At 37.1% G+C, this 72,089-nt stretch overlaps 1 protein-coding gene across 1 annotated transcript; it reads left to right on the top strand.

The window, feature by feature from the left end:
* Window positions 1-40,721: 40,721 nt before the first annotated feature.
* On the top strand, window positions 40,722-55,685 carry MANEA (mannosidase endo-alpha). The gene is made up of 5 exons (XM_059830826.1): window positions 40,722-40,773; window positions 47,196-47,788; window positions 51,184-51,293; window positions 53,704-53,780; window positions 54,490-55,685. The coding sequence occupies exons 2-5, from the start codon at window positions 47,239-47,241 to the stop codon at window positions 55,124-55,126; spliced, it is 1,374 nt and encodes a 457-aa protein (XP_059686809.1). The 5' UTR covers window positions 40,722-40,773; window positions 47,196-47,238; the 3' UTR covers window positions 55,127-55,685.
* Window positions 55,686-72,089: the final 16,404 nt, after the last annotated feature.

Genomic DNA, 72,089 nt, shown 5'->3' with positions numbered 1-72,089 from the left:
GGCAGTCTATTCCACTGTGTCACTCTCTCAGTAAAGAACTTTTTCCTAATATCCAGTCTGAATTTCCCCTGGCACAACTTGAGGCCATTTCCTCTTGTCCTGTCACTCAAATACAGTATAAGAGATACAGTATAAGAGATTAATGTTTCAAGTTTAGCACTGTTGGTAAGTCCATAAATTTCTGAACTAAGCCTGAAATTTCTTGGCCTACATTTTAAGTTGAGTTGATTCTGAATGCACTCCTTAGAGGAGGAACAGGTAAGCTACGCTAGCACATGTACACAAAATGTTACGCAAAAAGCTGTACATTAGTGTCATTATACTTGTAGATACAGGGGAAATTGTAGTATCTTTTATTAAACCAGGTGATATCATACACTAAGAGAGAGATAGTTAAACTAAAGATACCTAAAAAACATTACCATAAATAATTTTACTGGATGTGTAAATCAATTCTCTCTACTTAAATCAAGAAATTTTACTTCGCACTGGGAAAAAGTAACTGAAGAGGGTTGTTGGGTTTTTTTTCCCTGCCCTCCCATTAGTCTTGTTTGGGAAAAGCCACCAAGTTTCATGAATTCCATCATTCAAGCTCCAATATCATATTTCACTTTTTTCCCTACTGAAGATCAAAATGAGTGTGGGATGTCAGGGACTTAGCACTGCACATTGCAAAGATGAGAAGTCTTTAGACAGAATATTACATGTTCTTATCAGCACCACCATATCCTATAAGACAGAATGCACATAAACCTGTCAACACACGTAATTCTCGTTTTCTGATTAAAGAATACCTTACAGAGCAACCACACAAACTTGTTTCCTCCAGCATTATGATCCTGTTTAAGGGTACACGAATGCAATTAGTCTGCCAGAGAAAATAACAAACAAAACAGCAATGCATCTGAAGTAGGGAGGACTGATTTGCCTATGAACTATTTCAAGTCAATTTTCTGTATATAACTGCAGTGTCAAACTTGTGGAAATACTTCTGTCCAAACATATATAAGTAGTTTCAGTAATAGCATATTAAAGAAATCTAAGTCTCTAGTTTTGCAAATTTCCAGTGATTTTTTTTTTTACGTGATTATAGGAATAAAATCTTTTTGGGTTTTCAGTAATAAGTTTATCATCAGTCCGACAAGGAATCTTCCAACAAAAAAAATTCTCGTTGTTTGCAGCATGTGACAAAAAACCGTACATTTCCCAAATAGCAGATGGTTTGTGCCTGTGAAAAAAGAAAAAAAAAAAAAAACAGTCTTTGTACGCATCATTAAAAATTATGGCTTTTATTTTCTTTCAGCTGGGTAGGCATATAAACTGTGAGTGGTAAACTCCACTGGTACATATAATCAAAATATTTTATAAGACAAAGTTGTTATTGTCATTGTAGCTTGATGATCGGAGAATATTAGGAAAAGGTAATATCTTCTGTTATGTGTAAAAAGATGATCTTAAAAATGGTGGTGCAGGGTAACACTGGAGCTCCCAAGGCTACATGCAGCTCACCGGTCGTGAGCCAGGGAAATACAGACTTTGGAGACGGGCAAAAACTGTTCTCAGAGTAACAAGAAAACCCCCAAAACAAAAAACAAAGTATCTCACATACATAAAGCATACCATATATTGTAAATTGAGATGTAACACAGAGTTGCAGACGCGTGAAGAAATAGCAAGATGTAAAGCATGTTAGAAAACGTTAAAATAGCCCAAGCAGACATTAGAATGACAACAGAAAAAAAAAAATTATACTCCTTCTAGCAAAGAGGAGGAAGAAATTTCATTGCCAGCTTCACATTCCTCCCTATTAGGAATTCAGGATCCTGACAACTCACTGCAACCCCACTCCCACTCCTTTAGGACCAGAGGTGCAGCAAAATGATGACCATAACACCAGAGAGAAAAAAAAAAAAAAGGGGTATATTAGGAAGTTTTGGTATAACAGTTTTAAGCATATTACTAATGAGGTGTATTTGGTATTAATTTGGACTGTAACGGTTAGTATAGTTTTAACTGGACTAATCATAACAACTTTGTTTTGTTTTACTAAAGTCTTTTACGATTTTAAGGTGACTAACAATAAATTCTTTGTTTCACATGCAAGGTACATCTCCCTTTTGTCCATAACAGGGTTTTGAGTGTAACAACTAGGGCAGGTATGTTAAACACAGGAACTTAATTTTAAATGCTACATAGTGCTGCAACATGGAAAACAATATACAGCTCAAAAAATAGGAAAGATACAAATGTCCAGACATACAAACAGCATAGCGGTTTTCCAGTCATCAATTAGTCAACAGTCTCGCAAAAACACTTTGTAGCTTCACTTCCTAAATTAGCTTGGATAGTCATAGTGGCAAGTTGCTAAACCCAATCTATGTTAATAAATACATATATTTATATTTTGCATACGTGTTACGCGTATATTTTGCCTGGGGGAACATTTACACACAAAAGGGGAAACAGCTTCTGACGTGGTAGCTACACATTCCAGCAACAAGCAAAATCAAGCATGAGATTAATTAGGTGTTAGTGAAGCAATTAAAGAAAAAAGGACTATATTAATTGAACAAGATTGCATACAGGCAGCATGACAAAGACTCTTTGAAGTGACAAGACACCTTTCAAAGAGATATTGCGTTTGACAATAAAACCTTAAATTATTATGCAAATAATGTTTGCATGCATGGCACTTGCCAAAAGTTCATTTGACCTGTATTTCCCTTCCTCAGTCCTGGAACAGAAGAAAAAAAAAAAAAAAACAAAAAACCACTAGTTAGAGCACCTAAAGGCAAATTAACCTATTTGAACTTTCTGCTACTGTTGTCTTTAAATTCGCCTTTGACACTCCCTGTATTGACATCTTTTCTGCCTTTAATAACTTTAAGCATACTTGATCTTTAAGGACTTGATTTATCTTTTCTAAGCTCCTAATAATAAAGATGTGAGTTGTAGTAGCTGGTTACAAGGGACAAATCAGCAAGCTCCAGACCAGGATTTACAGGCAGATGTTGCTTGTTGTCCCAGGAATTTAAGTTAAACCTAAAGCCATTTGCACTACAGTCCAGGCTAAAAGAGCAACAAACGATGTTGCCTGCAGCATGTTATCACTGGTGTAAATGGTTTAATAGCAATCTGCCCACACCGTCTCAATACCAGATTAACTGCAATAAGTTACTTTCAAGGTTATCTTCTCTTAATTGCTCATTGATTACTCACCATTCTTTACAGTGGGAACCTCTGAGTTTAATTGGAATCAATGCTGACAAATGATATACGGTCCCAAACCCTTACTACTTTCTTAATTGGAGAGATACACACTTCCAGTTTTAATTGTAAGTATGAAATGTTACCTCATCTGTTTTGCTATTGTGCTTTACAGCAACATTCAGTCCTTTTTGTTTTGTCTGATGTTTGGTATTTCAAAATGCTCTGAACTGCGTCACTTCAAAATGTTTTGTTTATTTGCTTTTTAATACAGAAGTGTTCTCATATCGTTCAGAACTCATTTGCACCTTCTACCTCAGAAGGTCCTTATCCTGTGTTTCACACGCACTTTTCAATTTTAATATCAAGCAAACTAGCCGTTATTTTTAGTGTTCTGCAAAAGCAATGAGCCTCATCTAAACCCATCGAAATAGGCTTCCGTCATGCATGTCTAAATTACTGTCTAGCTTAGGAAAGGTTAATATAAAATGTACTGTAGTTTAAGCTTATTAAGTTTAAGTTTATTAGAGTAGATACGTCCATGCACATCACTAAAAGCAAACGCATTTTTAGACAGGTGTGCACTGAAGCAATTATATATTCTGCAACATTTTTTTCACACTTAATTTAACACATGACGTAATCTATTACGGAGGAATACAGTTAGAATCTTAGTGCTGTGTTACTACCATGAAATAAGAAGTACTTCTGTAGTGGGTCTATAGATGATTTTAAGGTTATTTTACACTCATCTAGGAAAAGAAGGAGGTAACTCTTGGAAGGGTCAATTGGGTGAAACAAAATAATACCAGTTACAACCACCAGGTTCCCAAATGATGTCAGAACTTGAAAATCTAGCTTTTTTAATTATAATAAATGATACATTTATGAGTTTAAGCTATATCTGATATGTGTTGCCTTGGAAAATAATACCAAATCAAACAAACTTAATTGATACAAAACGGAGAGCTAACATACAGCAATGCTTTAGCTTAATAAACAAAATGACTTTGAAAGACCCTTCTCATCTTAGTAGTTCACTTATATTGATTATGCCAAGATTTTCTTTTTAGCCACTTCAATTCAGATAGTAAATATAACATTTTGGCTGTTATACTTTACTGCTTTGAATTATTCAGGAAAGGGAGTACCAGGGCAGACAGATGTGAACTTTTTGTTCTTGCTGTAAGTAACAGAGTACATTGTCTTCCCACGCCTGCTTTCTTTCTTCCCCTCCAGTTTTCATTTTGTTGCTTTTTAATTGATCATAGTCTGATTTCAATATTTAGTCTATTTTTCTGAAGTCCTATAAACCAAATAATTAGAGAAAGAAGAGTGATACAAGTCACAAAGAAATGCAGGACACATTAAGAGGTCTTCGAATTTCTAATCTAGCTGTGGATACCTGCCTTAGTCAAAATGAGGGCTGGATCTTTACAATGTAGTATCTCACAGCTAAGAAAGCTGCAGGTCTGTAATACTGTTACATAGGGCAAAATATATCAGAAAAATACTACAGCTACTTCTAAAGTGTCATTATCACTTATTTTTACAATACCAAAAGTTTACATCAGCAGGAAATTCTAGATTTGATTTAGGATGCCTAGTTTAGGCATAGTATAAATGTCTTCTCTACTGACTAGTATGCATTGGAAGAAACTTCCAAAATAATAATGCATACACTTAAGCGCCTGAATTATCCTTTTAGGAGACTTTTTTGAAGGTGTCTACATCATGGTACCTACAAGTGGCAGCCAGAGTCTATCTATACCAGTCAAACAAAAAGCAAAGGCTTGCTCATCACTTTATTTGCTCTGATAATGAAGTCCAAAGATCTACACACACCTTAGAACAGAGTTCCCAAGTCGAGCCCAGCTTAGCACTGCACTAGGCTGAAGAGCTGCTGCAGAAATAAGACCTTTTCCTTCCACATCTAGACTGTCCATTTGATTGAATAAAGCTTATTCCCATTTCAACTTGTGAAAATGCCATCCTCTCTGCAGTGCATCTTCTCCTGGGACACTCAGGGTCTGCAAAACTACTTAAGAAGAATGTAAAGCCAGAATAAAATGCAGTCTATGTTCCCTCCGTTTCACTTCAGCCACTTAATAGGAAGAATATCCTCGTTCTTCCCACATGTCATCTTATTACGTTCCCAGGTTGTGCCTCATTCTATGTTTTGACAGGCTATTCGACTGAGTGACTATCTTTTATTATATACACACACACACACATTGCCTGTGTGGGGAAGTTCAGAACTCCCAAACTCTTTTATGTCATATTGCATTAACAAAAAAAGTTACTAAATTATCAGTTTCTCAGTGCAGGCAGTAAGTTTGTTAATTAAAACTTGTGATATAACTAAGTTAATTCTTTTCTGTAAGCATTTTTAGACACATATTATTACCCTGATTACTGATGTCATTTCTAATGAGGGAATTTTCTCATTCTCAGTAATTCTCAGTTTCAAAATGACATTTAAACATTGAATCTTGCAGGTTGGTATTTTGAGATCTACTGCATATGTCAAGACATGTTAACATAGCTAGTCAACCGAGTATGGGGCTAAGTCTGGAAACTTGACATCTAATCACCTTGTAGTAGAAAGCGGTATACAGTGCAACAGGGATTTATGGGAATTATATTTAAACCTTATGGAACTCAGTAGTAAGTCACATACTTGCAGTAGTCTTTGAATGTTAAACCATAGGGTGTCTTCATTATCTTAAAAGACATATAGAAGCTTGAACAAGTCGCTGGGTACACAAAGGAAGTTGAGGATTGCAATGGCCAGTCTTGTAGCAAGAGTCCCTGCTGCTGTGGCAGAAATACACAACACCAAATCAGACTTCTTTCATCAAACTCAGACAGCCTATTCCACACAAGCTTTTACACTTACTGTTTCTTACAAACTAGGCTTAAGTGACAGTACTTGCACACAGAAAACACTAAGCATGGGGAGCAGGCTGAGTTTGGTCCATCCAAATCTGGATTTCAGATTAATTTTTCTCCAGCATTCTTTAGAGACACTTCAGTGGTGAGCCATAGCAGCCTGCATGCTCAGGAGCCTCCACGCTGAGACAATGAGGGCCCACTTTGGTTTACTGAAGAGAATTGAAAGTACTTTCTCAGAACTCCTTTTCATTTCAGCATACAGTTAGTAAAATGAGGTCCTAATTCAAGAATGGGAACAATAACTCAATATTCTTAATACTTAAAACTTCTCATATTGAAGCAAAAAGTGATCAAAATACCTATATAATTTATTAATAATTTCACTAACATGGTGATAACATATCTTTTCACAACGCACTGAGACTTAAAAGGTAGCTGTTGTAATACAGCAGATACATTACCCTGGAAAAATGTAGAACCCAAAGTAATATTCAGAATATTTAGTTATCTTTATATCTAAACATATCCAATGCTTAAGCATTCCCTTCATCATCCAGCGAAAAAAAGAATATGCATCATAAGTAAACATCAATACTGGATTATATGTTCCTGCTGGAACAATGTCTGTCTTACTGACAGAATCATCAATGGAATTAGAAACGAAAATTTACAGACTTTTTTTTTTTTTTTTTTTCCAAAGAGAGAGAAAGCAGCTATATGGCAGTGGCATGTGAGAACTTGAAGGAAAAAGTATTTCATCCTAGAAAATGTTCTATGGATTTGGCTAAGCATTTACAGTACCACAAATAGTATTAGATCCTACCAGTGCTTAGGCAACACCAACAACATTCTCAGCCCTCTGTAAACAGGCTCATTGTACTTTGTGACAGGCTGGAATTTGGGCAAATCAGTCAGGTTTGACGCCACCTCCACCCCCGCTAAAAAAGGAATGAATCTGTAAAAAATTGTTTCATAAACCTGTCATTCCTACGTTTCACAGTTTATATTATTAATGGCATTCATACAAGAGATAGATAAAAAAAAATCAATGAGAATATAGTTTTGCACCTATTTTGGACTTAAGAACTCTAGGCATGAACAAAAACAACATAAATTAAGCTAGAGTTCCAAGTCAGAATTGAGGCATCTATATTTTTCAGATAGCAACTGTGCAGAGATGGATAAGAGTAATTTTTGGACATAATTTTAGGAATTAGCTTAAAATTTATTATAGGCACTCAAGTGATTCTAGAGCTGACCATAAAGAAGACAGACATCAACCCTACAAGTGATATGCAAATGTTTGTTTTCACCTTCCTGAATTCTCTCACATTCATAACCATTTCCATGGTCTTGCTTTGCATTGATGGCAAAGGTTAACACAACTGTCGTCAATCAACACCACATCTTCAGCATTATCCCTCTGTTAACCTTATCTTCTTCTTGAAAGGTCTCTTCCCAGGCTTTCCTAGGGTCCTTCTGTGGTAGCTTCTACTTGTATATCACAGACCTAAATGGATTTTCCACTGTGCCTTAATGGAAGGCTGATGCTAATAAATTTGCTAACCTCAGTGTCTGTAACAGCCACAGGAGCAAGACACACTCACATGAAGCCAGCAACATTATCCAACAACATATGCAAAACCTCTATCAAAATTCATATATGTTATTTTATTGAACAACTGAGATTTCTTTAATATGAATCATTTAAATACTCCCTTCCCATATCTTTTTCGGGAGAAGATTATGTTTTCTGAAGCTGTCAACCAAAAACTGATTTAGTTAGCAACACTCCTGTTCTGAGATTTAAATACAGAGATTAACTTCATAAAAAAAATTACATGGAGTTCAAACAGAACACTTGGGACCCATAAGTAAAAAGTGATATTGTGATGAATAACAGTAGTATTACTGAAACTTGATCATAAGTTCTGTAGATAGACCAGGCATAATAGCCCTTACATAATATAAATCTTAATAAGGCAGCATGAACATGTCAGGAGGTACTGATGTGTCTAGCCTACCTAAATTATGTACTGTGCATAATACTCTTTTTTAACAGTCAAAGAAACCTAGAATTTTCTATCTAACCGAATGTTTAGACTGCATAATAATCCCAGGATGACAAGATTGTTTTCTCTTGTTCTTTTTTATAATTTGCTCACTGAACATCAATAATAAGAAAACACATACTTTATCCTCTTGAATGCATTCATTTGAACCTATCCATGCATATGCTTCCTTGTTGGTAATGACAGTTCAACAATTATGAGAATGTTTATTATTTTTGTTTCTTGAAAGGCAATGGTTTTTAAAGGTCCATTACCTCCAGCTTTAGACCTTTTAAAAAAATAATCAAGCTAACAGAGGCAAAAGAGTGGATACAGAGAGAGAAGAAACATAGCTGTAAGAATGAAAAGGGTAACCAAGTGTAGCATGAAGAGATTTAATAATTTCAGAAGGTGGGGTTTACTTCAAAGACTGCTTGGACTGTGACAGATAGCAGAGGAAAGTTAAATTAAGGAATTTAAGGCATCAGATATTCTTCCACAAAAGAACAGCTTCTTAAATGATAGGCTGTCTAGGTTGGTGACAACAAACAAAACTACAGATTTTTTTCATGCAAATTAATGTTGTTCCTTATTCCTGAAGGTGGAAGTATGTATCCTTATTCCTGAAGGTGGAAGTATGTACGCAAACTTGAACTCTAAAGTTGTTAAATGTGAAGATAAGGAAACATGGGATGGAGAAAGGAAGAACAGGAACCTCAACTTCTTGTCAACAGATATTGGGGACTGTTTAGTTGGGGCAGCCACAGAACTGGAGGGGAAAAGTGGGGTGTGCGAAAGGGACTGGAGTCAAACTATGGTGTAAATAAAGGGAATGTGCTAATAGGATATAGTAAGAAAGAACCAGTGAGACAAGAAAGAAAACAAGAAGGACAAAGCAAGTATCCTGGGATAACAAATCTGGACTACTTGGTTTATTTACTTACATACTTTTATTGTAACAAAAGGACACCTCTTCCAGCAAGAATAAAAGAAGAACAGAGTAGAACAGCTGAGCAATTCATAGTTAAATATGAATCCAATGACAGACTTGCTTTCTTATTGAATACAAGGTAATACTCCACAACCAAGGAAATCTTGAGTTTGTTTTAACTCAAGAGATTTAATAGCTTCCCTATATTGCTACAAGGTTCAAATATAGCAAGAAGCTAATGTCACGACTTCCAGCCCAGGTAACAAATATTCTTACTGTCACACACTAAAATATTATTCAACATTACCACCAATCTTAGGTGTTACAACTTAAATCAAGTCAATACAACATTTTCAGCAACACTGAATAGCCATCATTCCCAGAAGAGGAGTTAAGTATAAAATTAAGTTCAAGACATCAACTTGTGCAGCACAGAAGACACACGCATACACTGATTATTTCCAAAACAAAGGTCTGTGATACAAAAGTGGTAACTCATATTTATGACAGCTGTCACATATGTATAATACCTTATAAAGTGCTATTCTTCCCATTTCTAGTTACTAGTCTTCATACACTTAAAGAATGATCAAAAAGCCCTAGACATTTAAACCTGTAACAAAGCTTATAATTTAAAATAAGAAAATTTGTATTCTATACACTATGATTTAAACAATAAAGAATACAAACTGATTATGAACATGAGAGAATTATGACAGAAAGGTCAACCTGGTAGTATACGACACATAACTTTCAAAAGGCACAATGCAGAAAGCAAACACAATATTCAAAGAGACAAGAAAAGATATAGCAGTAACACTAATTGAATCACATTTGACATGTACTTTAAAAAAAAAAAATCTCATTACCATATAGTTATTCAAATCTGGAAGAATAATCTCCTATTCCTCTTCATCTCATTTACCTAGCCATTCAGGTAATTCCAGTGACAAGAAATATGGTCTATATGCATGTTCTGATGCTACGTTTATAGAATATGAGGAATAGCAGCTTCAAAGTTATTGTCTCTCTAAATTACTTTCTAAGAACACAACATTGAACACTCTATAAAGGCAATATGTTTATATATATACATGTAATTAAAAAAAAAATCAGCTCACCATGAGAAAGGCTCTCTTACAAGAAACATTGCTTCAGGCTAATGATGTTTTCCACCATTAGGAACCAAAAAAAGGCAAGTCAGGCTAATTTTCCTCTGTGATAACCTGGCTATTATCCAATAGCTTTAGTGAAATTTGGTTAAATCAGAAAACCTGAGGCTGATCAGACAGGTTTGACTTTCTCTGCTGGAAAAGAATTAATCTGTAAAACTTCATGTTTTATAATACTGTCATTTCCATGTTTCACTGTCTACATCATTGATTACGTTTATAAAAAAGGGATCTAAAATACTGTTAATGAGGATATTGTTTTGCATCTCTTGGACTCTTGCTGCTAACAGCATAAACAAGACAACATTGTGAACTCAAGCTTCTTTCTGTGTAATTCAAGACACAGCCAGGCCTCTGAGGCAAATCGTACACCTGGCTGAGTAATTTAGATGTTCAGCCCCCAAGGAAACATTCTGTCTGAGGTTTTAGATTTGCCCTCTCTCATCTGCAAAGTACTTTGCCTCCAAAACACATGGACATCACAAAGTCTCCCAGATGCTGAAGACATCTCAGAGATATCTTCAGGGACCTGAAAGACCTTGGTCCTCCACAGTGGCTCCAAATCCCCTATGGCTCTCCTCTCTCATGTAATTCTGCAAATAGTGAGAGGAAGTGGTCCACAACACAGAAAAGCTCAAAGAAGAATTTAGAAAAAATTAGCCCAATTCTCTTATTTATAGAAATCTGTGTTACAGTGAAATGGGTAATATACAAAAAATCTGAAACTTCCTAGTCTTGAATTTGGCCTTGCCTTCTACCTTTTGGTGCACTCTGTACCTGTGCCTTTTTAGGATAGGATAGGTTATAACCAAACTCCCACTCCCTTCAAAAAGCAGATTATTTTTTAAAAGTGTAGACTCGGTATTAGGTCGTTACTTATTTAGACATTCATTTGAAATAATCACATTTTTAATGAAAAAATAAAATTAGAAGAATTAGAAATAAGATTCTAAGTGCAGCAGTTTAAACTTTGGTATATAGAAAGTCATTTTAGCAGACAACATAATCACCAATGGTAATTTGTGAATAAATTAGTTTTCATAGTTTAGGAGCTAAAATGAAGGGTATCCAATGGAAGTGTAATTTCCAGTTTCCCTTTTGGAATCTCTGTATTCTATTATTGATAATCAAAATAGTGATTAAACCACTTTCAAAACTAATTATTCTTAAATTATCAGTTGACTGTTCCAACTGTGTTAATTAAAGTAAACAGTAAGCAGCTGTTTTTCCACTGTCACTACCTGCTTCTTCTAACCGAAGCACTTTTATTTTTTATATTGATGGAAATTAAAATACACTTTTGCTAATTCTGTCCAATTATTTTTTATCCTCTAATATAGAGAATTCCATTAAATTTCAAAAAGCTTCAAAAGCAAATGAGGGTGTACACAAAAAGAGGATGTGCATTAATAAATAAATAAGTTAATAAAATCTGGAATTATATGGACAGAATCAGAGTATTTATTAAGCAGAAATCATAAAAGATATTTAAAATTTCACTGTCTCCATTAGGTTAAAGAGAAAAAGAGACAGCCCTCTAAATTAACCTTATCTGCTGCCTAGTTTTATAAACCAAGTTTTCATTCTTATTTCCTCAGGGTATTCACTGTGTTAACAGAATAAGGAGTAAGAAAGAAAATTCTTATGACCCTCAAAGGCTTTGAGAAGCTCCCATAGCGAAAGGCATGACGTATTTTTATTAAACTTTGTGAGTTTTAATGAGAGGAGTTAAAGCATTGAAGTAATATTTCATTGAAATAAAAATAACTGGTGCTAAATTCTGCCCCATTCCAAACAGTAGATGAGAAATTTTTTCTTGTCTTAAAATCACCCCCTGAGATTTTATGTATTTTTCAGTTACACTGTTCAAAGAACTTCAAAGAAAATGCATGTGTCTTTTTTATTTTATTTCAGAAAATTCCCTTGTTCTTTAAAACTGTTTTGGCTTTTTTTTTTCCTAGCATTGTAAACATTATGCTGTCCAGACTTCTTGCTGATCTTTTTTTAGGGAGTGGGTGCAGAAGGGAGACTGCTAAGGCAGGAGAAATACAGACAGACAGAATAAGTAGAGAGAGTCCAAAAGAATTCAGCTGGTAGTTTGGATGTGTCTATCACTTCCTTGGTTCTTAGGAAAATATATGCTGTCAGATGTCATGCTGTATTCATTTAAAATATTGCAGAAAAGATTTCTTCAAAATTCAGAGAAAAGCCCTGTTGCCTGAAAGTAGCTTTTGCTGGTGACATTAGGATGAATCTTTATGCCTGCAGAATATAGGATTCAAAAATAAAACCTTCATATCAGAAATTACTTCAGGAAAAAATGTGTTCTATAGTTAGCACATACACAGCATTGAACTTGTTTTTCCCATCTATCCTATGACCAAGAACTTCCCATAGTCTATTTCATCCCCAGCATATACATATCTGTACTGTAAAGCACTGAGCATTACCATTACTATTTGTGTTAAGAAGGACAGTATTTGGGGCAAGGAGGCATTCTCCGCTCTGAATTAGGAATGTGGGGCTGTTTTATGCATCTAAGGAAATCAGAATTATTTCCTCACCCACTGTCTCCCGCCTCCCTCCCCATCAAGGTTCATTCCCGAGGCTCCCCTTGGCTGCATCTATGCTGTCTTGGGAAGCACATTAGCAAACACCTTTAGGTGAAGTGATACAGGCTGGATTGTACCCATCCTGCTGAAGCCCCTGTGCTCTTATATTGACAGTCAATCATAATTAGATGATAAGCAAATGGCTAGCATATTACGTTACATCTATACCACGTATTTAAACTTGGATTGACCCTACGTTTGTACCTAACTTGCTTAGGCTCCCCACTGTTAAATAGGTCTGAATACTCTTGGATCTTGCATTGCAGGCACATCAGCCCACCATGCCAAACTGATCCGTGAGCTAGACAACATTTCAAAGCAAGTTTAGAAAGCTACCTTGCAGCTGTTAACTACTGTTCCCTAAAACCAGGAGAACGGAGAATCACCTGTGTCAGCTGAGGTCAGACTAAGGTGAGAAGCAACAGCATTGCTTCCCAGCTGATATTGCCACCCCAGCTGCACAGCTGACTCTCATCTCTCCTTCTCCCAAGAGGAGGCAAGCACAAGGTTTGGTGAAAAAGTGATGTTATTTCCTACCTCTCCACTGAGGTCAAAGCACAGATGCAGCGGTACCACTCTGCCCTGCTCCTGGGAGGAGCAGCAGGTTCCAGTGAAAGGGAAAGAGATGGTTCTCCCAGCCTGCCTCCCAGAAGAGACCCAGTCCCTGGGGCCCGGCCTCTTCGCTTCAGTCATAAACCTGAAAGAATAACACACTGCACATGGGGAAGTACAAGTCTGTAGAAAGAAGTATGTCTGATGTCAGTGGTCTCCCAGCTCAGACCTCTGCCCAGTGTGGGTCAGCGGGCACGCTCCCAGTGCCTAAACCAAGGTAAAATGCATAGTGCAGCTGTTATTCAGTTTCTGAGGAGACTTTGTAACCACATTAGGGAACAAACAGGAACCACTGATTTCACCTATTCTTTTGGCACATTGTAACTTTCAAATTTCAGTAGTTTGCATCAGACAGGGAAGCATTTTGGTTGTGGTCCTATAAAGGATAGGACACTATGAGTCAGTCTCAAGGTCCCAGACATCTTTCTGCTCCCTGTTCCTCAGAAGATTAGCAGAAACATGGTAAAACACTAAAAAATTGGCACTGTGTACTTAGAGAATACTGGAATATATATATTCCAGAATATATAATATTCCAGTTATATATTGATACAATATGTGTAAAATTTACAATGAACAGAGGCCTGAGCTTTCTCATATTATAAACATCCCTGCCCTAGCTTCCTCCTTCATCAACTGTTTCAGCGTCTTATTTTTCTTTTTCTTTTTGCTGCGTAAAATAATGACAGGGCTTTATCTTCAGTACATAATACTTGTGTCATAAGCCTGAGAGGCAAGTCACAACTTATAAGTCTGAATCCTTCCAGCACAATGCCTTCGGGAAGTCTGAATACACATCAGTAGGCAAGCTTTCTAGTTACAGTTTAAGCATTCAATTCCATTAATGCAAGTGAGGTTTCCTAAATTCTGACTTTGCTGGCCTGTAGAAAAGGTGAAGTGGTTGTGATATTGGTTATGACTTCTGTCAGTGCTCCATTAAAACTATATAGCATAACTCTTTCTCTTTTGTTGGTCGAGGGGGAAAATAAATCAATGCTTCTCTGCTTTCACTTCTATCACACCAGACAAAATATATGGATATTGGAAAGTGCCAACAAATTCCACCCTCACAAAGGTTCAAGGAGTAACATGAAGAGCACAATACAAGAAACTCCTAATGCACCTAAATAATTTCCCATGTGGAAAGAGCAAGGATAAAAGGCTGTGGTCCAATGAACAGGCCACTAATCATGGAACAGAAGGCTTTTGATTCCCTTTCTAGCTTCACTGCAAATCTAGTCTGCAGTCATACTCAAGTCACCTTAATAACTCATGACTCAGATTTCCCATGTGGGCAATAAATGCAATAGCCCTTTACAAATAGCTTCTATATTTGTGGTTGAAAACTTTTGCATCAGACTTAAAATCCAAAATTTCCAAATCTGTTTGTTTAAAGCTAGGATTTCCCTTTAGATTAAAAGTGAGCTGAATTAGTAAGGAACAAATCACTTTCAACTTTTACTGGGTTTTGCAGGAATAGAACACCAATCTCTACCAAGAATTGGGTGTCCCTCAACCACCAAAATGCAAATCTAGGAAGCAAGGATTACCTACCCAGATACGAAGATTTCATTTCAATCCCTTTAATCTTAAACTGATAAACTGTAGTCTTTTTGTTTTCCCATTTTTCTTTATACTTGTTAAATCATAGTATTCCAACTTTGGCTCAAGTGAAACCTGTTAATCCTTTAACTTGTATCAATGATGTTCAACAGGGCTCTTGCAATTTTTCACTAAACTTACAATATCACTACTAAATTTGCAACAAGTGTAGTGAACCATCTATTTTTATATATCCTTGAATGGAATGATTCAATTTTCTTTGTATTGGAACCATTAGTTCAGTTAAACACAAAATTCGTATGAACAGCAGTTTAACTGCCCAAATTAAATGTTTGGATTTTTTTTTTTTTTTAAATCAGATCCCTTGGAATGCATCTGTGTTCACTTCATTGTTCTCATTTGCAATGGTAATCTGTATTAAGTTTTCTGTTTTGTTCTCTCTAAACATTTAGAGAAGTTATAGCAAGTGCATTAGCAAATGACATGTTACCCTTTAAAAGCTTTAAGGAATGCCATTGCTTTTAACATCTACTCTTCCACATTTGTTAATGAAGCATAATTTGCAATAAGTGGATGTCTACTGCAAAGCATGACAGCAATCATTTTCCAAGGGTGTGTGCATCATTTAATTTATAATTTGTGCTAAAACACATGTGCTGATTTGTAGTGCTTGAAAAACATATAAGGGACACAAGAGACCTGTATTTTGCTACAAAAAGTATTGTGGAGGCCTTAGTCCTTCTGATGATGTCTGCCATTTTGCAGACACCAATTTCTTAATACTAATCACAGCAATAATAAAATATTCTATGCATATACAGAAAAATACTAACGTGTTCCAGCAAAAAAAATCTCTTCCATGAGTGGTTCTAAACTGATTGTACATAGAGATTTCAAACCAACATTTACAGTATTTTATAATCTTTATAAAAAACTGGAGAAGCAAGCATATGATAAAAGTGAATTTGCTCGTGCCGATACCTGTACCGATAATGCAAGTCTGGTCATTAAATGGGTCAATGAATATAACTCATACTAAATCTGTAACAACAGAGTGAAACGTAGGAATAGACTAATGGCCTTGTGCATGAAAGCTTTGACTTAATGGACAAGAAACAAATAGTATCCATCTTACTGTTTTCTCAACTCAATCTGGTTTCTCACAGTGAAAGCATCATTATTTAAAAACCTTCATCTGGATGATGAAACTGCTGATTTTATATGAGGCTAAGTTACTTCAGAGACTTCTTTGCTTACTGACAGTGTACTGCACCTAAGAATATTAAGGCAATCAAGAAACTCCATTACCCAAGCCAGGGACAGAAATGATGTGTTATACAGTGATATGTCTAATGTTTCAATGTGCTGTTACTGCTAGGGAAGATTCATAAACATCATCACACAGAGACGATGTAGCTTCCACCATAAAGGATTTTGGTTTATGTATAGATCAAATGTATAGGCTGAGCTGCCAGCAACTCTTTCTGAAAGTAAGCTCAGCAAAGGCCCTACAAATCTTTAATACCCAAATTTCATTAGAATACAAATTAGAGTAAGTTATCTTTTAAAGGGAGGAAACATGACTCTTCTAGTTGAGACAGACCAACAAGAGAGTTGAAAACAAATTTTTCCAGGCCTGCTTGAAGCTTGCCAAGCCAGTCCTTATCCTAGGAACTTCCAGTGGCTTTGAAGGTTGTATTAAACTCTGTCTACCCAGTTGCCTTCCATGCCTTCAGAAGATTTCCCTTCCAAGCCTCTGAGACCTGTCTGTGTCCACTCCCTGGTCTACTCAATATTCTTCTCTTCAACCAAGCTACAAAATCCTCATTTCTCTCATTTCTATCTGGCCAACTTGTCTTTCAGCTGGTTCTTTCAGGTAAGTAGGGTCAGTTGTTCTCATGGAAGACATAGTCTTCTCTCCATCCATGAATTTGCAGGGAATCTTTGAGCGGGAGCCATGCCAATCTTTTCTGTATCATTCCATTGGATCTTTTAATTCTTTTTATATGCACTACTTGACTTAGTTCTGGATAATATGAGTTGCTTGGCTTATCTCAGTCTTCAGAAGAGCTGTAGTTTTTCATGAAGGACAGAAGGATTCAGTGCTTACTTAAATAAATAGATTTATGTGTGGGTGGAGAAAGCAGTGACTGCTGAAGATTATTGATATGCCTACCAGAGTGTACCCATACACACGCAAGTAGTTCTTACAAATCATGCTAGACATTATTTTACTGATTAAATAAAGCTTATATTTTCATTGCACCAGTAATATTTAGACATACATTCTGAAAACCTTCAAAGCTAGCCTTTTTTTCTTTAATTATGACTCCAGTGGGCAAAAATCTCTTTACATAAATGCCTGTGTAGTCATTCAGACCAATTTCTAAACACAATTAGATCCCTAGGAAAAATGCCTTAAGAAGCTTCTTTCCTTCACTGGGATTGCAAGGTATAGAGGAGTTGATGTCTCTGATCAACATTTACCAAATACTTAGCTCCTTATTCCCAGCTTCAGATTTCCAGATCTAGCACTGGAGAAAAAGTTTCATGGCCAGGAAATTGCTGAACTTCTGGCAAGAACTGATTATTGTTAGTTGGGAAAAAGTGAGGTAGAGGGATGTGATTAAGGTTTGAAACTATTTTTTTGCTCCTGGTAATTCAAAATATTAACCTGTAACTACTTAGTTCTTAATTAACTCTACGGATCATAGTCGCACTTGCATAAACACTGTTTGGGATACTAGCAACAAACACCAGTGATAGCAGAGATTTCAGTGAGCCTTTTTTAAAAAAAATTTCCATGTGAGCTCATGAGAAGTCCTTTTCTCTTGGATAGATTAAGTAAAAACAATTTCTTCTCAATAAAACATATTCCCAAATTTTTGGGAAAGCATGTTGAAAATTTCTCCTTTTGCTTTTGAAAGCAACAAGGAAGTCATTTTGTCATCTAATGGTTAAAATGTTAAACAGTATCTGAACCAAACTCCAAGTGCACAAGAAACAAGCTTATACAATTGCCACATACTATTTTGCATTATTAGAATAACACACCAGAAGAGAGATTAGTCTTCAGTACCACATAAGATCTGGTAGAGAATGCTACATTTGAAGATCATAACATACTCAAATTCAAGATCATCTAAGAAACTAAAAAGTTAAATAAATTTACTATATTAATATTTTAACTTATAAAAGAACTATAAAATTTAATTTTAAAAGAATAGTTTAAACAATTAGTTAAAAGGAAAAAAGTGTGGGTGGTATAGAGATTGTTAAAATGCACTTATTTAGGAGCTGACAGTAAATGAATATCAAAATATCAATACAGTCTTTGAAGGATAAGTGTACCAACCTTATTTCAGCAGTTTGGTTAAACAAAAAAGTGTATTAGAAGTCCAAAGGCATCCTTCATAAATTGGAAATTTTTATCACACAATTGTGATCATGTGAGATATAACATAGCATAAGCTCTGGCAAGTTAAAAGAAAGCTGCAATAGACCTGTGTATTGGGTTTGTGTGGCAAGGTTTTGGTAGCAGGGAGGCTACAGGGGTGGCTTCTGTAAGAAGCCGCTAGAAGCTTCCCCCATGTCTGACAGAGCCAATGCCAGCCGGCTCCAAGACGGATCCACCGCTGGCCAAGGCCAAGCCAATCAATGATGGTGGTAGTGCCTCTGGGATAACATATTTAAGAAGGGGAAAAACAACTGTCCAACAGCAGCAAAGACAGGACTGAGAATATGTGAGAGAAACAACTCTGCAGACACCCAGGTCAGTGAAGAAGGAGGGGGAGGAGGTGCTCCAGGTGCCCCAGCAGAGATTCCCCTGCAGCCCGTGGTGAAGACCATGGTGAGGCAGGCTGTGCCCCTGTGTTGCAAATACTCTGATTTTAAATAATCAAGACTTGATCATATAGAAGTTTGATTAATAAATAAAAGAATAAAATACAAATGTATAAGTTAGGATTGTTACGTTTGAAACAATAACCATAGGAACCTCGCCAGGTAGTCACTGTTCTGTATTAAGGAACTAATCGTAACGAGATGGAACGATGAAGAATCGAAAAGAGAAGTTTTGTTTGAGTCCCGTAACAATGTGACCTGATATGCACCAGTGAGGCTGCTTGGGAAGTTCCTTACCTTTCCCATCTAGATTCAAATATCAAGAAGGCCAATCAATAGATATTAATAGAAATAACCATTGATTATTTCTAAGTATGGATATTGATAGAATGGCATAATCAGGAGAGCGATTAATGAAAAGTTAAATTATGTATTTTGTGTGATGGTAACTAGGTATGATTTATCTGTGATTTAATCATAAACTAACCGTTGAACAATGTAGCATTTTGAATATGTAGGATTTGCTTGTCAAGAGAGTAAGTGGTAGGCCTGGTCAGTAAAGTTAGGAAGATTCCAAGATTGGAATTTTGCAACTAAGCTGAGCATGTGCAAAGATTGGGTTGAACTAGAGGACACCATGAGGAAGACTATGGACGACCACCAGAGGACCTTAGACGACCACCTGTGTACCTGGAGGCACATGCATCACAAGCATTTACACATATTAATGAGTTCTCAGAACTTGTATGAATATGTTAATTGTTTCTTGGAAATATGATGAATATGCATACTTTGAATGTATATAACTTTTGTAGCGGAGAAACTAAGCACACACACTAGGTGGAGCGATCCCCGGTGCGTCCAGTGCTGCAATGAAGAAGTGCCTGCTCACCTACATACATTGTGTAGATGAGTTTTTATATTACACATTTGTAGCACCTGCAGTCCATGGAGGCCCACAGTGGAGCAGATATCCACGTGCAGCCCGTGGAGGACCCCACGCCAGAGCAGGTGGATGCCTGAAGGAGGTTGTGACCCCATGGGAAGCCCATGCTGGAACAAGCTCCTGGCAAGACCTGTAGACCTGTGGAGAGAGAGGAGCCCACGCTCGAGCAGGTTTGCTGGCAGGGCTTGCGACCCCACGGGGGACCCATGCTGGAGCAGTCTGTTCCTGAAGGACTGCACCGCGTGGATGGGACCTACGCTGGAGCAGTTCGTGGACTGCAGCCCGTGGGAAGGACTCAACGTTGGAGAAGTTTGTGGAGGACTGTGTCCTGTGGGAGGGACCCCATGCTGGAGCAGAGAAAGAGTGTGAGGAGTACTCTCCCTGAGGAGGAAGGAGTGGCAGAGACAACATGTGATGAACTGACTGCAACCCCCATTCCCCATCCCTCATCCCCCTCTGCTGCTGATGGGGAGGACGTAGAGAAAATCGTGAGTAAAGTTAAGATGGGGAGGAAGGGAGGGGTGGGGGGAAAGTGTTTTAAGGTTTAGTTTTTATTTCTCATTACCCTATTCTGATTTGATTGGAAATAAATTAAACTGATTTCTCAAAGTCGAGTCTGTTTTTCCTGTGACAGTAATTGGTGAGTGATCTCACCTTGTCCTTATCTTGACTCATGAGCCTTTCCTCATATATTTTCTCTCCCCTGTCCAGCTGAGGAAGGGAGTGATAAAGCGACTTGGTGGGCACCTGGCGTCCGGCCTGGGTCAACCCACTAAAACACGTCAAAAAATTTGCTAAGGTGACAAAATATTCAAATGCATCAGAAGCTGAATATCTGGAGCATGTTTAGGATGAAAAAGACATTAGAAAACTGGTTATGAGAGAATGGTACAGTACCCGAATTTCTAAAAGGTTTTGCTCAAGTCCAGTGTCAGTGGCTTTTAAAGAAACTATACCATGGATAAGCAATAAGGCTTCTCATTGATTACTAACCAGTTACAAGATTGGAAGCAAAGGGTGAAAGCAATTGTGCAGCTTCCACAATGGAGGGGGGACAGATCATTAAAAAAAAGCTGACCAAAAATAATTGCCTATGATAATAGCTGACTGGGGAGTAACATAACTAATGAAAGTCTATGTCAGTAAACACATAATGAAACAAAGGAAAGAAAGACTGAAAAAGGAATTTTAAAAAAACCAAACAACCAAAACCAACTATACATACCTGGTATATATAGTAGGTACTTAATGCTAAGGAAAGAGGCAGCAGAGACAGCCTTATGAAAAAATTTTGTTGCTCAAGAGAGGTCAGCAAGTTAAACAGAATGCTAGAAAGAAAATAAGAAATCAAAACACAAAACCAGTATCATGACATGGTATAAACTCATGATGAGTACCTATGACAAACACCGTGTGGGGTCCTGACCTCCCCATCTCAGAAAAGGTATAGTAGAAATATAAAAAGTATATAGGCAACAGGGATGATCTAAGAAATTAAATAGCTTCTGTACAAGGAGATTTGAATTGATAATAACTCTCCTACTGGAAGGTAAATTATTATAAAATCATGAATGGCATACAAAAGTAATAGCTACTTTCCATTTTTTCACTAAACTAAAAAAGATCTGTGAATTAAAGAATGTAATTTTCATCCAACATGCAGCTGAAGTGTAGAACCACATTACCATACAAACTTGTAGAAGTCAAAGGTATAAAAGAAAAGGTATAAAAGAGTTCAAAAGGTAAATAGACAAATTCATGGTTGAAAAGCTTTAAATAGTCTCTGGTTCACAGCTGACTGCTGGAAGCAAGCAGGGTGTTCTAGGAGACTCAGCATTGGCTTGGTCAATTCATGTACTTAACTAGTCACTGGCAAAAAGAGAATATGGGCTGAAAAAGACTTTTTGTCTGTCCCAGTACAACAAAAAAAAAAAGTAAGGAATACCAAATTATTTCACAGGCTTGATCCTTGAGGAGATGATGTTTCCTCAAACTCTTCTGGAGTTCTGGAGGGAAGACTGATATCAACCTCCACATGGAGGTCAAACGTGTTGTTCACAAAGCTCACAATGCAGATCTGCAAAAAATAATTTTCCCCGGCAGCTAAAATCATTGCAAAACTTGGCAGCAATACAAGCCCTTTCTTCTGACCTTATTTTCTCCCAAATTAGTACAAAGCGACATGTGCACTAAACAGTAGCACAGCTGCAATATCAACAACAGTGCAAAACATGCCTCCTGCCATACACTTTTTCTTGCAATAAAAAAAAGGGAATCAAGCAGCACATGACAAATGTTGTCCACAAGTTTAATGAAACACTGGAAGATAGTTAGATGTTACAGTAATAAATACAGTATCGCATCCTATGTAAAACAGAAAGAATCAACTTGTTATTTCATACCATAATCACTGTGCAATTCAAAAAGTAAAAAAAAAAAGTAATCAAGTTATAGAATATCTTAGTTGCTTCCACTTTATATCAAAATCAATTATGTGAGACTAAAGGAAAATGTAAGGTCTTTCTTTACTCAAGTCATTGGCCTAGAAAATCATTATCAAACTCTGCTATAAAATAGATTTTCTGCTGTTGGGTATTGAAGCTTCTCAGGGGACTATCACTTTGTTAAACTATTTGACTTTACTTATGTCTTATGAAATACCTTATGAAATAACAGTAATTGTAGATTTGAATGATGTTTTTCTTAGTAAATTACGGTTACAATTTCAACACTGATGTTCAGATTTATCTTGCAGGAAATTATAGACAATGCAATACTGTACTTTTCACCTTTCAAGCTGTCAGAGTAAATACCATGTTAAAGAAATCTAAATACTACACTATGCAAACATCCAAATTCTTTGCTTATACGATCCATTTATGATTCTCTTTATTATCCACAGTTTTATGCCATATCATGAGTTTACATGTACTTGGAGAAGTTTTTAATGGGTTAGGTTGCTATTCATTAGGAGAGCCAATTGTAACAGAAGTAATACAGAGAATGTCTGAAGACTGTTACACCTGTTTATTAATTAAAGATATGCTTCTTTGAAGATAATAAATAGAGAAAAATTCAGTTCCCATTTTTCTCTTTTCCTGCTATAATATTCTTTTTCTCTTTCCGTATTATCTTGCATCAGAAATCCTAACTAATAGACTCTCATCCCTGAATGCATTGTTTAGTTTCTCATCCATTTCAGTCTCACTTTATATTCATTATTCTCATGCTGCATCGCAACCACTGATCCTCCTAAAATAGTTATTTCCATGTTTAGCCTCATTTTTTAGCTGGTCTTGTGTGTCACATGCTTTCAAGAAGCCCATTTATCTGGTGACATATAAGCAGTACTATTACACAGCGACAGTCTTTCCCAGGCTTGAAGCTCATTTACCCAATAATCACCACCTTTCTGCCTTACAACATCAGGATCTCAGCTGAGAATTCACATAACCCACTTCTTTACCCTCCTCCAAGTCCTCTGCTCCAGTCTGCTTCAGCTCAGGCTTTGCAAATAGCCACCAGTATCCACCAGTCTTTGCAACTATCCAAGCCTTTCTCTCACCTGGCAGAACCAAACCTCATCCCCTATTCTGAAGATTTAAGAAACCTAGACACAATGAGTACTTTCCAAAATTCTGCCCAGGTGGCCATAAGGAAAAGAAGTGAGAGCTGCCCAAAGAAATAATTATGCCTTATTTATTTATTTATTTATTTATTTATTTGCAATTTGCATTGTACTGTACATATTACATTTAGAAGTTGCTGCTAAATAAAAGAGGGCACCCTGTTTGTTTTGTTGCGTGTGATTATGTCCATTTGGGAGCACCGTCTGGCGTTCAAAGAAAGTCAATAGAGATAGCAAAAAATATCCAAGAGTGCAGATATCCAAAATACAGACAACGTGCAACATAAGTGAAAGAAGTGATACTATTAATGCAGGCAGGAAGCAGTCATTGCCAGGTCACATAAGCAATGGAAGGAAAAAGACTCATCCAAGGGTTTGAAAGTGGACTATCAAGAGTTTGTTGCAATGCAGAGAACTGGTAAAAGTCACTTTTACCAATAGCAAGCTGGAAGGAAACGAAGGACTTGTTCTGCAAAGTAGTATGTGGCATGCAAAGATTTGTTTGTAAACTCACTTTTTAAAGACTAACAGTGGGTTTTCTTTTTAGGTTATCTTTGTCTAGTTTGTATTTTAACAAAACTTAATTTAGACATGCAGACCTCTCTCCCTTTTTTATGTAAATAACCTCAGAAAAAACAGGCTGTCCCACCTCAAAGCTTTAGCTTAAGATTCTTTGAAGTTCGTATTACTAAACTGAATTTGCAATTTACAGGAAAAAAACCCGTATCTGTTGACCATTAAGGACAGGCAGAGATGCGCAAAAGAAATACAAACAAATACAAACTAGTCCTCTTAGTCATTTGTGCAAAAAAGGTGCAGATTCTACTGTGCTAAGGATATTATATGAAACCACTCATAGTTGCCGTACTATTTCACAAATAAAAAACCCAAAGCGTTAATTTACTGTGCTCTTATTTATTATCATGACGGAAAAGGGCAACATGATACATTTTCTGTTTTTTAGAAATTATTTGAAGTAGATTTACTACACAATAAAAGTGATTCAAGGTTCTGCCAGATAAAACGAATGATGATAAACACATCTAAAAACACCAGAAAAGTTTAATTTCCCCACTTTGGGAGAAGGTATTTGTCATTGTGGAAAACAGATTATTTGAACTGTCTAATTTTATGTACTTTCTACTTACTTCTTAGGGATTAACACTTTAATTTATTGTACTTTCATTCCTATTATTGATTGATTATTTTGGATATTCCTCCATGTGATTGTACATACCACGTACTAGTCTTCCAAAAGCAACAGGCCTCTATGGGACTACCCGCTGAATGAGGATTACCAAATTTGGAGCAATAGTTGGAAAGGGGGAAATACAACACTGCTTATGGCAAATAAGGGAAGGGAATTGCTTTCTCCCCTCTTACTAAAGTAGGAAAAAAATTTCTAAGCATGTCATAGTCCTCAGCATTATAGACAGAAATGTTATGGAGCGTAGTCCCAATGCAGAGTATAAAACTGAACAAGAGTTAGAAATGCCTGATTTGCCTTTCACATGGGAAGATGAAAGTTGAGTGCTCTGACCTATGATGTGAAAAAGGCTGCAATGTTCTGTTGCAGCAGGGACTGTTGGGGAGCCGCTCTTTCAGCAGTGCTAATCCAAGGAGAGCTGACTCAAATGAAACGGAAAGGGATTGCTTTAGATTGAACCAATACATTATGTTTCTTCCACAAAGACTTCACAGTGCATTTGATTAGCATCATGGCCCTACAGTTGCTCCTGTGTTGAAAGACGATCTGCTCCTAAGACTGAAATGGTACTATTTTTCTATTTGTTATGATTCCCTTTTTTTTCCACAGCTCACTGGAGAAGATGTGGACTTAAAATGAGATGTAGGGCTGGTCTTCTATAGCTGTCTTGTACTAGAAGCTGCTTAGATGTCACAGGTCAATAACAGGATCTGGAAAGAGAAATATGCTTGACTTCCTCCTGGAATGCTAGTGAATGGAAAAAAATACTGTATCGAACACACAGGAGGGGCACTTTGTACCAAAAACATTCCTTGTATTTCTCAGTCATGTGAGTTAGCAAGTCAAGTTGCATACTTAAGTAATTATAGCACTTTCCATTGTAAAGAAAGCAGTAACTGTCCCAGCTCACTCTGACCTTTGTTGTTTGATTTCTTTCATAGGTTTTCAAGACTGGGAAAGAAGATGCTGAAGTCCTTGCTAGCAAAATCTGTTCAGCCTTCAACAATCATTTACACAGACCCGTAGCTTGTTCTTGTTGGAAAACAAAATGAAATGGGATGTAACAGGTCTTGCAGGAGAACTCTTGGAGGAATAGAAACAAATGGAATATAATGATAATATTTAGAAAATACAAGAGCTTTCAAATAGCACCTGAAGTGGCTTATGCATTTTTTAGATAACAGTACCAAAGGAAGAAGCCCTAAAGTCAAATTCTAGCCCTAAGTCAAGTCAGAAAACATTATTATCTTTAACTTCAACCAGATCAGGAGTTCATGCCATATGATAAGAGATCGGACAATTATGTTCCATCTAGTTTAGACAACATCTGCAAACTTGTATGGAAATAAATTTCTTGTGTTTTAAGTTGTGTCCATTGCCTCCTGTCCTGTCACTGGGCACTACTGAGAAGACTCTGACTCCCTCCCATTTCATTCCCTCCCATCAGGTATTGATCCACATTGATCAGATCCACCCTCGAGCCATCTCTCCTCCAGGCTGAAAAACCCCAGCTGTCTCAGCCTCTCCTTATATGAAAGATGCTCCAGTCCCTTAATCGTCTTTGTGGACCCTTCACTGGGCTCAATCCAGTCAGTCTTTGTCTTTGTTATACGGGGAAGCCCAGAACTGGACACAGTATTCCAGGTGTGACCTTACCAGTGCTGAGTAGAGGGGAAATATCCCCTCTCTTCACCTGTTGGCACAGCCCAGGATGGTGTTGGCCATCTTACCTGCAAGGTTGCACTGCTGGCTCATGGTCAGTTTGTTGTCCACCAGGACACCCAGGTCCTTCTCTGCCAAGTGGCCATCCAGCCATTTGGCTTCGAGCACGTACTAGTGCCTGGAGTTATTCCTCCCTGTCTGCAGGACTTTGCATTTCCACTTGTTAAACTTCGTAAGATTCCTCTTTGCCCAGTTCACCTTGTCAAGGTCCCTCTGAATGGTGGCGCAACCACCTGACATATCAGCCACTCCTCCCAGTTTTGTGTCACCTGCAAACTTGCTGAGTTTGCACTCTGTCCCATCATCCAGGTCACTAACAAAGTTGTTGAACAGTACTGGCCCCAGTATCACCTCCCAGAGTACACCACTAATGACTTGTCTCCAACTGGAATTTCTGCTGCTGATGCACACCCTCTGCACCCAGTTTTTGACTCTCCATCACCTTCACAGCAATTGAGGTGAGGATGACTGGCCTGTAGTCCCCTGGATCTTCCTTCTTGCACTTTTTCAACATACGAGTGATATTTGTTCTCTTCTAGTCTCTAGGAATCTCTTTGAATTTCCATGACTGTTCAAAGATAATTGAGAATGACCTCACAATTACATCAGCCAGCTCCCTCAGCACTTGTGGGTGCAACGCATCAGGCCCCATTGTCTACATGTTCAGTTTGCTTAAGTGCTCCCTAACGCGGTCCTCCTATGTCAAGGGTAATTCTTCCTTGCTCCAGATTTCCACTCTGGTCTCGAGGGCTTGGGATTCCTGAAGGGCAGTTTCACTGGTAAAGACTGAGGCAAACAAGGCATTGAGGTCTTCAGCATTTTCCATATTACTTGTCACCGGTTCCCCTGCTCCATTCAGCAGTAGCTTCCTTTTACCGTTTATGTACCGGTAGAATCCTTTCTTGTTGCCCTTCACATCCCTTGCTGTAGTCAACTCCAGGTTGACATTTTCTATCCTATCCCTATCCCTGCAAAATCAGTCAGCAACCCCCTACTCTTCCTGGGTCACCTGCCCCTCCTTCCTCTTGTATACCTCCTTTTTATGTCTGAGCTCAGTTTGGAGCTCCTTCCTCATCCATGCAGGCCTCCTACTGCTTTAGCTTGATATCCTGCTTGTCGTGACCTTTCTTGATGTCAGAGGAGATGATCTCCTAAAATTCAAGGCTGCAGTCCTCCTTTTGCCCTGCTGCCTCCACTTAGGATCCTGAATTCCGCCATCTCATCGTCACTGCAGCCAAGGCTGTCTCTGACTTTCACATCTGTCATCAGTTCTTCCTTGTTTGTAAGTATCAGGTCCAGTAGAGCAATTTTCCGTGTTGGCTCCTCAATTACCCATGCAAGAAAGTTGTTATCGGTGTACTCAAGAAATTTCCTTGATTGCTTGAGCCCTGCTGTATTGTCCTTCCAGTAGATATCAGGTTGGTTCAAGTTCCCTGTGAAGACCAGGGCCTGTGAACATGAGCCTTATTCCAGTTGTCTGAAGAAGGCCTCATCTGCTTCTTCCTGATCAGAAGGTCCATAGCAGATACCCATGAAACCGGTCACCGCACTGGTCTGTCTGGTAATCTTCGCCCATAACCTCATCGGTCTGCCTGGTAATCTTCACCCATAAGCTCTTGAGTGACTCCAGACACATCCCAAGGCAGAGCTCCATGCTTTCCAGTTGCTCCCTCACATAAAGGGCAACTCCCCATACTCATCTTCCCAGCCTGTCCTTCCTAAAGAGCCTGTGAGCCTCTCTCCACTGCATCACTCCAGTCATGTGAGCTATCCCACCACATCTCCATGATCCCAGTGAGGTCATAGCCCTGTAACTGCACACGGACTTCTAACTCCTCTTGTTTATTCCCCATACTGCATGCATTAGTGCAGAGGCATTTCAGAGATGCATTTCAGAAGACAAAGGCTTAAATTGTTGAGAAGAAGAAAGCATGAATCTGTGTTTTATTTTTTAGGTTCCTGTGCCTAGGCAATATAGCTTATTTTAATGCAAAGTACCAGAAAGCTTTCAATGTCAAAAAAGAGTCAAAACTAGAATCTATGATTAAAATAGCAAGTTCATTTAAATAAAAACGCCATTTCAAGCTTTTCATGACAACAGCCATATATTTATTATGGGATTTATGAAAAATATTCTTAGACTTCGTTTGGATAATAGGGAATTTGATTTCTTCCTACAGAATTTCTGGTACTTACCAGTACAGCTGGAATACCAGACTAGACAGACATTAGTGTAATCATCTGTGATAGCTCCTTGCATTACGAAAACCTCCTCACATGCAGTTGAATAAAACAGAACTTACCTCCTAGCTTCTACTGCCTGACAAAACTTTACTATAATGATACTACAAGCTATTAAAGTAACAGCAAACTAGATGAATTAAAAATAATAATGAAAGGTGAGCATGCATTTAACATAAAATGAAGATGTTAAGTATAAAAGTAATGAACCTACCAGTCAGCCCTGACAGAAAATATTTTTTAACTACTTAGATACCAATTCTACAAATTCAGGTAATTAAGGGAGCCAATTAAGGGACCATTTTCCAACCAATGTCTTTTTTTTAGTGGAAACAGCAATTATTATTTTTTTAAATAAAGACTGTTTTGTTGAAACTTTGTGATTTCTTTTGACAATTCATTTTAGGAAGAAACAAAAATACATGATGCATTTATCTGAATATCAGAACATTTTGGCCTTTCCAAGAAAAAAAAGATATTTTAAGTTTTCATTTTTAAGTTCCTGCATAAAGTGTAGACTTTCCAAATTTGGCTGGAAATAAAACATTTTTGGTTTTTTTGTTTTCATTGGTAGGAAAGGCCAAAATAATTTTAAAATACTGATTAGAAGTTAAAGAAGGAGATATAATTAATGTCAATTTGATTTCTGAAAATTACCTTGTCATATTAGTTTTGCAAATTTCTAATGACATTACTTGCTTTGACAGCAAATCACAGGGCTTATATTAACATGGCACTTGACCTGTGATTTTGATATTTTGATTCTGAACTCAAAAATATTGCTAAATGCTAAATTACAAAATGCAACTGCACCAAATACATTCACATCAATCAGAAAAGCTTCCAGGGAGCTCTAGAAACAATATATATTTGAACCTATAGTTTTCAGCTTAAAAATAAACAGATAAGGACCTAAAAGAAACTGTCACTACTGTTAGTCTGCTGGTGGACAAAATATTCTCCAGTCTGATCACCAGCAAAGTAGCAGTAATGATGGCTTCATGTTAGGTAACAAAAAGAAAAGCAACCTTAACAGTTTGGTAAGAAAGAATGCAAGACTAGACTGGATCACCATCAGTACTGCAGAAAAGGATTTAATCTTACACTAGATCACAGTCTCTGAACAGAGGTTAACAATATCATTTTGTTGTGATAAAAAGCAAATGTAATTCTGGGATTTCTATGCAAAAGCACTGCATTAAAAACATTCAGAATACATTTTTTAGTCAACTCGGTACTCTTAAAGCATCTTCTGGCCTTTTTTGCATTTTGAAGGGCTACAGCTCAGGAAGGATATGGAATAATTGGAGACAGTCCAAAAGAGGCAAATAAAAATGATCATGGGTATACACAGCTTGACCTACAACATGTATGATAAATCTTTAAGAATGTAAGAGGAGGTGTTAAAGAAGAAAATTCATCCACCTTTATGTAGTCTGGAGACAAAATAGAAAACAATGAGCTAAACTCCAGAAAAGGAGATTTAAGTTAGAAATCATGAAAATCTATTTAAGAGTGAGGACAGTGAAGCATTAGAACAAGTTGCTTAGGAAGGCTATGCAATCTTTTAAAGGAATTTTTTTACAACCATCCCTTAAGAATGACAGAATTATAGTATATACTGTCTTCATGCAAGAAATGTAGCCAAGGACTAGATAACCTCTTACAGTCTTATTTAGGACTTCAATGATCAGAGATACCTGTAAATATATCAGTATAGGAGGTAAGTCTTTTCCCTGGAAAGAAATGCCACTGGAAAAAAATGGTTTAAGTTGCTATAATGTATCTAGTTCTAGAGTTCACACTAGACATATGCAGAGAAGATTTGGGGAAGATTCATGAGAATCATCAAAGCCTTGTGAAGTATCTCTTCTAGAGGTATGGATTAAACTGAAGCTCTCAAATGAAAGAACAAAGGGTGACTTTGTCTCTCTACCTCCATAAGAACAGAAATTTCAAGAAAAAGGGGATCTTCAAAGCAGCAGACTAGGATATAAGGCACTATAACAGCTAATGAAAACAGAGCACAAATTTTTAACAATTAACCATCAAAGTAATTTACCAAGAACTATGATAGGACATATACACTTACAGAAACAGATCTGAAAATTATGCTCTGGTTTAACTATAAATTTAGACTCAGAACAAGAATTTTGCATTGACCCACTGAAATTTGAACTTTCATTCAATGCCACAGATGCAATGGCAGCAGGCAGGAGCTGAGGTGCTGAAGTGTTCAAAGCAACTGGTGAACTTTGAGTTCAGGAAGAAACATGCCACAATATATAGGTATCTTTGTCTTATCCAGAAAGTGAACCTGGATTTTCAGGATTACATACATATCTGTGTCACCCTTGAAAGGGGAACTGAAGCCCTGGAGTTCCATGTAGAAGGCAGAAAGCACTAGGAAGACAATGCATGTGGAATTTGGTTGTCTAAATATACGCACCCAGTGCTTTTTTATGTTACTCGAGAGATCTCCTCTAAAAGCTGTACCAGAAGGGCAAAAGTCTCCTGTAGTTGTGTTCAAACTTCCAGCTCCAAATGGATGGTTTTTTATAATAATTTAGTGCATCTTAGATGGCACTGTGTGTCTTTATTTAAGTAACTAAATCCAAACCTTGAGCCTTCAGTGATCTCACAAGGCAGTGAATCCATAACTACTTATTTTTTATCCTTCCTTCAGGAAGGATTGTTAACATTTTAGTCCATCACACCACATTCTTACTGCCTTTTTCTGGTAACACAGCAATGCCTCAGGATTGAAAGTACTGAACAAAAAGACATCACAAGGTGGTGTGGTATAATTTATTTTAAAAATTTTTTGGTGATATTTTTGTCATAGCTGTGGTAAAGGTAAATTAAGCTAGCAAAGATGATACTATCTAAAACACTTTCTGAAAACTGAATGAGCAGGGACTTGAAAGTAACATTTTCTGCCTCAGGCTGAAAACAGGAGTAATGAAGGGAAATATTGACAGAAAACACATTTGTACAACACACTATTTTAATTTCAGTAGCCTGTACAGGCTATAATCAAGGAATAAACCCTACTTATTCTGCATAGTTTGCATGTGCAGAACAAAAAGATAATTTCTACTCCCTAAAATTTTAATGCTTACAGTCTATCAGGCTTCTCTGATAAATAATGCATTACATGTTAAGAAGTGGAAGGGCTTTTTTTGGGGCTATTTTCTAATGCACTGTTATGTAACTTAGTTCCCAGCCTAGCGTTAACCACTCATAAAGAAGATGGTCAGAATGTGCATTTGACCTCTGATTCCAAGAAGTACACAAAGAATCACTATCTATAAAATACATCATGATTCATATATAAACTTTTTACATATTTTTCTATTTTCTTCTTTCGGAATTAACGGGAGAACGAGTCACTTCAAACCCCACTATGAAAAGCAAATACGGTGAACTATCATTTGCCTTTCTTTTCCTCCTCCATCTTTCCCATGAGGCTTAAGTAAACAATTGTTTCCAGGCATCTGTTGCTTTTACTCACAAATTAACACAATGGAAGTCTACAAGGCCATTAAAATCTCAAGGTTAGCTTTCAGAAAGTAGCAACTAGAATGTATCAGTGCTAACATTATGCTGTTCCTTTTATCTCCCTCTTTGTGCCCCATTGTTTGTTTTGCATGATACCATTTTGCAAGATAGATTATAAATTATTATCTTTGAGTCAATAATTTTTGTGCTAGTTAAATGAGCCTGTTTGCTTTGTGGTTTTTTTTTAAAGCATATACTAAAACATCCCTGGAAAAGAAAAGAACAAATCCATACACATAATATGACGTGCATCCATGGCTCTGTTTAACAAGTTTTCTACTCCCTAGTAGACCTTCAAGGTAGTAGGATCAATCACCTGCGCAGATCTCATACTAAAAACTTGTGTAAAGTAATGCCCTTGAACCAAGAATAGAGGCTGAAATGCGCCTACAGCTGGGGAGCTTATTTCAACACTTTTACAGTTGTGTTAGCTTTTAATAGCATACCTGACTCCCTGCTGGCTCCTGTGGATAAAATGCCTTTTAAAATGGTTTCTGCCTTAGCAAATGAGAAAGCATAATTTCTCATGATCTTCTACTTATTTGCATGAAAATTTCAAAAGTTATGAAACATACTGAATTGTTTTTAATCAAGGGATATGTTTACTCCCTAAGATGTGCTTGTTTTATCCCCAGTGACTTCCTGGAAGGAATTCAGCCCTGCATCGGAGTTGCCAATCAACCTCCATAGTGCCTGCAGCGTAATACTATATGATTAGGCAGGACTAACTATCTTTACAATAGAAAATCAGTAACTATAAAATGATTTTCAAGTCATCATCTATGCTGTGAACTGTATTTTGATTGACTTCCTGGCTCACTTAAGCTTATCTTTAAGAACTGGTCGGAAAGTGAGTCATACAATAACTCTTAAGAGTGAACAGTCTGGATATTTCACTACAGACACTGAGAAAGGTATTCTTCCCTGAAGAAGGACACCCTATTCCTAGAAAACTCAAGTCATCTAAATATTTCCAAGTCAGCACCAACTGGCATGTCCCCTCTTGACAATATTGCTCTCTGAGAGTAAACCAGAAATAACTACATACCTGACTACTGCATTTGTTTTAGTAGAACAAAAAATTGGACAAAATCTGTGCTCCCAACTGGCATTTTGCTACCAGCTTCCACATTCATCCATGCAATTGTTTATACTTCCCAATATTCTACATATGTCTTCTCCTGAGCTGATCTGCAGTGCCACTGAGGTCCATGTTCAGACCAATTTATTTTGCAGATCCTACAAGCAGTTAGCCAATTAAAACTTGGGGTTTATTTCATTTTTGGTAATACCAATAGTGGTATGACAAAAAGACAAGATAAAGCCATTAATGGCCTATGCCTACCTCTCACTTCTAACACCATGTTGAAACATGCTTGAGAAGTTTCTAAGCCCTCAGGATAGACAGTATCACTTTTCACCTATTTTGAGAAGCACTTTCATCCAATTAGGTGCTACAGGAAATAAATTATTATTATTATTATTATAATAATAATAATACAGGCACTGAGCAATGGAGAATCACACTCTGTCAATAATTTAATGTCAAAAATTGTTACTGATTGTTACAATGAAAGCTTACAGTGCTTGATCATTTGCTAGCTCAGTGAGGTTTCCTTTGCTCTCCGTGATAAATCAGCTGCCAAGTTTGCCTACAGTCTTGAGTGCAACACTAACTGCACGGAGTTCATCCCTCTCTCATCACGTAAAACAGCAAGATCTTCAAATTAATCAGATGCCTTCATGATGCAGACAGTTTCGACTGCATAATTACAGAGTTTACTACATACACTCACTTGGCGACCTTCCAGGCAGTAATGCTTGACTATACAGTACAAACAGATATTTTTGTTACATGATGCACCTTCTTAATGTATCCTGGTCTCCATGATCTTGCTTTGCTACTCCAAATTCTAACAAATGTTCCAAAATGAGTCCCCAGAATGAGACAGGAAAAGTTTTTTGTAGGTAGAATAGCTCTTCAGATGCAGTTTGTGCAGAGAATGGCTAAAAGAACAATACAGATTCTATGTCAGTAATATGCACCTAATGTTTTATGCATCTCAATTACATCCACACAGATATACAGATGGAAACTATGTTGTTTTATAGAACAACACTGTAATAAAAATGGTAAAACACTTCCCATTCTAGTTTATGAGCTCAAACTAACTGGAATGGAAAACAGGAATATTTTTAACACAAATGCATCTTTTTTCTTTTCTTTATGAGGAAAACCTGTGCTTCATAGTGCTTCCACTATTGGAAGTTCTCACTCCATAGTCTAATTCCACATGTTCCCTCCCATTCCTTTTTCAACTTCTTCAACGCCAGCACCTGTAACAGCGGAGCCTGATTAGGTAGAATATACTTTTCTTTGTAGCCTTTTGTCATCACAGCTGCACTACTATTATCAGATCATGCAATACTTTTTGGTGGTTTAAGATACTACATATCTTTGACATACTTGGAGCCTGTATTTATGCTTAATTTATGACTCCAAATTTAAACTTGTTGTATACTGGGAAATTAGACAAATAATTTACGTCAACCAGCAATCCTTTAAAAAAATAATTAAAAATTGTACATTTGTTCATAATTATTCACCTATAGATTAATCATGTACCTCACGGGCAAAACGCCTTTTATGACAGTTACATGTCTCAATGGGAAATTTATTAGTGCTTCGTTTATTCCTAAAATAAAAGCTAGTAAAAAATTGGAATTGCAAACATAGCACATTGTTTGATACTTGTACATCCTCATCACTGATGTTCCACAAAAAAAAAAAGTCATACTACTAACGATAATACTCGTGTATAGGCAGTAATTGAGCACCTGCTCCCTTTGAACCTCACAGTTTTGAACACTGGTGGTAGTTTATTTAACTGCGCAGTGGGTTATGCAATCTCAATCTTCGCTGGGTCCCTTGCAAGACTAGAAGAACTTTTTTCATCCTGCAGAGCTATCCTGACCACAAAATAAAATCACTAGGCTGCTGCATCTTGAGAAACGTAATGGGCACTCTAAAATGGGGCCTCTTAAAACTGCAAGACTACAGCCTGTTTGAATATACGATAAGGGAAATCTATGCATGTTTGCATTTTATACGTAAATTGTCTTTCATGTCAATAAGAACAGTAGTTATTTCTTAAAGTTTGTATGCATTAATGCATGACTAACAGCTGAAATGCTTGATTACTCTTAGAAGTGTGATGAAATACTATTAATACTAACCCAACTAAGGATGCTTAAATGGTATTGGAACACTCTGAATCCAAATGGATATATTTTAAAAGAGTACCCGCAGGCTAAATGTGTCACATTTTTTTAAACTCTCCCTTGCTTTGGCTCCTTTTCTTGCCAATACCATCTAACTCAGATATTTTTAAAGCATATATCACCCTGTCATCTAAACATTCATTTTCCTTTGAAGAACTATTTCTTCTGCTGCAACTGCTGAAAAGAAAGGAAAAAAAAAAAGAAAAAGAAAAAAAATTTAAAATCAGTGCATAAGACTACCTAGGCTGAATTGTGTTTTCTGGCAGAAGAAGAAAACATCATTGTCTCATCACAGTTCATTTAATCTGAGAGGAAGCACAAATGAGGCTTCTAATTTGTGAAGGAGATGAGACTCCAAATCAAATACATCCGCAGATTGATAAGCACTCCAGGGAAAATCTTGAAAACAATATGTAAATTCTTTCCGTACCATTTTCTTTATGGGCAGAGAGAAGAAAAATTTTTCCCTCACCCTCTAAAATGTAACTTTATTTCGAACAAAACAGTATCAGAAAGAGTTGCGTTTTAACCGGCTATACCTTTCCAGAAAAGTTCTTAAAACTTAGTAAGAAATGAAAGAAAAAGCACATCCAAATATATGCTAACGTAAGCGATGTGCAAAATATTTTCTGCATTCATTGCCCAGTAAATAACCTTCATACAAATCCAATATCTACAACAGCACATCGTTCAATAAGCTTGGTAAGCACTCCTATATGAACCAGGTATACAACATTTTGGCCTTGTAAAAGTATTAGCTACATTAGATTATTTATTTCTGCAAGTAAAGGAAATTTCTACTTGCATACATCGCCTAGACATACAAAAGTAAGTAGAACTTCCTGAGGTGAGTACAGTACATGTCCAATGGCTATAATTCCAACCTTTTTTCTAGCTTGTCCCATTTTTTTTTTAAATTTCACAACACAAATTAAAAAAAATATGCAAAACCCACTGTTTTCTAAGGAAAAACACTGGTTTTCTAAATTTTAAAATTACTTTAGACTCTGACATAACTTCTAAATGTATAGAATAGCTTCATTTCTGAAAGGCTGGAACAAATCCGTATTACACACAACAGTTTAGTGAACTAGTCAATAAATCCAGGGATTAGTTTCATAACACAAAAAGAGCATGGCCTTTAATAAGGCTTGTTTATATTCGCAGCTTGAACGTCTACAGTAGTCCATGGCCTGCAGTCAGGTAATATGGCTGTGTACTATTGAAGTCCTCATAATCAAAGCTTTCACTGCTCTAAATAATCTGAGCAACTAGTCTTTACTTTTTCAAAATTACCTCTCCAAACTTGTAAGAAGCAGGCGTATAGCTATCCAAATCCCAAACCCCACCAAAATATTACAGTATCTCTGCTGCTGTTGACATCTTTAGGTGAAAAATGGACCAGGACTTTGCCGTTTTCTGTAGCACAAAAGCCAGGTTGTCTTTAGCTTCTCCCTAGGAAAATGTGGGATGCAGCAACAGGATGTGTTCAAGGCACATGTGGACGTGGCATTGCGGGACATGGTTTACTGGGCATGGTGGTGTTGGGTTGATAGTTGGACTTGATGATCTGACAGGTTGTTTCCAACCTTAGTGATTCTGTAATAAGAGGGTCTGGGAAAAAGGATTCAAAGAGGTAGCTGTGTATCAGAGTTTCACAAAACTTCAAACAAGGAGCTCTGGAGTAAGAATGACTACCAGAAGGAAAATATTTTTTTGCTCTCTCAGTGTCCAGAGGTGTAGTGGGTTGACCTTGGCTGGATGCCAGGTGCCACCAAGCCGCTCTATCACTCCCCTCCTCAGCAGGACACGGGGGGAGAAAATAAGAAAGAAAAACCTCGTGGGTCAAGATAAAGGCAGTTTATTCCAGCAAAAGCAAAGGCCGCATGCGGAAGCAAAGGAAAACAAAAGATTTATTCTCTACTTCCCATCAGCAGGCGATGTCCAGCCACTTCCCAGGAAGCAGGGCTCCAGTACACATAGCAGTTGCTCCAGAAGACAAACATAAATAACAAATGCCCCCCTCCCCCTTCCTCCTTCTTCTCTTAGCTTTTATTGCTGAGCAGACATCATATGGTATGGAATACCCCTTTGGTCAGTTTGGGTCAGCTGTCCTGGCTATGTCCCCTTCCAAGATCTTGCCCACCCCCAGCCTACTGGTGAGGGGGGAATGTTGGAGAGACAGCCTTGGTGCTGTGGAGCACTGCTCAGCTGTAGCCAAAACACTGGAGTGTTATCAACACCCTTCTAGCTACCAATACAAAGCACGGCACTATGAGGGCTGCTATGGGGAAAACGAACTCCATCTCAGCCAGACTCAATACAAGAGGGATCCAATTTTATCAAATACTTAGTAAGCAAAGAACAGGATTAAAAATGAAGCATCAGGATTAAAGTATTGATGACACATTTTCAGTATCAAGAGGAAAAGAATGAAAAGGAGTACAAGAAAGAGGGATGTACATTCCACGTTCAAGTTAGTATTATTTGTATTCCGACTCTCTATGAGTATTTTCCTATCTGGGAATATAGCTCAGAATTAAATTTCAATATTCGATTACATTTCATTAGATTCCTAAAATTAAAAACCTCATTTGTGTTGTCACTAAATGAATTGTGATGGAACAATAAGGTTTCCAGCTCCTGGCTTCTTACCTAACTTAGTCTCAAGGGAATTTGTTTTTCATACTTATGTCTGAGAATTCTCTCCTAAATATTCTAGGACAAAAAGTGATTAGGACAAAAAGTGATTATAGTAAGGATCTGAAAAAGTAAGGAAGTGTAAGAAAGAGAGGGATTCATGATTTTGAGACAGATAAGACTATTGAGAATAGAAGGAAAGGCTACAAGCACAAGCTATTCCCTCTTTTGTGTTTGTTCTGAAGCCAGAACAGTGTGTTACAGCTATTATACCCACAAACAAAGAACAAGTGAGAAGATACAGAATATAATGGAGGACAAAATTATGGAAGCTGCAGGAAAGATAAGAATACACACTGTAAACAGGCTAGGGAAAAGTACACCTTGATCTAACACAGAAAAATAAGCAAGCATAAGAACAAGAAAGAAAAAGAAATATAACAGAAGATATTAAAAAAGGAAGTTAACCAACAATATTACCACAATCATATTAACCTTCCTTGTTCCACCTAAACTGAACATAAATATTTAATTGCCTTACTGTGCAGAAAGGCTTGGAGAAAATTATGTGATATAACAGTTTTGGTTTGTTGGTTTTTTAAAACTTAGCAAAAATGTTCCGACATAATACAACTACGCCAGAACAACAAATTTTAGGGTTCTTTTTCCTCTGATTAAATGAATATATTTTTTCTTTCTGTTTATTTCCTAACACTAGTAATTTTTTATCGTGTAAACACTGGAACATGACCAAATGAAGCATCAGATTTACTTTTTCCACTCTTAAGTGTTCTGATTATCTTATTTTCAAACAAAATTTCTTAGTTTCAGTAGTTCTTCCACATGGTAAAAAGAAAGTGAAAATTAAAGTCATGTCCTCCATAAAATAGAAGTGAAAAGCACCCTTATACTATATTTTCTTTTGAAAAAGAGAAAGAAGGAAAAAGAAGAAAGAAAAAAAGAAGAAAAAAGAAGAAAGAAAAAAAGAAAGAAAAAAGGAAAAAGCAAGAAAGAAGAAAATGAAAGAAAGAAAATGCAGTAAGAGAAAAATTTTGTAAGACTGTGAGGAAATTACATGGATATCAAGTTTTCAAGTTTCAGTCTTCAGTCTATTCATACGCCAACTCATTTATTATTAAAGCATGACATTCCTGAATCACTTACAACATATTCCCTGTTAATGAAATTATTCAGATACTCACAAGAAATAATATTAGAAATAAGCATTACTGCAAATGTATTTCCCATCAGAGCACTCAGACAGCATAAAGAAAACAGCATGCAACAATTCTGTCTGTCAATTTTCTCAGAACTCAAGGAGAACCATGGGAGCTGTTGAATTTACTTGTTTATCTTGTTTATATCTACAGTGTGAGACACTAATTCCAAGTATTTTCATCCACTTACGAGGTGAAATACTGCCTCTGTTGAAATCAGTGAGAGTTTGCTATTGATTTCACTGAAACCACAATTCGGTCACTGATTGTACTCCGTTTCTTTCAGGGCTTAGAAGGGTTCTTAAAAAAACAACTAGGCAAACTACACCACAGGGTTCCTACTCATTATAGTCACTTTTCATTAGGCAAAGGGAAGAAATGTTTTCATTCTATAAGAAAACTGTGCTGTTTACCTAGTGTAACAATTTGTATAGAGTCAATCCGAAGTGCTCATCAACAAGTGTTCTTGACAGACTTCTGATGTTACTGTAGAAAATGGGTATTTTTTTCATTGATTTGGTTACTAATCTCATTATGGCAACTATTCATAGCCCATTTTCACTCTTTTGCAAAAAAGAAAGAGTAAAACACACATGAAGTGTTAGCGTATGAAACATCAGTGAAACCATTTTTACAGTATTGCAATTATATGCAATTACAAAATGACTGTGTAACAGGAGTACTCATCACACTTCCCTTCACCTGTATTTTCCTGATTTATTCCCATATAGCTGACATGGTACAAAGATGGGCAATTAACACAACGCACTGACTTTCTCAATGCATCACCATCTTGAGTGCCTTACTCTCAGGTAGAGTGTGAACGACCACCCTCAGCAGTGCAGAGGTGCCGCTCTTTTAGACAGTACCGTGCATCATCCACAGATTTAAGCCACAGGCTTTAACCAGCCATTACCATTGAGCAAGTTCTTCCCCAGCTGAAAAGCAACCAACAATCCAGCAATGAACTTCCAAGAATTGAAGAGTTTTCAGGCCTTTTGAGTAAAAAAGGCTATTTCACAGCCCAAGGAGGTCTAACACGCAGCTGCTCACGTCCTCTTTTCACAGAAGAAAAAGGCAAGACGCCCCAGCGAGCACCCGGCCGCAGGCAGGCTGACGAGCTCGGCGTCCCCCCCGCAAGCCTGCAGTAACGGGCGCTGAGGCCTCACAACCGCACACGAAGAGCGCGGCTGCGGCCGCGGCTTAGCGGGTCACCACCCGCCCCCTGCCCACAAAGAGGCTTCCTCCACAGCCTCGCCACGCCGCCCCCGCGCATGCGCGCCTACTGGCGCAGGCGCACCTGCCCCCCCGGCCTCGGCGGAGCGGTGCCATCCCGTCTTAGAGCCCTCCCTCGGCCTGCCTAGCCGCTGCCGGCTCCCCCACCAGTACGTCCCGCTTGCCGCCCGCCCACCGGCCGTCGGGCAGCGCCCCTCCTTCGGGCGGGTGAGTAACGGCAGCGGTCCGCGGCGCACCTGTTCTGGCGGCCCTCCCCGGGCCTCAGCTGCGCCGCGGGCGCCGCTGCCGGCCTCGGGGGCTGGGGAAGGGGCAGCGAGGAGACGGCTGGGCTGGGTGCTGCGGCCTGCGGGGCAGCCCTGGGCTCCTCGGAGTCGGACCCTGCTGGGGCGCTCCTCCGGGCTGGGAGAGGCCGGGAGAGGAGGGGAAGGCGCCCGCCCCCGCCCGCCGTTATCAAGCCGTTGTGGAGGGCCCGGGGACGCCGCTGCGCGGTGCCCTCCCTCCTCGCTCCTGTGAAGGCCCCTCGCCGCGCCTCTCGCCCGCGGCAGATGCTCAGCTTCTGGCAGGGTGCTTGGCTGAAGGCTCCGGCGCTGGGCTCGTCGGTGTTGGAGAGAAGTGTGAACGCTCGTACTTTGGTGCTTTGCTTAGGGAAGGGGAGCAAGGCGGCAAGCTGGCTTCGCTCCCCTGTCTTACTTCCTCGCTCTGCAGCTGCCTGTACTGTGAACTGCCGCGGGAAACTCCCGATGAGGAAGCAGGCTGAAGGTTGCTTTCTTTTCATGGTCTGCAGCTGCCCAAAGTTAGGTGTGTGTTTCAATGTCCTTTCAAAGCAAGAGAACGCCGGCATGTTAAAATCAAATACTCTTGTATGTTAAATATAATTTAATGCTGGAGGCTGTCATATCACATTTAGAACAAGAAAATGCAGCAGGATTGATTTTTGTTCTTGCTGCTATGTTTCTTAAATTCAAATCTGGGGAGCAAAAAACAAAAAAAATCACATTCCCTGTTTTGTGAATGATACAGTTATGCATGTTAGAATTGCCATATTTTAAATACCTCTTTATAAATTGGGTGGACCAAAAAGAAACCTTATTTTATTGGAAGTGCTTAAAAATATGCATATTTTGTATGTAATCACAATTATAAAGTGACTGCATGCTGTGTGTAATGTCTTCTTCCATTGTTAATGATTTTCAAGGGATTTTTTAAAAAAGTCTTCAGAAAAAAACTTCTATGCAGACACTTTTTGAGAAATTTCCCAGTTTTTCTGATAGTAGAAACACTCTTGAGGCTCTCATAAGGAAGATGTAGTCAACTTCTCTTGCTTTTTTTAATTATTTGTGTTCCCCAGACCAGAATGTGCTATGTAAATGCAGTGGTTTGGACAGACTTTTATCAGCCCTTGGGGAAGTTTACTAAAATTTCACCTGGTCAATCACTTGGGAACCAAAGTAATGTTTCTAGGTGCACATCTACAGTGTAACTCCAGCATGAAGTGCTTTGAAAGCCTAGAAGCTTCATCTCTGTCTGGAGCTGATCTGTAACTTGAGAGTTTTCAGGTTCTTCGAGCAGGGAAATCTTAGCAGAAGCTAAGCTTAGAAAACTTAGCTGAGAAGCTTTGATACCAGCTGTGAGCTACCAACCTCAGTGACTTTTGGACGACCTTACCCTTGCATCAAGTCAGATTTTTAGGCCTTTCTTCTGTATTGCACTTTCATGTGTTATGTTTAAGGAACATCAGAACAAATAAATTATAGTATTTGCTGGTTCTTAGTAAAATAGATAAATCTGTTTTATCTGAACATGCTTTCTTTGCATTGCATATTTCTCCTTTGGAATCAGTAAAACTGGAAAAAACAACCTATAGGGTGGGGTATTGAAACTTGAGTTATCATATGACCAAAATGATCTAGAGTAATTAAACCCTTTTTTTCTCTCTGACTAAAGAAACATCCTTGTTTTGGGAAACGTGATGGGGGAAAAAAACCTCTTTTGTCATCTGTCTGTACTATTTTTTTTTTTTTTCTTCATATAGTGGAAAGGTCAAACGGAAGGTTTGCCTGCAGCATAGCTTAAGGGTATAAAAAGCAGCAGTGGGGGAGAAAAAAAATACATCACGGTCAAGCATGAACTTGAATGGGAGAGGTTATCCTTGAGACAGGCTTGCTATTAAGTTTGGAGAACAGTTTAGAAAAATGCTTCAGCTTTTTTCATGCATGCAAATTTATTTATTTTTTCATGGGGATATTAGTTGTTTCAGGAAGAACAGCTGGAGGTTTTATACTACTGTGATAAGTTTCATACAATTTATTCCCACATAAGAAACAAATTAATTTGGAACAGAGATGGTCATGGAGGGATAAATATACTTACATTTATTTTGTGCTTTTAAGTCAATATAGCAGCTTACAAACTAAAAGAAAAATAACTGAGTAGAATTTTTTTGGAGAAGAAATTTTTTGGACTGAATGTTATGGAAATATAGGTTCTACCCTTTCATGGTAAAGCTTCATATTTTTCTGATGTGTGACAAAGGAAATTGTAGTATCTGTAATCATAAAAGGAGAAACCAAAAGACATCAGTTGACTTCTGTGCTTTTGGTCTGGACCTGAAGGTAACAACTCATGATTGGGGAAGGTGTGTGTGTAGTGAAGAGTACATTGACAAAGTTACCTGAAGATTCTGACTTCTTCAGGCACCTTTCAGTGGAAAATTTGCCAAAGGACTTTCCAGTATGCAGTGACTGGGTGATTAAAAAAAATGAAAAAAAAAAAAAAAATATTTAAAAATATGTAGTGTAGTGCACAGAGTGAAGAAAACAGTTTTAATTTCACAGTAATGACCTGTGAGCTCATTTTTACCACTCAAGAACTAAATTTAGGCATGATGATAATTCTGTAGTCAGGTTGCATGCATTAGCTGTGAACTGAATTGATAGAAAGCAGAAGTTTTTGAAAAAGGGCTAAGGAGCAAAATTAAAAATAAAGGGGAGAAAAAAAGCATATTGAAAGTCACGCTGTATTCAAACGTGCTCCCTTAATTTCAGAAAGGAAGGTTGTAGTGGCACTGAAACAGTACAGAAAAGAAACACCTCAAAAATGTTTGAATGTATCCAATGATAGGGATACAATATGCAGATTAGACAGACTAGAAATTGCTGTAAAGGAAAACTCGGAGAACCTGACAGAAGCAATTAAATTATTAGTGAAGTAGAAAATATAAATAGTAATAATTAAATGTAAACAAATGCTTGCTTACTCTCCCTTCTAATTTGAGAAGTAGGGGCATCAAATTGAACTAACAGGTGAGTTTCTAAACGGAAGGTGTTTTTTTCATATTGAACAAAGAAATGACCTTTTGTTCAAGAAATCTCCAATCCACAAATAGCCGAAGATGCCTAACTATTCTGGTAAAGCATTGCTATGTATTGGACCTGTTCTTTGCCCATAGGCAGAGACTGGTGATCTAAACTAACTCATTCTTCCTTCTGACCTATTACAGGTGGAGTTTTTTGTTCTTTTAAAATGAATTTGCTAGGCAAGAGAAAGAGCTTGAACTACTTACGTATTTGGCTGGTACAGCAATATGGGTCAACAAACTTGGGGTTAGAATCCAAAAGCTACTACTAGTTAACAAGTCATCGTGTGAGTCAGAGTAACTGTCTGCGTGTGAGATCTTAATCTGCATAAAGCTGAAGTTACTCAGGCTGACTTTTTCCTACTGAGAAAGGGAATTGCTCTTGGATCCAAATGAACCCAACAGTCCAAGGCAAGATACTTCATAAGTATGTAGGAATGACCTGTGTACCTCAGTAAATTGCAGTCAGATTCTAAAATTTGCCTGTCCATGAGAGAAATACAAAATCACAGCGATGCAATCTCTAATGGCTGTTGAATCAGAAATGTATTTTAAGATTTTTCCAGTTCCAAGAATAGACGTAACTTCAAGTAGCTGTTTCACATGGCATGTTTGCTCAGTCTGTTTCCTCAATATTACTGTTCTGCTGTGGCACTAGCATTGATGAGCATAATTTATCTGTCACTGTCTCTAAAGAGGAGCTCTGAACAAGATTAAATGACATAATGCAAGCATTGCCAACCTGTAGCTCTTCAATGTAGCTTTTACAGTACAGGTATCTATGACAGGCCTGAATTATGTCATCGTTATTGAGACTGATGTCTCCCCAAAACTCAAGCCTTTACCATAGGTATCACTTACTTGTTCTAGCAATTTTGCACTTCGATGCTGAGCCTCTATATAAGCATACTAGAGGTTCATAATATGCTATCGTAGACCAGGGTCTGTCCTTACGCCAGTCAAATTTTAGTAAGTATGCCACTCATTTTTTTAATACACTTTCAGGATAAATATTTATTGAAATAAGAACGTGGAGCACTAAGATCAGTTCCTGGCACTTCAGAAAAATCACTTTATGATAGTGAAATCTTGATGCAGTAGAGGAGGAATTTAGTAGCAGATACGTCAAGCAAAGAATAAAAAGGAACAGTTTCTTCGATATGGAATAGGAAATCCCAAATGAAAGACCTTATGAACATTCTAATTATAGACATTACAGCATGAATTCTTTTTTACAGGAGAGATGAGATAGTAATTGCAGAAGTAATTTATCACTGGCAGTCCTGTATGTTGTTTGATAAAGATCAATAGCATCTGGGTTAAATTAAAGAAAACTGAATACATTAGCCAAATGAATAATATTGTTTCCTTTAAAAAAAAAATAAAATCCTGACCCTTTAGAAAACTTCAGTTTGTCTAATTCAAAAATTGAGTTAAACTCGCAGGGAAGGGTAGCATGATAGACTAGAAAGAAGACTGAAAAGGTCAGGAAAAGTAGTAGAAGTAGTTTAAATGTATTAGAAGAAAAATGTTCTGGACTCGAAATAATCTTTTTGACAGAATTCTAAGATCTTGGGATGGATTGTGAGCTATAGAAAAAGAACACTGTAATTTGATGTAAAGTGACGTGAAATCAGTTAATGAAGTCTTAAATGAAGTACCATAAGCATCTATGCTGTAAAATCATGTTCCCTGACAGTAGCCAAAAGTATGGTTTCACAATCCAGTTGGGCAAAATGAGCAGCATCATTTTAGTTTTCATCCCTTCCCCCATCTGTGCTATTAACTCATTCATTGGCATTAGTGCTGTGACTGATACTCATTCAGCTGAGTCAGCTCTCTAACAAGGTAAAAGTGCATAGGGTTTTTTTTGTTGTTTATTTTTGAGATGTTAACAGGGTTTTGCTGTTGAAATGTATGAGTGACCTTACTGTGAAAACTACATGAATTCCACAGGTAACTAAAAATAGACAGCAGGATGAATGGATCAAGGTTGGAAATGGAAGCAGAACTTCCCTTTTTGGCAGTGTCATACTGCTAATCCAATTTAGGCTGTACTGTTAAAAAGTATATTCTAAAATTCCTCATCTAAAATTATCACAGCAGTAACAAATAGAGTGTTGTGACAACTGAGCTATGTGTTAATGCACTTTAACAGTAGTAAAGAGCATGGGTAGGAAACTAAGGTGAGATACTTTGTAAGTATTTTAAAACAACCTGTGTATATCTCCGTAAATTAAAGTAAGATTCTAAAATTTGGACATAGGTGACAGTAATACAAAATCACAGCTATGCTATGTCTAATGACTGTAGAATCAGAAATTTATTCTAAGATTTTCCAGTATAGTGTTGTCAGTTTTATGCATAATCTTGTTCCACATAATTCTGTGGTAACCTAAATTTCGTTAAATCCTTTCTCTGTCTCTTTTGTGTTTAATGTTCAAAAGGAATTAAATAAAGTAACCAGGCATTCCATTATACCAATTTTCTTCCCTCTACTTTCAGGGCTCAAATCTTGCTGTGTACTGTTGGTCTTGTTTTGAACTTAGTCCTGGAATTCTACATGAAGTGTCAGCAGCTGTGACATTGTACTAATAGGCTGCCAGCAACTAACTTGCAGGCTTTCTGGTTGAGGTACATCCTTAGTGCTATGTTGTTTTTTGTTTACATAATTCAGAAAACAAATCAGAATTTCAGATATGTAAAGTTGCAAAGCATCACTGTTTTGACTTTAATTTCCCAAAGTATTTAGTCAATGTATTGGTTAACTGAACACAAAGTGGTTGGTCCAAAGCCAGTAAATAGATTAGTAAATGAAACCTGTATTCTGAACATAAGCTGTACTTCTGTCATATCCCATTTTGTCCTTTACTGTTGTTCTGCTACATTATTCTCCTTCCATGGCTTCTGCTTTTTTTCTTCTATTTTCTGTGCTATTTCTATCAGACTTGTCAAAACATGATAGTTCTGAAATAATGTAACCAGAATTTCCATTTCATGGGATTTATTTGGATTAGGCAAACAATGAAGTTCAAAAGTAAGATGTTTTATAAAATACGTGAGTCCTTGGTGGTAGAACCTCAGAACCTGACACACATTCTCAAATGCAGAAATATTTTTTGTTCCACTTGACCCCCCATAAAGGTCTGTTAGCTATGCAGTCAGTGTATGCGTTACATTTTATTTCTATTATGTAGAAACTTTATGAAGCATTTCATACTGTTGAATTAGGTAATTAAGAAATCTGACTTTAAAATATTTGTCTTTTGATCAGTTGCGGCCAAAATCCTTCTGTTTGGATTCTGAACTATGACATCATGGCAAGATTTCGCAGAAGAACATGCATCATTTTGTTGCTTTTTATTTTGTTTATTTGCTCCATAATGATGGCTTTGAAGACTCTGAGACCTGACAGAGCTGGCTTTGGGGATCCATTTGGACTTGGTTTATTGCCTGAGCTTCAACAACGGACAGCGCTCTTAGACAATAAACAGAATTCACTAAATAGGGTTCAAGGAGATACTGTAACGCCTGTCAGTAATTTGCATAGTATCGCGGTCAATACTATGAAAGCATCTATGCCTCCTGTAAACAAGCTGGAAGAAGAGCTGTCTTCTCCTAATTATAACTTTCACATATTCTACTATAGTTGGTTTGGCAATCCACAGTTTGATGGTAAATATATTCACTGGAACCATCCATTGTTGCCACATTGGGATCCCAAAATTGCGAACAATTATCCAAAGGGAAGGCATAATCCTCCTGAGGACATTGGGGCCAACTTCTACCCTGAACTTGGATCTTACAGTTCCAAAGACCCTTCTGTCATAGAAGCCCACATGAAACAAATGCGTTCAGCTTCAACTGGTAATGAATGTTAACGTTTCAGCATGTTGTTCATTTATCCAGCCTTAAATATGTGAATGAACACAACTGACCCATTCTTCCATTTTTTCTGTGTACTTCTGGAAATGTCTGAAACTAGTAAATGTCTTTTTGTATTTCTGAATTTTAACCCCCAACCAAAACCTACATCTTCAAAGCTGTGTCTGATGAGTGTAACAGCACAGAAATGTAAGAACTATATTTGTAATCCTGTAGGTGCACATAATTCATTACTTACTGTTAAGCACTGATAACATATGTAGAAAATACAGAAACCATTGCTAGAATATATTGTCTGTGTATTTTGTTTTTGGAGATGAATACTTCAGTTTTAAGAACAGGTTTCAGTAAATGACGTTAACATGGTTATGGAGCAGTCTGTTCAAATAGGAGTGGGGTTTTTTTCTGAATACTTTGTGTATAATAACAATTACGTATTCATACTTCGAAGAGCAAGGAGGATTATAGCTTTTATACAATCTATATTTTAGGCAGGGTATTTATAGGTGTTCTTATTAGCTATGGAAATGTGTAATCCAGACCTTCTTGAACTCGGGTAGGACGGTTTCAGTGTGGCTAATTATAGTTTATTTCTTTGTCGAAAAGTATCTTTTTTTCCCAATACAAACTGATGTTGCCTTTCTCTAAATAAGATGGACTATATACATAAGAATATTCAATATATTCAATATATTTTTGGTGTCATTCTTTGTTGTTGGGCTTTACGGTCCTTTTTATGTTCTTCATCTGTAAAATAAGCAGTCATATAGGCTAATAATAAACTCTGAACAGCTTCTGTAAATGTAGTTGAAGCAACATGACCAGAGTTTATAGGATTTTTCAGAGTGCTAATCACCTTGAATTGAATCACTTCCATTCACCTGATCATTAAGGTTTGATGTAATTGTTACATTCCCATTGGTAGTGTTTACTTGTATAATGTTTACTTCTTGGTTATTATTTTGTCCCGTTTTTTAACCTAACCTGTATTTTATATAAGGATTAATACAAACATAGGAAATTTCTCACCCTTTTCAGTAATACTGTAACTCCATTAACAGGAACACCAGCAACAGTGGGAAAACTTGCAGAGAAATCTCAGGTATTAGTTGCCAGTAAACACTTTTAGTCTTATTCCTGATATTTGTCAAAAGTGATTTTTTTTTTTTTCTGCTGTTATTCTGACTTACAGATTTAAGTACACTTGAATTTGTTCTCTTCTGTCTAGATTTGACCAACATAAATCATCGAAGTTTTTTCCTCAGGTCAATACTTCGCATATTGCATCTTTTTTTTTTTACAAGAATTATACTTTGTTCATTTTTTCTCTACTGTGAAGTTGACTATGTACAGTTTCTTCTTTTTGTCTCTTAGCCAATGACTAATCCATGACTGCATTTTACATTCTGTCAAATAATAATTTTTTCTTCTAGCCTTTTTTGAATCTTTATCAAGGATCTTACAAAAGGAGAAAAATGTAAGTGGTTCTTTCAGCCAATATTGTGTAATGATCAAAGGCATACAAGAGATTGGAGCATCAGGAGTCTTATGCAGAGCTTCCTTGTATTCTTATGTTTTACAATTCTTTCCTTATTTATTAATTTCCTAATTTTTAACAGATTAATACAATAGATTTTATTCCTGATTGCTTGGTGAAATTTATTTTTTTGCACTAGCCTATTTTTGTGGTAGTCCAGTTTGAAGTCCTTCCTTTGACTTGAATGACTCTACTCTGGTTGTAAACATGTTTATGCTATTGTTTTTGGCATTGAGTCCATCCTTTTTTAGACTCCTGAAGTGGTACATGGCTGACTTTTTTTTAATCACAGGAAAGAAAATATTAAGTAGTCTTTCTCAGGGAAAGACCAATGCAAATGTGAATTTAGGTTCCTTGATGAACAACTCTCTCTCCTGAACTTTTCCCTTTTTCCTAAAGGTATAGAAGAGGGTCTTGACAGATGTATTCAAGATACCTTGAGTGTAACCTGAGTTTATTGCTGCTGTTCTACTTGTCCTTTACATCTTACTCATTTGAATTATGTCCTTTTCTTTTGTGTGAAATAAAAGATAGGGTGATAAAATGCTGCAAAATACTTCATTTTTCTTGTCCTTGAGCAGACTATCTCTTGTGTTAGTCTATTATTTGTGATTCTCTTTTTGATAAAATGGGGACAGAATGTGCTGAGGGTAGTTGAACTAACTTCTATGTATAGTGAGCTCAAATTTCTGGTTTTGATGTTAAAAGGTGATTGTGTATTCACTTTAATTTATGCTTTCTTTTTCATAATTTTGGACTTGTTTGTTTGGAAATTGTTAGTCAGAAATGTTACAATGTTAGTAAAATGGATGAAATTTAGGGTATATACTTCCTTATCTCAGTGACCAGATTTGTGTACTTAAATCTTTACCTAGTTAAAAAGAATCACATTGACTTACTCTTCCATATGTTTTAAATAGTATTGTTAGGAAAATATTCCTACATCAGCATTTCATGTATTTCTTTCTGTCTTACCTTCTTCATGATGTTATTTCCAGCTACACACCTAAAAGGTCTACCTTATTTATCTGACAGCATTTTATTTTAGAAGGAAAGGGTTTTTAGCCTTTCTGAAGACGTATCTGTTCTTTTGCTTTAATAGAGAGCATCAGGAAAATTTACAGTATAGGGACATTGTATTTGTTGTCATCTTTTTTGACAGAAATAGTAACATCCTTAAATTATTGAGAGTTACTCAAGCATTTTTTTAGGTAATAAATTTAAAAACTAATTTCACATTGTTGGAAGAGCGGATTACACCATACACCATAGTAACTACTTTTAGCAAGAAGGAAGGTTGTGGGATTCCAGTCACTGCTTCTAGTATGAAATGGTTGTTTTGTAGTAGAGCCAGAGGTACAATGAAGAAATATGGTGGGAGTAAAGTTTCATAAAATAAGAATCTCTTTCATCGCATGCATAGCACTCATCTCTTGAGTGTTCTCCAGCCCCACGTATCTTGTTATTCCTTGTCTGTACTTTGGCATAGCTATAATGCCTTAGTTGGGAGCATTTTCCTCCTCTTGTTACAACCTGGAGGTTAGGATGCTGTGCTTAAAAGTGGGAGGGAATGGCTGTAAGTGTTAGGCTTGGGACACTGAGCACAGATCTGTTCCCTTGACAGATGATCTTACCACTGTTTGTTTTGTTGTCTTTTAAACAAAGAGAGATGTTAAAATCCACTCTGAGAATACTGAGATTTCGTAATTGGTTAAAAAGTAATTTGAAATTCTTATCTATATTATGTAGGTTTCACATCAAACAATAATTGTAACTCCTGGCAGTGTTATAATGTACATGTTAAACAACGTGATTTAAAACTTAAGTTTTGTATTTTCAGGTGTAATAGTGCTTTCATGGTACCCGCCGGGTATGGCTGATGAAAATGGAGAACCAACTGATGACTTAGTGCCTGTTATTTTGGATTATGCAGACAAATACAATCTAAAGGTAAAGTATTTTTAAGATGCATAAAATAGGAAAGTAAACCTTGCTAAGAGTTTACTACATTTGACTCATGGTGCAGAGCAGGGAGGCTTGTCATGTAATGGTGGCTTCTGTTTCTGTCTCCTATTATGTTGCACTTCTTTGGGTCAAAGAAGCAGGTATGAGTGCCCTTCAAATTACACTGAAATTTGATAAGACCTAAGCAATATTGCCTTATAACTGGAATAAAGATAATAATCTGCCTTTTTTCTGTTTTGGTTCATGTCTAAAGCTTACAGAATCTAAGTTACGCTGTTGTGGATTTGTGTTTTTAGGAAACAGTTTTTAAAATTAGACAATATGTTGTTTTCAAATGAGTCTTGGGAGTTGAGGGAAGTATTACATATTTCAAAATATTATGGAATACAATGATCTATAAACTAAGGAACTTTGAGAAAGAAGAAAGACTAACCTCATTTTTTGCATCACGGTGTAACTTGCTGGTGCCTGATCATAGAGGTCAGGAGCAAGCATCTATGAGTAATAGAGGGTCTTAAGAGTTCTAGTTTGAATGAATGTCTTTATTCCAGAAGGTATCAGGAACACTTGCCTTGGACAGTAAGGTCAGAGAGGTGCTGCCCCGACTTTAGGTAATGCCAGGGCATGACAGGATAGAAAGGCTAAATTACCTGGCTTCCTGAAATAGGTGAAATATCAAATCCATTACAGATTACATGGATTGATCAGTAGAATCTAAAATCATGGTTTGATTTTGTTTATTTGTAGAGTAAAACTTGTATTTTTCCCTTGGGATAAAGAAAAACATGCATTGCCTTTTAGTCTTGCCGAGTAATAAATTTAAGTTTTTAAATTAGCTAAGTAGCTGTATATGTTTCATCTCTGGAGGGTGTTGTCTGTACTGGGGACTAAAAAAAACACCTGTTCATCTGCTCTGGTTTTAGTTGGTCATGCAAATTGTAGATTCTCAGAGAAATTTCCTGTCACTAGTAGCAACTGTAGATTCTTTGACAAGTAGGAGGAAAGTAGGAAGGTTAAGTCAGATACGGAAGTAGTTTTGAAACTGTTAAAAATGCTGTGTGAATTGCGTTATGTGACATAAGTTGTACATATGTAATAGTAAATTATTAAACAGGAAAAAAAGTATTATCCTTCCCCAAAATTTTCAGATCATTTGATGGAGCTTGTTCTCACATAACAGAACTTGTTAACATTCAAGTCTCTCAAAGGAGTCAAGGCAAAATGAAATAAGCTACCAAGGAAAATGCATGTAATAGTATGGTAATGATTGGAATATGGATGGAACTGCTTTTATTGCTTGGAATAATTATCAGAATACATATATTAAGTATAGATGCTACCAGGGAATACTACCTCCACTGTAATGTTTTTAACATTCTTGCACTAGTAAGTTACTACAGTTAAGCGTTAGGAATATCAGTAGACCAAAACCAACATACAAAATACATTTGTATTAAGTCTGCTAAAAGATATGTTCTTTTGATTTGCCTGGTTTTTAGAGCTGGAAATGAAATACGAAATTACAGTGCTCTTCAACCTGTCCTGTCAGTCCTAGTCATTCAGTCTAACACTATTTTTCTATAGTTTGTACCTAATAGAAATAGGTATCGGCTCTACAATGGAAATTTGCTACTGTTGCAGAGTTGTTGAAGACTTTACTAAATGCATTCTGCTCTAAAATTGCTTTTGAAAAACCAGTTGCTTTGTTTAATGTAATATACTCTTCCATTTAATTGTATATTTTAAAACAATGACATTTTTACATTGAAATTACTTTACATGTATAGGTTAAATAATTCCATAAGCTCCAAGCTTGAAATTCAGAGCAGTAGCAATACATTATATTAGATTTAGTTCCAAGAGTTTATCGCTGTTGATAAATCTATAAAATTTTAAATTAAAGTTTTTATATCCCATATCTTAAAATCTATTTTGGCACTGAAAACTCTCCTTGGAGAATTATCTATAGCAAATTTAATACATTGTTTAGAAATTAAATATTAAAATGTTTCATTGGTCATTCAGCTCTTTGACATTCAAATAGATAATATTTTATTTCAATTTTTAGTTCCTGCTGTAGTTTTTTAAGTTTTCTGAAGCATGCTTACTACTTGCTGTAGCCTAGGAAAAGCAAAAGCAGTGTTTTTTGTTTTAACGTAAAAAACTAAATATTTACTCTATTACCAAACTTCCTTGAATCTGAAGCTTCTGATCTTAGCAGTGCAGGAGTTGAATTGGGGTTGGATTATTCTCAAAATAGACTAATGAAAGTGTTTGCTCTGTAAAGAAAGACTATATTTAATGTGACTGGTGCTTGCTTCCTATAATAAGCAGTGCCCGTGTATTCGATAATATTTTACATTTCTGTTGTTCTTACTATGTTTTCACCTTTCAGGTCACTTTTCATATTGAACCTTATAAAGATAGAGATGATCGCAGTATGTACCACAATGTCAAATACATCATTGACAAGTGAGTGCTTTCAGAATGGTTTCTTTTGGGGTTTGTTACATGTTGGTTTAGGGGACTTCTGTACATTGTTTGAAGCTTGCAAGAATATATAAAAATGTGTACTGAGACTGAAGAAAACTATAAGAAACTTTGTTCATATCAGTGGTACAAAACTCAGTCTGTTTTTTGAATATTGAAGTGTGAATTTTACATAGATACTCAAATGTAAATTGCTTTCAACATTTATTAGTATCACAGATCATGATACTTCAGATTAAGCAGTTAAGTATTAGCTACACGATATATAAATTAAAGATACATTTTTATGTTTTAGTGACAAAACTAGCAGCTAAAGCTTTAATGTGTTGACCTCTAATGATTTTAATTCAGCTTGACAAATTCTGTACAGCTACTAGTTGTTTTCTTTGTCAATGCTACTTAGACTGTCTTATTTCATACTGAATTAGAGAATTGCCCTTCAGAGAAAACGAATACCTATAGCACAGTTTGACACTGAGTTACTAATTTGGAGCAATTTAAAGGTTCTTTGCCAATTCATTATTTAATACTTCAGCAAACACTGGACTGAAAAAGGCTATTAATTGCTATGTTTTGAAGTGCATGCAATGTCTTTTTAAATTAGATTTTAGGAAAAGTCTTCAGCTCAGATTATAAAACAGTATTTTCCAAATGGCAAAATTTGTTTTAATGATACTTGTTTGCTTTATAGATATGGAGGCCATCCAGCCTTTTACAGGCATAAGACCAGCACAGGCAGATTTCTTCCTATGTTTTATGTTTATGATTCTTACGTAACAATTCCTGAAATATGGGCAAATCTGTTAACTGTTTCTGGATCCCAGACTATTCGAAATACTCCGTATGATGCATTATTCATTGCACTTCTTGTAGAAGAAAGACATAAGCATGACATTCACAGAAGTGGCTTTGATGGAATGTACACGTACTTTGCCACCAATGGCTTCTCCTATGGCTCATCCCATCATAATTGGGCAAGTTTAAAAGCCTTTTGTGATAGTAACAATTTAATGTTTATTCCAAGTGTGGGGCCAGGATATATTGATACCAGTATCCGACCATGGAACAACCACAACACCCGTAATCGTGTCAATGGTAAGTACTATGAGACTGCCTTCAGTGCTGCCCTTTCGGTGCGACCAGAAATTATTTCTATTACATCTTTTAATGAATGGCATGAGGGAACTCAGATTGAAAAAGCTGTCCCCAAACGGACTGGACAGGTGGTTTACCTTGATTATAAGCCCCATAAACCAAATGTTTACCTAGAGCTTACTCAGAAGTGGTCTGAGAAGTACAGAAAAGAACAAGAACAGTGGCTTATGTGAGCTGTTGCTGCTGCAGTTGTTTCCTAATGCATTGACTACATTGAGAAAGAAATTGAGAGCTGAAAAATCTGTTATTAAATGTCTTTATTATAGATATGTTCAAATTATTATATCACTTGAATGTATATGCACTACTACTGAATTTGAATTTTGAAGAGTAAAAAGATGATGAGAATATTGACATTTCTGTCGTCTTGGATACTGTAGTTCAAGAATATTCAGGGAAAATGCTGGGGTTTTGTTTGTTGGGGTTTTTTTTAAACTTTGTAACTTGCATGCTGAGCTTCCAGAACATCTGCATGGGATAAGTCTACATAAGCAAAGTAGAACAAAAATTTGGCATAGTTATACTTACTTCCTTTATTCTTGTAGTTGCGTTTCTAATCAAAGTGATGCTGTAGTCTAAATTTTTATCCTGATAGCTTCTTGCAGGATGCATGTCTGTAATGTGTGGAATAATCGACATCTGCTGTTTTTAATGCTTTGCACAGAGGGAGTTTTTGACATATGACTAGCTTGTGGTAAAAACACTGAAGAGGTATGTGTGATGCAACACTAGTGGGTTTTGTTAATTAATTTAAAAAAAAAAAAGGTATTTGAAAGATTGAGTTCCAAAGAACTGCTGAAAAGATTTCTAGTTTACCTCCATTTGTTCTGTTCAGTACATGGTGCAGACTTTTGCAGATTACTGGACACTGACCAGTAACATAGTTTTTTCTATGTTAATTTGAATTTTTTAAAAAGAAAAATGTTTGAAACTGAGAGTGGAAAAGATTTTTTTGAGGGGAGGAAAAACCCCTAAACTTCCATTGTTATATGTTGTCTGCTGATTGACTGCAGACACAGATCTAGTTTGTTTTTTAAAATGTTTAAATATTCTAAAGCTAGTATCGTACTAGTCCTGCATTAAATATAATTTTAGGAAATGCTTTTTTGTTTCTAATTCAGGAGCAGTCTAGTTTGGTAGCAATGACAGCAACTACCCATTAGTTTAATTTTAAATCAGATTTCTATTTTTGATATAGTTCATCTAACTGTTGCAGGATTCAGAATAGTAGATACTAAAATGTTGTTGCCATTCAGATAAGCTCCCTACCAACACTACCTTTAATACTGTGGTGTGACTGGAAATGAGTACTTCCAGACCTAAGAATCTCACCTTTCAAATGTTGTGATTATTAACTGTTTTTCTTAATGAAGCTTGAAAGGATCAAGTCACATGGATGTGTCTCCTCAGCAGTCTTTTTTTTTTTTTTGGCATTTTCATACAACTTCATAGAAGAGTCCTGAACTTTGGAATAGTAGAAGTTGCAGTGTTTTGTTTATTTGCAGCAAGTATTTAATATGTAGCAAAGTGGGGTTTTTTTATTTATATACAAGGTGCTGATCCTGTGTTTTAGGTCATATGCTGGAACTGTTGTGACCACTAGAATTCCATTGATTTCAGCAGGACCCATGGAAATTACACTCTTTACTCAGTTCTCACAGTAATCTGTCCATGAAGTTGTAAGGTGAATCGTTAAAAAAGACTTCTGGTTAAAAAAGAAAACAAGCCAAAACAGTATGTTTTTTCCAGAAACCTTTGTCATTCCAAATAAACTTAAGCCAGTTAGTACTAGTATTTTCTAGTATGAAAAAGGTTTGTTTTATATATCTTCCACTTATTTACAGTTTAATTCTCTTGTAATTTCTCTGCAGTTGTTAAAGAGATGAAGTGTCATATAATGCCCTCAGCTGCTTGAAAAAAATGCAGAAATGGGGTGACAGATGTATAACCTGGCATGTTGAAGTGTGCCTCTAGAGTTATTGGAGTCTTATTAATATCTCTTCATAATTTTTTGTATTTTCCTACTGCATTTCTGCAAACTCCAAAGTGCTTCTGAAATAAATGTTTACTAATGCTTATTTTGTTTTACTTATGCTCAGGTGGATAAACTGAAGTAGATATAGGTATGACCACAGTCACAAAAAAATGTCTGAGACATATGAAGCACTTGCTAGACTTTTACCACTTCCAAGTTAACCACTCACTCACTTTATTAAAGAAAACTGATTTATATCTTTTTATTATAAATCCGTTAAATAGCTATACATAATTTGTTCTGCTTTTATAGCCCAAAGAGCCCATATATTTATTTTAAATGTGAGGGAATTATAACATTTTTGCATATCAATATTGCATATATTATTTAAAAAAATCTTCTGAAAACAAACCTCCTGAAAAGACAAGTCTCTTTGTTTTTCCTTTGCTTAAACTTTTGTCATCCACTGGTCTTTTCTCACTGTAGTTGTCTGAGCACTTTACTAGTCTTGACAACCTTGCATTCAGCTTTCAGCTCCTTACTTTCTCCTGGTGGCAGTTTATTTTCTCTGTGACTATAAAAGTTGCTCTTTCTCTTGCTGTTTATAGAAATGTTTTAAATTTGTTGTAGAGAATTGTACAACTGAGGTGATCTATCTTGTTTAAAATATAATTTATGGTAACAGTGTAATGGATCTTCATTAGTCTGAAAGACTTCCGTAATTGCTGTGAAGGTATCATTTAGCCCTTGCCATGAAGTGGTATGGGCCATGACACACTGGTGTCTAATGGGATCTTTAGAAGAATTTACAGAATTGCTATAGAAAAGAATGAAAATTAAGCGTCTGGTAATTCATCACCCTGAGCACTTACTGTATTTTTATGTGCTTGATGTGTTTTAATACAAATATGCAACCTGATTAAAATATTGCAGTTTAGAATTTAATTTGATGATCCTAAGGAGAGCTGGTGGAATAGCAGGTACTAGAACTACCCCACCTGCCTGCCCAATACTTTCTCTGTACTTAAAGCGAGTATTAGTGTTACTTCTTCTTATAGGGGATGGAGAGTTTTGCTGATGGATTGCTGCTGCAGTCAGATATTTTTTTAAAATTTTAGTAAAAATAGGTCTGTGGGAGAGGATTTGTACAAATGCAAAGGAGTAAGATTGTTACAAGTGCACAGTTATTGGGGTGAGGGAGGGGGAGGGTGAATGTTTTTAGAAGGTGATTGCTCCAAGCTTCACAGTTACAATAAAAAAAAAACAAGACTCCAGTGTGCAACCAAAATTGGGAGGGAGGGAAGAGGATTTATTATGAGTTTCAGATCTGAAATGGAATTTAAGGAATATCTAGATCCTATTTCACTTCGGCTTCACACCCCTATTACTTCTTGACTAATTGAAAAAAATATTGTAATAATTACTTTTAATATTTTTATACTGATTAATTTCTTTTGACTCATCTTGTTATAGTATGTTATAGTACTTAGAGTGATAAACTACATTTATACAGATTAGGCAAGAAACACTATGGGAAGTTTTAATAGAGATCATGCCATGCTATACCTCTGCAAATATAGAAATACCTGAAGTTATTGATCACATACTACTGACTGAGTATCCCCAGAGAGGAAGTGGTTTGAGAGAAGTAGCAAGTCTTTGTGGTAAAAGAGAACTTCTTTTTAAAAGAAAATCTATAGGTTCATTTCTGCTTCTGTCAGTTGTGATCAGGTAAATTGTTTTAGTTCTGTGAGCTGTCTCAGAACTGAAGCTTAATACATCTTCTCTGAAATAAGAATTTATATTAAATCTTGTATAGTAGTGCATGTTTCTCAGATCTATAAACTTATACTGAATTTTGAGGAAAGAATATGTGCATATGCTGTTACTATTTCAATGGCAAGCTGTAGATTATTGTGAAAATAGTTTCTGTACTGATGTTCATCATGTTTGTCTAGAGCCTTTCTTTTGAGGTGCCAATGATTTGTCTCTTAAGTGGTTGTTGAAGCGGCAGGGTCTTTAATGAACTAATTTTTATTATGAAACTTGATATGTATACACTCTGCATAGTCTGAATTACAACGTTTTACACATGGCTCTTGAAAACATTTCACAGGAGTGTTTTCAGCACTGTGTTGCTAGTAGGAGAATGTATCTCTGGGCACATGGACAAGGACGTAATGTAATTAGGGCACTCTTTTTGTGAGTCTTGTATACATAAAAAGAGGAAATAAAGTATTTACAGACAAATTATTTACCACTTAATGTAAGCTGAAAATCTCTCTCCCAGTCTTAAGGTAGTTTACAAGTATTGGTCCTAATCTTTCTGCTTGCTTAAGATACTGTCAATATTTCATGACATTTTTATCTTTTACTTTTGACCAGCATGTTAAATGTTGCATAAACTTCTAAAGTGATTGTGTTTCAAAGACTTCATAGTTGTAATATTCAGTAAAGAGAATCTACAAGATTATTGGCACTGCAGAAAAGCCTGATATGTATTTGATGTTGTATAGGTATGGTTTTGTTGTGAATGGATAGTGTATCTTTTGCTATGTATTGAACATGAATAAAAAACCAATACGTTTCTTTTAATAATCTACCTGGCTGTGGCAGAGATGCATTTGCTTATATGCATATATAAAAGCAATTGTGTGTGTGTCGATATATATTATATATGTGCATATAACTGAAGTAATTATTTTTTAAGTACTATATCATTGTATTAAAAGTAGCAGAATTCAGCCTGTAATTTTAAGTAAGCAATGTTTTTAAATTCCTATGATGTTTACAAAAACCCTAGTTGCTTATGTATGAATACTTTCATGAACAATAAATATATGCAAAAAACAGTTACTTAAATTGTGTGTGATAATATTTTTTAATAATATGAGTTTAGAAAGTGTATTTTTACTCTTCTAATACAGTATTTGTGTAGAATTTAATTAGACTGAAAACAACAGGCTTATCACAATGTTTTTAAACAGACAATAGTGAAGTTTTTAGGCCTATTTGTATTGTGTCTTAGTAGGCTACTAAGTGAGTTCACTAGTGCATAGTGGTGCAGATATCTTTGAGTCACAAGGTACAACTGTATTTTGACAAAGTAAAACTGAAGTTTACAGTTCATACAGAAGTTTAAGAGGGATGGGCACACAAATAATTAGCCTCGCAGGAGAGTGCTTTACAACTGAATACGACAGTGGGGTCAAAGAAGTATTTATTGCATTCTGATAGTATATTGTGCTGTTCAGGTATAAAAACTCTAGAAGGTAAGGGTTGCCATTTTACTGAAGTTTCACAGAAATGTGACGTTACCTTCTTGGTATTTGAAAAATATGTCTGGTTATTCCTAGCAAACTGACTACATTGGTAATAAGGTAATTAAAGCTAATTCATACACATAGTCAGTACTGTGTATTTCTGTACGTGAATCAAAGGATTTTTAAAATGTTGAAAAAGTTCATAATTTCATATTTTCTTTGTGTATCACATTGTAAGTGACTCTTCCCTGTAGTTAAGGTAGAATATTTTCCTCCACGATGCGAATGATTTCCTGAAAATTTCCTGTCTCAGGAAATGCAAAAGGTAATCAACGCAGGGCATACTTGAAATTTGAACCTATGTACGTACCTGAAATTGACACTTTAGTAGGGGGCTGTGAAGTACTTCTGCATTTTAGTAGATAACATATCTCCTAGGATATTTCATGTCACTTCACATGAATCTGGTAGAAAGAAGAACGAGAAAACAATGAAACGGTATTTATTGCCTTTTTTGTTTATCTAATCTGATCACTTTCTATACAGTATATGGAATGTATATTCAATGAATTCCTTGTGTGAAAGATAAGGAAGAAAGACTACATTCATGTTTGTTTTCTTCAGCTGGGCAGTGTAGATAGAGGAAACAGTAATACAACAAAAAGCACCTATAGCTTTCAGATTTTAAACTTCAGTTTAGTCACATTTAAAAAAATACTGTGAAAATAAGGGAATATTCAGAAGTTTAACACAATAAAAATTTGAAAAAAATAATTCCCTGACCCACTTTACTGTTAGATTTGGAGTAAAAATATCTCGTGCAGATTATAATTGTTTCAGTATTTTACAAATAGAAAGGTACAGTCTGTTAAGCTGGAGTCAAGAAAGAACATACTTATGTTATCATACAGTGTGATGATCTTATTGAAAGTGATGAGAATACTTTTTTGTATATTCCATTATTGCTACTATTCAGAGCTGGCTTAGCACATTCAAAAATGGGGACTTTTTAAAAATGAATTCTGATCTTAGAATATATGTATGCACACACTTTTTTTCCATTTCTATGTGAAAAATATAACTGCCCTTGTATGATAGAGGAAATCTAGTGCAGTTTTAAGCAGTTCCTAGATCTGTGCCTGTCAGTGTTCATGCAGTCATCCAGAATGGCTCTCTTCTTGATCCTAGCAGTTAAGCAGTGTGGATTGTCAGAAGTAATCGGAGTATTCAAGTTCACTTCCTACAGTCTTTTATCTAAAAGTATGGGTATAAATTTACTGAACTTTTCATAACTAGAGAATTTTAATAATGATTAAATGGAACTGCTTTCAACATAGATTATAATGTAGCAAAAGTGTACACTGACTGACTAAAAATCCATGTTGGAGAAGACTAAATCTATTTTATTAGATAATGTTGATGTCTGCTGTTGCATTCAGAGTTGATTTACTACTTTTAGAAAATAAGTTTTGTTTTTAAATTTCATCTCATCTCTACTTAGAATATGTAAAAGACACATTGTTATTTAGTTAGAATAGATGTTTTTTGAAACTTTCAAGTGGTGTGTTGCTAGCTCCACATAGAGCTAACACAATAACAGGTGGTTTGTTGGTTTCTGCTTTTTTTAATACATTGAAATGAGCATTATGCATCTGAGAGCAGGACCTAGCCTTCAGAGTTGGTTTTATAACTTGAAGTCATTGCTATGGAAACACAGCATGATCTCTCAAGACTGATTTCTCAAACTGCAATGTGATTCAACAAATAAAGAACAAACCACAACTCCAGGTTTTTTTAGAATACTAGTGAAAAATTAGTCTGCTAGTTTGTTGTGATTTTAATGGAAGTTCTTGGAAAATTCTCATGAAGTATGGTAGAAAATACTTTTATCATAAAGCTAAGATTGACTACTTGTTAAGATCAGATAGCCAGTTAAAGTTTGATAAGTATAAATTTATATATTACAATAGATATATTTCAACAATATAATATCCCATAATATCAGTGCCACTAATCAAAATAAATTAATAAAAATGAATACTTATTTTTAAAAGAGAAACACATTGGCTCAAAAGAAGCCAATAACCTCAGAAAGGATTGTTAATCTATTAGTAACAATAGTTAAGATTTTTCAGGGGAGAAAGAAGTAGCCAGCCACTTACTTTGTGAGAAGCTCAGCGGTCATTATATTGCCTCATATATGATTCTTGGTGAATATATAAATTTTATTCTAGGTAAGTGAGTGAAGGATCTAATTTCAAAAAATACATTCTCAAAGCACAAATGGAAATCATCGTTAGTTGTACTGTTAGCATACTAAAAGGACATCTGCTTTGCTATTTAGGTCCAGCCTTTGGCAAGCTTCCTGATCTACTACTACCACTTGGAATTTGTTGCATATATTTGTAGATTTTTTTTAAATTAAAAAATTAGAGAACAAGCACAAAGCAAAAATTTTGAAATTCCATTGCAGTAACATGACATTAAAAAGATAGGCTGAATAGAAGAGAGGAAAATAGTTAAGAGATGTCAAAGTAATAAAATGTCTGGAGGTTATATACAAGCAATATAACCATATTCAGATTATTACACCAATCAGGAAAGATTTTTAAGAGGACTGGAAGAAGTTCATGTAGTTAAACACAGAATAAAGAAAAGTGTTAGGAAAAAAAGACATCTTTCAAACGAAGTTTTTGTCCAAATGATAAAACCAGTAAAGAGCATAAGTTCTGTCATTAACGAAGGCAAGCTAAAAAAATCCCCCACCGAACTTGGAGGAGGAACTTCCTAAACCTATGAAAATAATAATGAACTTTTTTTTTTCCCCCTGGAAGAAAATACAGCAAACCATGGTAGGCAAGACATAATACAATATTAAGACCAAAAAAAAGGCTTAAAGAGCTATGTACTTGAGGCATCATTAATGCATATTTCTAAAACATGTCGGAAGCAGACAGAAAGCTAGTAGTGTGCTGGTAGAGCTGACAGATAACAGAACAATAAAAGCTTTCAAAGAAGATGAGGCTGTAGCAGAGAAGTTTAAAGTGTTTTGGATCTATGAGTACTGCAGAAGAGGTTAGTTTTCCATGCTGGATCCAGTCTTCATGATTAATTGGAAGAAATATCCTAAGCTGAAATGTCATACAAGTGATTTTTTTTTTTTAAATGGATAAATAAAGTGAACACCAATAAACCACCCAGTCTCAATAGTACTCACTCAGGAGTTTTCAAGGAACTCAAATACGAAATTGTTAATCTGTTAAAAATATTGTATACTCTGTTGTTTAAGTTGGGGGTAGTCACAGGAATGAAATGGGACAAATGTGGTATCAATTTTAAAAAGACTTCTAGGAGGGATGCTGGGAACTGTAGACAAGTCTGAAATCCATGCTGGATTAAAAAAATAGCAACAATAGACATTTAAGATAGATGTATTGGGCAATGTCAATACCGCTTTTCCAAAGCAAAGTCATGCACCACAAATCCATGACGTTTTTGAAAGTGCAATTGAAAATATGGTCAAGGCCAGGAAAGCTTTCAGCAAGGTACTTGGCCTTCAAAAGGTGCTAAAATGTTAAGTAAGTAGAGGGAAGGCTCTTCAAAAGATTAGTTGCCAGTAGAAGTTAAGAAACTGATAATAAAAATGTTTAACTTTCATAGCAGCGGGCAGGTAGTGGTTAGGTCCCAAAGAAACCTGTACTGGCATTTGTGCTGTCAGAAAGTCATTTTACAAAAAAAGGCATTTGCTGGTGATGCACAATTTTTGAAGATAATCAAAATTAAAAACGTAATTATGTAATACTAACAAATTGGGTGATAAAATGGCAGCTGGAAAAACAATGTTGACGGATGCATATCAGTAAATACTATATGTATACAAAGCTGTACTACTTGATTTTGGTCTCTTACTGCTTAAAATGAGATTTGGCTATCCTTTTGTAGAGTTCTGTAAAAAGTTAAGCTTAGTGATAGTAAACAACAAACACATTATCAGGAAAGAAAATTGAAAGTATCACTATACCATTGTACAAATTTGCATTGGGTCCATGTCTGGAATACCAGTTATCCCATTTTTTATTTTTTTTTAATGGAAAAGATACATGGAAGGTTTACAAAAATCACAGATTAGAAGAGTTTCCAACTGAGGAAAAAGTACATTAAAAATACAAGGAAAATAATTCTTCAGAATGTGGTGATGGACTAGAATGACTGAATGCCATGAAGAAAATGAATACAGAACAATTTTCTGCTCCTTATAACAAAAGAGGGGCATCTAATTAAATTTTCAGATAGCCTGTTTAAACAAAGAAAAGCAAATATTTTCTTCATTCAGTTCAGTTAAATTATCAAACTGATCGCTACACGATATTGTAGAAATCAAAAGTGTAGTAGGTGCAAATTCACATAGCATTGCTCAGATTTCTATGTTGTCAACAGAGTGGTCCACGTGCAACTTTTGCCTCAAAAAGTCTAAAGATCTGGTTGTTAGAAGGCAAGCGGAAGTATTTATGGAAGTAACATGAGTATGAGTTCTGTTTCATATACTACTTCAGGTATTTTATGATAGACATTGTCTGTATTGATTTCTGTGTGGGGAAAAAAAAATGCCTTAAGCTGTTTCTGAAATTAAGGCCTATTCAAATTGGAAGTAGAAAAGAGAGGAGGAGGACGCAAGAAACTTTATGATTTGGTGGCAACTACTTCATGCTTTTGTTTTGTTTGTGTGAGGTTGAATGCTGTTAGCTTGAAACTGTGGAACTTGATTGGAATATCACGCATGCTATGCCATGAGCTGTTTATTCTTGAAGATGATAAAGGACTGTGGTGGTGCAGCTTGTCTACTGTGAAAAGTAAGCCCCAGAGGGGCTGGAAATAGACCCCACGTGTTGCAGGAAAATTCAGCCTACCCTGTCCAGCTTCTTCAGCCTGGTGTTATAGATGGTCACAGAATCACTAAGGTTGGAAAAGACCTGTAAGATCATCAAGTCCAACCTAAAAAAAAAAAAAAAAAACAAAAAAAAACCCCAAAAAACCAAAAAACCAAAAAAAAAAAAACCAACCACACAACAACAACAAACCACAACACACCAAAAACCAACCCACCCAACACCACACAGCACCATGCCCATCAAGCTACATCCCACAATGCCACGTCCACACGCTCCTTGAATACCTCCAGGGAGGGTGACTCTACCACCTCCCTGGGCAGCCTATTCCAATGTTTCACTACTCTCTCAGTAAAGAACTTTTTCCTAATATCTAGCCTGAACCTCCCCTGGCACAACTTGAGGCCATTTCCTCTAGTCCTGTCACTAGTCACTTGGGAGAAGAGACCAGCACCCACCTCTCTGCAACCCCCTTTCAGGTAGTTGTAGAGAGCGATGAGGTCTCCCCTCAGCCTCCTTTTCTCCAGACTGAACAACCCCAGCTCCCTCAGCCGCTCCTCATAAGACTTGTGCTCCAGACCCCTCACCAGCTTCGTCGCCCTTCTCTGGACACACTCCAGCACCTCAATGTCCTTCTTGTAGTGAGGGGCCCAAAACTGAACACAGGATTCGAGGTGCGGCCTCACCAGAGCCGAGTACAGAGGCATGATCACCTCCCTACTCCTGCTGGCCACACCATTTCTGATACAAGCCAGGATGCCGTTGGCCTTCTTGGCCACCTGGGCACACTGCTGGCTCATATTCAGCCGGCTGTCAATCAACACCCCCAGGTCCTTTTCTGCGGGGGAGCTTTCCAGCCACTCATCCCCAAGCCTGTAGCATTGCAGGGGGTTGTTGTGGCCAAAGTGTAGAACCCGGCACTTGGCCTTATTGAACTCATCCGGTTGGCCTCAGCCCATCGATCCAGCCTGTCCAGATCCCTCTGCAGAGCCTTCCTACCCTCGAGCAGATCAACACTCCCTCCCAACTTGGTGTCGCCTGCAAACTTGCTGAGGGAGCACTCTATCCCCTCATCCAGATCATCAATAAAGACATTAAACAAGACCAGCCCCAAAACTGAGCCCTGGGGGACTCCGCTTGTGACCGGCCGCCAGCTGGATTTCACCCCATTCACTACAACTCTCTGGGCTCGGCCATCCAGCCAGTTTTTTACCCAGCGAAGAGTGTACCTGTCTAAACCACGGGCCGCCAGCTTCTCTAGGAGAATACTGTGGGGAACAGTGTCAAAGTCTTTGCTGAAGTCCAGGTAGACAACATCAACAGCCTTCCCCTCATCCCCTAGGCGGGTCACCTGGTCATAGAAGGAGATCAGGTTGGTCAAGCAGGACCTGCCTCTCATGAACCCGTGCTGGCTGGGCCTGATCCCTTGGTTATCCTGCACGTGTCCCGTGAGCGCCCTCAAGATGAGCCTCTGCATAACCTTCCCCGGCACCGAGGTCAGGCTGACAGGCCTGTAGTTCCCCAGATCCTCCTTCCAACCCTTCTTGTAGATGGGCGTCACGTTGGCAAGCCTCCAGTCATCCGGGACCTCCCCCGTTGACCAGGACTGTTGATAAATGATGGAGAGCGGCTTGGCAAGCTCCTCCGCCAGCTCCCTCAGCACCCTTGGGTGGATGCCATCAGGCCCCATAGACTTGTGAGTGTCCAGGTGGCATAGCAGGTCATTAACTGCTTCCTCCTGGATCATGGGGAGCCTATTTTGCTCTCCATCCCTGTCATCCAGCTCAGGGAGATGGATACCCTGAGGATACCTGGTCTGACTATTAAAGACTGAGGCAAAGAAGGCATTAAGTACCTCAGCCTTTTCCTCATCCTTCATGACAATGTTCCCCGCTGCATCCAGTAGAGGATGGAGATCTTCCTTGGCTCTCTTTTTGTTGTTAATGTATTTATAGAAGCTTTTTTTGTTGTCCCTCACGACCATGGCCAGGTTGAGCTCTAGCTGGGCTTTCGCCTTCCTAATTCCCTCTCTGCATGACCTAACGAGGTCCTTGTATTCTTCTTCACTTGCCTGCCCCTTCTTCCAGAGGTGGTAAGTTCTCTTTTTTTCCCCGAGCCCCAGCATAAGCTCCTTGTTCAGCCAGGCCGGTCGTCTTCCCCGCCGGCTCTTCTTACGGCACATGGGCACTGCCTGCTCCTGCGCCTTCAAGATTTCCTTCTTGAAGAAGGTCCAGCCTTCCTGGGCCCCTTTGCCCTTCAGGACCGTCTCCCAAGGGACCCTCTCAACCAGTGTCCTGAACAGGCCAAAGTCTGCCCTCTGGAAGTCCATGGTAGCGGTATTGCTGACCCCCCTCCTTACTTGGCTAAAAATTGAAAACTCTATCATTTCATGGTCGCTAAGCCCAAGACGGCCTCCAACCATCACCTCTCCCACCAGACCCTCTCTGTTTGTAAACAGTAGGTCAAGCAGGGCACCTCCCCTGCTAGGCTCCCTTACCAGCTGTGTCAGGAAGTTATCTTCCACACACTCGAGGAACCTCCGGGACTGTTTCCTCTCTGCTGTGTTATATTCCCAGCAGATGTCTGGTAAGTTGAAGTCCCCCACAAGAACAAGGGCTTGTGACTGTGAGACTTCTGCCAGTCGCTTGTAGAACGCTTCATCAGCCTCTACGCCCTGGTCGGGTGGTCTATAACAGACCCCCAGCAGGATATCCGGCTTGTTGGCCTTCCCCCTCATCCTTGCCCATAAGCATTCAACCCCGTCGTGACAATCATCCAGTTCTATACAATCAAAGCACTCCTTGACGTACAGAGCCACCCCACCGCCTCTCCTTCCTTGGCCATCCCTCCTGAAGAGCTTATAGCCCTCCATCGCAGCACTCCAGCCATGCGAGTCGTCCCACCATGTTTCTGTGATGGCGACCACATCATAGCTGCCCCGCCGCACGATGGCTTCCAGCTCCTCCTGTTTGCCGCCTATGCTGCGTGCATTGGAATACATGCACTTGAGCTGGGCTATCGGTCTTGCCCGCGACAGTCAGTTTGATTGCAGCAAGTTTTAGAGCTTAGCAAAGAGATTCTGTGGCATTAAGGGGCCTTTGAATATAGATTATAGAGGTAAAGAAGGGGACAACCAGAACATTTAATCATAAGACTTCCAGGGGATCCAGCATAGAGACTGTAATTTGATAAAAGTCAGACTGTAGTTTGCTTTATAAACCCCCAAATTTGTCTTCTGATTAGCAGTGGGGATGTACAAGTTAAAGATTGTTTTTCCTTTGTGTACCTGTTTATGTTTATACATAGAATTTCATCTGCAGTTTTATTTCTTTATAAAGTTAAGTCTCATAAAGTCTTTTTGCAGAATTTATGCAGTTCTGCAAATTGGCCTGTGACTAAAGAATAAAGTTCTTTAGCTATTATGGTCAGAAATCTTTGGACTGCTGACTGCTAGTTACCACTTGTGGCAAAGCTTGGTAAGTGACTGTGGAATCACTTCTAGGATATTTTACTGTACGTGTGGCATAAACCATCTTCAGCTATATCTGAGGTGAGAAACTGGATTAAATTAATTCAGCGGAGGTGGAAATATGATAGGTCTTCGTTCGAACACAGCTTTACAGGGGCAATGTGAGACTACTCACATGACATGAAGTAACATTCTTTCTAAATGTGAGATGTTTTCAACCATATTTCTTATTCATTCGAAGGCTTTTTGAATGAATCTACAAAAACTAATGATGAGGCTATCAACTTTATTAACTAATTCTCAGATTTGGAAATAATGTAAAACTCTGAAAATAGGAAACTAATGAAAAGTTGGCTAGTTATAGTATTGCCATTCATATATTTGGCATGTAAACCACATGTGAGTTAGCTATTATTATGTAAAACCCTGAAGTTTAATGGGGACATTTTCAGGTGTCACAAAGGAAAAAATTACATTGCTTATAACAGTTTCCTTCAATAATCTCTTAAAAAAAAACACTCAATACTAACAATTTCTGAAACTTGAGAAGGGATGTTTGCATAGTTATCTGTAACAGAACCGCATGCTTATTAGGGGTTTAGAAAATGGCATTGTTAATTTTTACTACAGTTTATCAGTAAAGTGTTTTTCTGTGGTGAAGTAATTCCTTGTTTTCGTTCTTATTTTCTCCTTTTTCATTTGAGACCGATTCCTGTAGAAAATGCCCATATTCTTAGTTTTATGTACACAGTTTATTCTTCCCAGCCCCAAATGTTCTCTCCTTAAGTCTAAGTACTTCTTTGTTCAGTATAGGGATCTATACTGTTTTCTTTTTATTTGTATCGGGAAGGAGAGAGGGATTGCACATCCCATAAATGCAGCTTGAATATGTGTAATAGATGGGAGTGGGGGGAAAGAAGGGGGTGTTCATCATTTCAGATAGATTAATTCATAATTTTATGTCTCTGAAAATTTAAATCTTAGAAAAATTTTCACTGCAGTAATATGCTACTAAGTATGGTATAACCAAATCTAGTCAGTAAACACATAAACAATGCGATACTGAAGAAATGTGCTTTTCCAGTGATATTTGTATTGTTCTCTGCATTCTTTGCCAAATGATATAATACATGTTCACAGGTACTTAGATCTTTTTGTAATTCGGAATCTAAAATACTTTTCTGTACCAAGTCTGTATTGATCAAAAAATAGATAAGAATTTTAAATTGTAAGACTAATTGAAATACATTAAAAAAAAAAAACCTCAGAGCTAGCTTGCAAAATGTTCATACTTAGTAAAAGCTTTTTCCTTTGCAAGTGTTCAGCCTTTAGTTAAACCTCCCAGAAGAAAGTGAATAAGCAGTGAATGCAGAATATAAGGATTTTTCGTTTGGTTTTTTTTTTCTGCCAGTGCTTGAAACCTACAAAATAGGGCTGTCGTAGAACTTGTGTGCTTAACCCTACACACCCAATCACTCTTTCAGTTGACATTTTATAAAATGTTAACCTGTAGCATGTACAGTGCATTAGAATACTAGGGTCTAAGTATGATTTTTGAGCTTTGATTTAGACCCTAAACAGGTTTTCTAAAATCTTCTAAAAGAACAGAGAAGCCAGCATACATATCTGGGTGGTATGAATACAAAGTATGGCAGCAACAGCCAAAAAGCATTTTAAATCAGAACAAATGAAGAAATCGAGTAAATGTTTAATTTGTTTCCTTAAACCATATTTTTAATGCCAGTTCTTTCCAGTGAGCAAAAAGCTAGAGGTGGCTAGATGCAGTGTTCATGTGTTTTAAAGTACAATAAAATCTGAAATCCTAAAACCTTAGTTTTTAAGCCCTTCTTCCATGTAATGACAGAACGCTCAGCTTTTTTGCATTTATTGCTTGCTGATGTCACTGGTATTAGACAAAGCCTTGAGGAGATACAAATGAAGACAGACCACCTAGCAAAAATAACAGGTTCAAAGGTGTCAGTTCACAGATCCACATGACAGAGTAACAATACGCTATCTGCCTTACCTGAGCCAGCACCGTTATAAGAGCAGCCTTGATAAGCAAGTAACATCCAGATTAGAGACAGCATATAGTGAATTCAATATTTTGAAATCAAAGTTATAAATCAGCAGAACAAAACTCAAATGTCATCATCCATCTGCAAGTACTAACATTCTACTAAAACAAAAAGAAAGGCACTTTTTTCCCCATACCTAACTTCCTGTGCAAGCTGCAGAGTATTGGGTGGAAAGATGTAGCCTGTGCTGAACAGCCCTGCTAAATCATCAACTTGTAGCTCACTTCCACAAGAAACAGGAGGAAGGATGGAATGTGTCTGGGGCATGTACTCTGGAAGGCAACGCACACTCACATGAAGTTTGTCACATGGAAAACAGCTGAGGTGGGGAGAAGGCAGTCCTCCAGGGGGAACTGGAAAAACTCTGTTAACAAGGAGGGTAAAGCAACCTACCTTGAGTTGAGTGATCTGTAGAGCAGATGGGAATAGAAGCAATTGACAGAGGGAAATGGAAGATGGGGCTCTGCCCTCTCTGCCAGAATTGACCAGGATATAGTCTAATGTCAATATGTAATGTGAATCTAATGCTACCGGAGATGTGTTAGCGTAAGATGTGTAAACTTCTGAGCTTAGCTCTGAAATACTGTTTTTTCCATTATTAACCCAAATCCATGAAATTAGAGATGTTAAGCTTTTCACAGATGTTTCCTATAAGCCCTTCCCTCTCTCGCTCCATCTTTACATTTGCATATTTTATTGTACCACAGATGCAGAAAAATAACTGCATAATGTCTCTTGGTGAGATTCTTAGAGGAAGGGTGATTTTTTGATTTGGATGGGACTCAAGATACAAGATTCAGTTCCCAGCTGTGTTACAGAAACTTGCTGGCCTCAGGCAATTGCCTGAGTCCCCTGTGTGTAAAACAGAAGTAATATTCCTTATCTATTATGATCCAGCTGTCTGATTTATTCAGTTGTCAGAAGTATTTTTTTCCAGCAAAGACTGTTGCTTATGATGATTTGTGTGCAGAGCACAACGGGTACACTGTCACTGTCACATGCTTATCTAGATGCTGCTGAAACATAAGCTGTCTTCATAAGCTAAAAATCTCAGACAAAGCTTTTGTTTGGAGGTGCCTGATGTTTCTGCTTTGTATTTAGGGCCGTTAAAACTCAGCTTTAGATGCAGTTGCACAAGAATAAAGGTTGTCTAACCAATACAATTTTTTTCCTAAACTAGAAAAAAATATACTAGCAGAGGAATTCTTTTATCAGCAGATACTATAATTATACCAACTGGGCTGCTGAGAGGGATGACAAGTAAATAGTGGAGTTCCCTTAGGCCAGAGAGAAATGAGGGGTCCAGAGGGCCTCAGGGAATACTGCAAATTGCATGTGCTGATCATGCGAGAAAAGGGTTGTCTCAGAATTGCTTCTTCCAGAGCTGCAGCCACTATTTGAGGTGACTAAAGAACTTCCCTTTTTCTTCCTTCTCTGCTTCATGCCCTGCTCCTGTAGCCCACAG

The sequence above is a fragment of the Gavia stellata genome, chromosome 2 (assembly GCF_030936135.1).
Source record: "Gavia stellata isolate bGavSte3 chromosome 2, bGavSte3.hap2, whole genome shotgun sequence".
Taxonomy (NCBI): Eukaryota; Metazoa; Chordata; class Aves; order Gaviiformes; family Gaviidae; genus Gavia; species Gavia stellata.
Note: the sequence above shows the minus strand (reverse complement) of the source record. Positions and strands in the feature narration are given on the sequence as shown.

Bases quoted from the DNA above. Each gene is read 5' to 3' on its own strand.
- MANEA (XM_059830826.1), top strand. From the start codon at position 47,239: ATGGCAAGATTTCGCAGAAGAACATGCATCATTTTGTTGCTTTTTATT. The intron at 47,789-51,183 runs GTAATGAATGTT...TTGTATTTTCAG, and splicing joins AATGCGTTCAGCTTCAACTG to GTGTAATAGTGCTTTCATGG. The intron at 51,294-53,703 runs GTAAAGTATTTT...TTCACCTTTCAG, and splicing joins CAGACAAATACAATCTAAAG to GTCACTTTTCATATTGAACC.